Source organism: Thunnus albacares, chromosome 7 (assembly GCF_914725855.1).
Source record: "Thunnus albacares chromosome 7, fThuAlb1.1, whole genome shotgun sequence".
NCBI classification, from domain to species: domain Eukaryota; kingdom Metazoa; phylum Chordata; class Actinopteri; order Scombriformes; family Scombridae; genus Thunnus; species Thunnus albacares.
The window spans coordinates 13,035,622-13,107,710 of record NC_058112.1 but is presented as its reverse complement, the minus strand read 5'-3'; the positions used below and the strand labels follow the sequence as shown (position 1 = coordinate 13,107,710).

At 39.1% G+C, this 72,089-nt stretch overlaps 2 protein-coding genes across 2 annotated transcripts; both read left to right on the top strand.

Moving 5' to 3' along the window:
- The first annotated feature begins 25,176 nt into the window (after positions 1 to 25,176).
- ehf (ets homologous factor) lies at positions 25,177 to 31,170 on the top strand. Its single transcript, XM_044357056.1, has 8 exons — positions 25,177 to 25,372; positions 25,828 to 26,085; positions 27,265 to 27,309; positions 27,452 to 27,496; positions 27,603 to 27,665; positions 27,830 to 27,874; positions 27,971 to 28,166; positions 30,356 to 31,170. The coding sequence occupies exons 1-8, from the start codon at positions 25,297 to 25,299 to the stop codon at positions 30,453 to 30,455; spliced, it is 828 nt and encodes a 275-aa protein (XP_044212991.1). The 5' UTR covers positions 25,177 to 25,296; the 3' UTR covers positions 30,456 to 31,170.
- Positions 31,171 to 36,165: 4,995 nt separating this feature from the next.
- On the top strand, positions 36,166 to 68,339 carry pdhx (pyruvate dehydrogenase complex component X). Its single transcript, XM_044356862.1, has 11 exons — positions 36,166 to 36,333; positions 40,469 to 40,552; positions 42,810 to 42,910; positions 48,982 to 49,190; positions 50,603 to 50,701; positions 57,643 to 57,796; positions 58,738 to 58,885; positions 62,514 to 62,572; positions 64,154 to 64,312; positions 66,484 to 66,548; positions 67,422 to 68,339. Exons 1-11 carry the CDS (start codon positions 36,198 to 36,200, stop codon positions 67,675 to 67,677), a joined length of 1,470 nt encoding a protein of 489 aa, XP_044212797.1. The 5' UTR covers positions 36,166 to 36,197; the 3' UTR covers positions 67,678 to 68,339.
- Positions 68,340 to 72,089: the final 3,750 nt, after the last annotated feature.

Below are 72,089 nucleotides of genomic sequence, written 5' to 3'. Positions count from 1 at the left end.
TAAAGTACTGTACTGGTGGGCTTAAGTGACAAATTCTTCCCAGACAAATCTGGAAAATCACGTTGCTCTAGCTTTAATGCCTAAGCATTTACTATATCACAGATATTATAGATTTATTGTGTCTCAGATTGTGATTTACTACACATATTGTTTGTTGTGTGTGACGAATAAACCTATGATTTCTTGGTTCTCCCATTGAACTCTTTGTTAATTTAAAAAAGGAATATAAAATATATAGTGTTGGATTCTGCTGTGGAGAACAGGGTTGGTAGATATACAAATGGCAATACAAAAAGTATATATACTTGATACAGACACACTACAGATTGCATTAGTCAGTGTGATCTAAGTGATATGATCAACAATCATCTACGTCTTAATAATCAACACTGAAACATTGTGAGCCAAGCTTTGCAGAGTGAAGATCCACATGCTCATTGGCAGCTCATGTCCCTTATTTTGCTGTTTTTTTTAAATTTATTTATTTATTTTTATGAAAGACACAATCTTCATCTGTTGATGGATGTCCTTAAATCGAGGTGAGAGTAGAATTTAAGACTCTCGAATAGGATTGTTTCTCTGTTCCGTATTTTGATCCGTCAGATCAACAATCTGTCCTCTAGGTAGGCGAGAGCAGGCAGGCAGCCGAGAAAATGGTTCAGATTAAAACGAGGTAATGGCACATTTGCTAGGCCCTTTGTGTGAGCAGCGCATGCAATTTAAGGGGCTGCCATACAGGACGAGTTAATATTTCATTGCACACCAGGGAATGGGAATAGAGAGAAGGAAAAAAAATGCATATGTCTCATTTTGCAATCTGATTTGTCTCAGCAAATCAGCCGGAGTCAATGTCATTCCATAATGAACTCTCCCCCACTATTCTCAACATTCTGCTGCCATGCAGCTGCCTGCTTTCATACCCACTGAATGTGGAATATATTTTGAGCTATAGAGAAAAGGGTAAGGGTCTCTCTCTTTCTCTCTCTTCCTTGTCAGGTTGTAGACGACTGTTTTTTTTCCCTCGCTTCCTCTGTCACCACCCCAAAAACCTGTTACTCCTCCCCCCACCACACCTTCTCCACCCTCACCTCCGCCTCCACCCCGTGCTGGGTTAGAGATCGAGATGAGGGAGGGAATGGGAGGTTTTGATTGACTAAGATGCTGAGATGTAATCTTGTGCGAGCTGAAATGTGAAGTGTGTGCTTGTGTGTGAATGTGTGTGTAAGAGGGAAAGGGCTGGGGCAATGTGTGATGCTCGGTTTATTGCATCGCAAGCTCATTTGTTTGTATTTTATACCTCATTTCGGCTCAGACGAGCCGGCTCCACATTACGGCTGCGGGTGACCCACTTTCACAACAGTGTGTGACTCTCCCTCTCTCTCTCTCTCTCTCTCTAATAATATAACGTTCCTCTTTTAATACATTACTTTTAGTAAATACGCTGCACTGTGTGGATGTGATTTAATGGAATATATGTACAAAGTACAAAGTAGTTCACTGAGGAAATACAAACTCTCTGCTATTCCACTGCGATAGTTTCTCCTCCGTCCCCTCAGGCACAGCTATGCAGTACTTTAGCATGTTAGTGCTGTGCGTGACACCACTCTGACAGCACTCTAAACATCAGAAGGACTCAAGCTCATCTGGGCCGTCAGGGATATAAACATGGGCTACTTAAACTTAGATGGCCTGTTTATGGGTACAGAGAAGCATATGAGTAAGATATATTGGTAAAACAACATAAACATAGTAGATGGCTCTTTTTTTTAACCTTCAACCTGTCTTGCGTCAGTCATGAAACAGCACAGTAATAGGATTCATTCTCTGAGAGGCTTTGTTGAGACACTAAACTCACTGGCTTTATTCTGGTGTTATCTACCGCACTGAGCCATAAAACTCATGGTTCTGCATTACCTGCGGTGCTGCAGCTTCATTCTACCCTATGAGCTCCCAAAGATTTCCCATCCTCCATGTGGACAGAGATAGTGTGTGAGTGAGCCCTACCGTTCCAGTCCAGGTGCAGAGAGAGCAGGTGGACAGGGGCGGGACTGCCAGGGAACCAAAGGGGGCAGAGAGGCTTAGTGAGTCACAGTGAGAAGGGTGGTGCAGCTCAATCATCCACCTACCCTAAGGGCACCTCAGAGCTACGCAGCTGTGAAAAGACTGCCATCCGGGGAAATTCAGCCTATATACAGTAGAGTCTTATGATAGCATGCTTATGCATACATACAGATGACACACATACATTATCCATACAAGTGTGCAAGCAGAAAGAAAGAGCTGACATATTTTATAAACTTAAGACAAATCCTCACTCTCACGCTCTCTATTCTACATTTCTCTCACTTTGTTCGTTTCACTCGCGGACGACAGTCCATACATGTCCTCTCTCTCCCCCGCACCCCCATTCATTTCTTCCCCCGCTCCAAGCTGCTGCCGCCGCGGCTGGGTAGTAGCTGGCCCGTGCCATCCATTATTCCCAGGCAGGAGTGCATTAAAGATTCATCTCTGCAGCTCAACCTCAAAGGAAAGACTATGACCCCTGGTATGGCTGCTGAATTATGGAGACCGCCAATAAAGTTGTTTGCCTTTGATCTCATTCTCAGCTTTCTCCCTCCCAGGTGAACGTGGACAGGTGAACACATGGACATATGGACACATGCAGTCACATACACACACACACACACACACACACACACACACACACACACACACAAAGTGCTGTCATATACTCTGTATTACATTTTTACTCACTCTCTTCACTTCTCTTCCTCTCTCTTACAAACACAAATTTGCACTTATATGTTCTCTATATTTTTCATTTTCACTCTCTATTCCCCTTTCTCTACCACTCGCTCTCTCTTTTTATCTTTTGCAAAGATACACACAGAAGCACACAAGACTAAAGGAAAAAAACCCTACAAACAAAATGCATATCTCTGAGAAGATGATGATGGAACAATTATGTGAAAAACAGTCTTGCCTGTCCCTTCCCTGCATACCAAGTGACTTTCCGGTGCCATAAATTTCACCCCTGCCATCAACCACAATCCCTGCCTCCCTCTCTTGAGCTAAAAGTGGCTTGCAGCTCCACTGGCAGTGGTAGAAACACATTTGCTCACACATGCGCATTGTTTATATTTAATCGATGTCGAGTGGAGGGTCCTGTTCAGAATAGCAGTCATTTGTCAAGTATTAATAATTCAGTCACATAAGCACAAACACACAGAGAGGAACACACAAGAAAGCTCACACACTCCCACACTTGATTGTATGAAGTGCCACCTCACCTGAAGGTGAATACTCAGCTTTCATTCTCTTCTTCAGACAGCTCCTGTTGTTTACGGCCTTGTGGTTACAGCCATGTCTGGAATAGAGCAGTGTGAAGCAGATATACAGAGACTAGGATGCAAGATGGTTGTATGAACAGCTTCACCAGAAAAGAAATATGAACACAGAAGAAGCCTTGAACCAAACTATTAGTCAACGCATGGTCAGAGTTCAGTCATTCATTCATCATACCATGTGTTATGGTTAATAGGCAGTTGTACTGGTGAGCATAATGGGACATTAGCTTTCCTCTTAATAGGTTCAAGGGACACACACACATGCAGTTGTAAGTAGCCTTGAAGAGAGAACCGATGGTGATAGGTGAAGGTGGGGTTGTCTGTGCCCGTGTGTGTGTGTGTGATGGGGGTGTCCCATTATCTGCGTACCCAGTGTCCTACTCTGGACCCAATTATAAATCTGGGCTGACCTGGACAGTAGTCACAAGGAGAACACGGGGAAGGACATAGACATGGAAGCTGTGGTTAAATCAAGCTTGTCTCACCTTACTGCTGCAAATGTGTGTGTGTGTGTGTGTGTGTGTACACCAGACAGACCTTGCGTCTTCCTTTTGTGTTGATAGATTTGTGGAGGTTGTTACAAAGGATACAGGTGTATGGCAGCAAAAAAAACAACAAGGATTCCTGGTTGATTAATGAGGTGTGACCAGCCCTCAGTGTTGTGTTCTTAGATAGAGTCAATGCTTTTTCTCAGGGGATTCAAACAGGATGAAAAAAAGCAATACACACACACATACACACACATTGAGAGCGGACAACTCCCTGTGGAGTTCCTCAGCAGCCTTGTGAAAGTGCACATGTTGACTGGAGACCACTAATGGTGTGTTGTTGCCATTCAGAGGTGTTGCACCAGTGATTTGGGAAGTGGAAGACTACATTCCTGGCATACAGTAAGATGAAATCCGAGTGGCAAATTTACAGGTCAAGGGCAGGTACTTGTTTAAGGACAGCAGGTGGAGGAAGAGGGCATTAGGTGTCTGCAGTGGGAGCAGCAGAGAAAGGGCAACAAAGAAGGCATGGAGAGAGGGACAAAGAAAGGGTGCAAAGAAAGTGATGGTCAAGTAATATTGTGTTTGCACATCAGGAAGAACAAGGTGATAAAAAGAGCAGCAGGTAACTTTCTAATGTCAGGGGAACGTGAAGTTGTTTTCACAGCGGCATTATCTACTTGAAGGTCATTGAAAATGTGCATAGAAGAAAAAGCACACACTTACAAAGTTAACTTTTGTAATCGCATGAGTAACAGCATGGTCTCAAATAAAGTCTGGTATATTCCATAAAAAGTGATTTATTCATTGTATTCCCCCAGAGAGCACCACAAAGACAATGCGTTACAATCACTTATCTCAGCCTAATGCACATTACCTATAAAAACTGACACAGATGCATTTTTCGAGACCATATAGATGGGATGTGGGACCTGAAATGACATACTATTCTCTGGTCTTGATATCATAATAAGTAAATCATATTTCATGTGCAGCCAATTGTGCACTGTGCCTTAATCTGTGAGTATTATAATACATCAACCATCCAAAAAGCATTCACATCATGCCTATAATGCTGAAGGCGTAGAGACCGGTGATGTGTGAAATAAAGGACAGCTTGACAGCACTTGAGCCGTCCCGTACGACCCATGCAGAAACATCCACATTAGGAGACAATGGGATTCTCAGAAACTAAAATCCAATACATCACATAGTCTTCAGTGCCACAATGAGAGGGAGACAAAAGGTAATAAATCATTCTAGACTTGTGTGACCATTTTACATAATCCTTTTCTAAGTTTGTCATTGTGAAGCCGCTACTGTGACCTTAGGTTAGCCCTAACATGTTTTACCTGCAGAAGAAGTCGGTTGTCAGATAGGTATAAGAGAAGAAATGTGTTCACTTAATAATTGATTTTAACATAGTCCCAACTTGAACTTTCATAGCTGACATATTATGTGTCATGAGCTGGAGGATAAAAATAATCCAGTCTGGTGTGTACATCTCAGATGACTGATTAGTGCATTCAGTGGACATGAAACATACATATTTATTACATGCAAATTAATCATTCAAAGAGTGAGTGATCATCATTACTGATACAACGGAAATAGACATGTGGCATGATTTAATCATGTTACATCAGACAGTTGTTACATCATATGATCATTCCATGCAGAAAGCTTTTGCGGTGCCTCTCTCGGCTCTGCTGGGGTTGTCGCCACTGCTGTTAATAGTCTGTTAAAAGTCTGTTGTTTAAATCAGCAGTTTACCTAATGTAATTGAGGTCACATTGGAGTGAAGGTAAATAGAGACGAAAAGCTCTCCATGCTGTGTTTAATGTTTTATATATATGTACCCTTGGAATGGTTTACAAGAAGTCTGTCGTGTATATAGCTTGATGGATTGAGATTTTACAATACTGTACGCTTGTGTGCATGAATGGAATCAAGTGAGGTGAAGCAGCAATGTCACTGTCAAGGTCATGAACAAAGCTGCAGATGCTAATTTTTATTGAAGGCCATGCCCTCTTCCTGCCACCCTCCCCCACCTCAACATACTGTACTTTCCAATTATATGGCTGGTATGTTGTTTATATTTTTTATTTCACAGTGTGCGTGAATGTGTTCATGCTCGTGTGGGAACGTGCGGGTATTTTTGTGAAGTAGTGTACAATATGTACGTGCATACAGTATATGTGTGTGTAGAGGAGTGTTAATGCACACGTGTGTGAGTTGTCAAGGCCTGCAGGAGATGTTCCTCCAGGGTGCCATTTTATCTCGCACCTGTTCTGTCTCCTTCATAGTTCTCTCTTTATTCAGCCGCCTAATCTGCAGAGATGCTGCTAAGCACACATATCTTATTTGATTTCTGCAGGGCAAAGCTCCCCCGATTGGTGCCTTTGATAGAACCATCTCCGTGGCAATCAGATAAGACAGGTGTTGCTGTATAGTCAGCTGAGCCAAAGCCAGCCAATCATCAACAACCTGCACTCTCTGCCTAATGACTATCACTGAATGCAGAAAGAGGCTGTTCAGAGAAAGAATCAGGTTGAAGATCCTTGTCACTACCTTGCCGCTGCTAATTATGCATGTTTTGTTGTGATTCAAATTAATTGTTGTTATTTCCAGATTCTTAAAACAGTCCAAGATAATGGCTTGCTATTAGACGAGGAGACAAACAGAGCATGTAATTAAATATTTCCAGGTCAACGTGCAAACAGTGTCCCATCATGCTTAGCTTCTCAACTCACTAATTTATGGGTACTCTGTTATGTATCTCTGTGGCTGTGAGTTAGTGTTCTCTCACAAGTGAATTTTATAGTATTCATAATGTATATCTTATAACTGCTCTCCTAAATTATATTTCTGTCCTATTATCAGTATTTCCACTAGAGCCAGATAGCTGCTTACAGGCAAAGGTGCTGGAAGTACCCCCCCCCCCTCACATACATGCACACACACGCACACACACACACACACACACACACAAACACTTTTTGGCCACCGCACTTCTGAAATGAATCCAGCACCCCTACTTACGGGCATGGACTCAAGGACTTTAATAAGAGTTAAACATGACCAGGCTTATAGAGAATTACCCAGTCTACAAACACACACACACACACACACACACACACAAAAATCAATACTAACTGCATGAGGTGTAGCATTTGTGTGAGAAGAAATGGAAGCAAGAGTTTGGTGGCAGTAAACAGGGAAAACTACTAAAAGATTGATGTCCCAAAAAAGATCCACATTTCATGCAATTATCACACACCTTTACATTGCAGTTAATCAAATTGGATGAGTGTTAAAACTACAACGTTCTACACAAGTAGTGTGTTATACTGAGCTCTGATATAATGTGAGTTTACATCCAGAAGTGAATGAACAGAGAAGGAAGGCATGCAGGGCATTCTGTGCCATTTATATTCAAATTACAGGTTGAATCTGTGATAGTATGGAATTGAATTGATCCTGAGTGAATACGCTTTAATCACAAAGCACTATAACTACGCTTCAGCATTTGGACTGGTGCCCCCAGGGAAGCAAGTGGATAATAGACATGAGAAAGAAATTGAAGCCATTTCGAACTGTAATGTATCAGGTGAAAATCATCATCATCATCATCATCATCATCATCTGTTTATGATAAAGATACATATCACTGAAATGTCCCAGGACCCGAAGACACAAAATATGCACATTGCACTGAAATGTTGGTCTTTTGACCCAATAAATTGCAGTTTAAGAAATGTTTTGCACTCCAATTTTCTTGAAGAGCCAGTTGTTTTTGTAGAGCTCTGCAAAAGCATCATGTCGGCACAAACAATTCAGACACTACCAATAGAGCTAAATTAAGCACACCCCCATTACTAAAACCAGCAACTGTTTCATCTTTAAAATGTACAAAGCCAATAGATGAGCAAAGAAAAAGGGAAAAAAACTCGCCTCTTAATTGTTCTTGACACCAGTTTATTATTGTGCCTCAGTAGGACCCTCAAAGCAATGAGACTAAACCAAATTACTAGACTTAAACTAAACTTCAGCACTTATTTGAGCACTGAAGGGAAAGCACAGAACAAATGCAGTTCCATGCTGTGTGGCCCTAAAAAGACATAACAGAGTGGCAGATTACCTGACTGTAGAGAGGGCATTAAATACAGAACCACTTTGACAAAGTAGAGTCAGCAGGCACAGCTTGGCTGTGCAGGCCGGCTGATATAAGAAAACATGGCTCCCTAAAGCAGAGCCAGCTGTAAAAAGAAAACAAGAGACACAGCAAAACTACTGAACAGAATGCATTAAATTCCAGCCTGTCAGAACAAAACATTTTCAGTAATTCATACACAAACATCTCCAGCTGTACTCTCAAGTGTAATATAATTTTTCCTCCTATGAATTTACATTCATATGCAAATCATTTGCGTTAGCACAATACATTTTGGGGGAAACATAATGCCTCCAAGATTATATATTTTTAAATCAATTTATCAGACAGAATGGTCTTACTGAACAAATCTACAATATCTGCATGTGGCAAATAAAGCGTAGTTAAGGTATGGTTCATTTTACACAACTACATCTACTTGGTTAAGCATGTGGACATCAATGGTCATGGTTGGATACTAAAAATGTCAACAATTCATACCCTCCTCTATCTCCCTGAACTCCATGCCCGTACTTTTTACTGCACTATATGAACATCACATTACGTAATTATGAATTAAATGTTGTGAATGTAAACTTCTAATGCAGATTAGTGATATATGTCCAACATTTATTGGATACAGGTTTGAATTCTGTGGGTTAAATGTGAAAATGTCTTCTTTCCACTTAACAGAGGTGTTGAGCATTCTGATGGATTATGGATATGTATTCTTTCCTTTCCTTCCTTCTTTCCTTTCAACTACATAAATTCTGCTGTGCAGTCTGTCAAGGAACACACCAGTTCTCAATATTAACAAGTTTAGAAATCAGCATGATGGAGGAATGCACTTTTTGATTATATAATGTATTTTTGAAATGTTTGTTTTGACTCGAATGTCAGTGATTATGATTGTACATTTGATTTTGTTAATAAAAAACAAAGTGCATGGAAATCTCATACTGCGTCCTGTATGGATGATCATACAAGATTTGTAAAAAGCGCTTTTCAATCAAATATCAGCATATATTTGCATGCGTGTGTGTTGATTATGGCTGCTCTTTGATTTCCACAAAGAAAAGGGCACATTTTGATTACCAAAACAAAGCTTGCTATTGCATGCTAAGTCAAAACAAAGCATTGTGCCATGCATGCAGCCCTTGGGTCACATGGTGGCTTTAGCCCCTTAACAGTAAAAACATATCCCAAATGTCATGGAACATGTGGCATGTGAGGAGGCTTTCCTCTAAACCCCGGTGACCTGGATGTTATCTTGTACACAACTGGTAGGCTCCCCTTCAAGGAGAACATCAGTGAGTGAATATGTGGCTTCCCATAAAAGAAAACATAATGCCTGAGTTTGACGCTGAAGAGGCCTGATTACTTTTGTTGCTCTGTGGATTCGTTGTAAGAGTGGGGGCTGTGAGTCTTCCCCCTGGAGACATGAGAGGGACATCAGAAAGCACAGCGCCTGTCATCTTACATCCGTCCTCTCTATCCCCTTCCCCTGTCATCGACGACTGGATCAGGGATAATGACTCTCACAGGGACCCTTTACAGGAAGGTGGTCATTACGCATATATGGTGGAGGAGCCACAAATACAGTCATCCATGTGATGTTTAACAATATGGTACAATACAGCAGCTGAAAGAAAACAAGATCGGCAACTAGTGCATGCAGTGCATCATTTCCTCACCCTTTACCCCTTGCCATCACTATTATACATCATGGAGAAAGCAGAGTTGAAAGGAAAAATAACCACATCAGTCATTCAACCTTGGCAGATACACAGAACACATAGCTCGTTACACATCCCAACACCAGCCCTTTTACAACATTTACATTCATAAATCAGCGGGAGGACTGTGAATAGCCTCTGTTCTATATTTATTATTGTCCCAGCCACTTCAAAGCTTCCATCTGGATACGAGGGTCAAGACATCAACAACATAATGTAAAAAAAGAAAAATCAACACATGCATAAAAGCACAGCAGCTGCTTATGATGTTATGGTTTTGGCAGATGGCTCTTGGCCATTCATCCTCTGGAATCTTACTGCTATATGCACTTACTACAGCCGCTGGAAAACAAGCCTTTTTAAAGCCAGACCATTTCTCCTCAACACTGTGAACAGAGCAAATGTCATTATTGGCCAGACTGCGAGAACTGCCAAGTTCTCTGACTGTGGTGGAACATAACCTTAAACTAAATAAACCTCAGAGAGAGGAAATAGCTTAGTGCTTTGAGACTTGACAAAGAATTGTCAGGTTTAGGAAGAAAAAATCAATCAGTGGTGTTTCAACTTCAATGTGGAAGTAAATTAAATAAAATTTTCATTCACATTTTTAAAAGTATTTTATGCGCATACTAATGTATTAATTTGCCATATATTCATAGCTACAGGTGGACGACCTCACAATGATGACAAAATACTAGTGTGCATGAGGTATGTATGGAGAATGCATCACTCTGACATTAATGCTGATTTACTACCTCCATCTCTTAATGCCATAAAGCCTCTCTTTTATTACGTCTCTCTCATCCCTCTTCACTCTTCTCCCCTCTCTCTCTCCCTCTCTCTCATACAGCTAACACAGCCCCACATTCTGCTGCTGCTCAAAAGTTGTAGCATGAGCCACAGGCAAGGCTGTGCCACACTCTGGTTTATAGTCTTGGTTTTATTATACACCTCCCCATAAGGCAGCCCTCAGAGACGATGACACCCCAGACACCTATTTAAAGGGGCTTGGTGAGCCGCAGATGACGGAGCCTGGGCAGTGGCAGGTTGTCATCTGCAGGCCTTGTCTCTGTTTATGGGCTGTTAGAGCGTTTGAACCGCAGGGTCAGTCCTGCTGTGGAGGCACCATAACACTCCATAGGCAGACCACAAAATGAACAAAAATAAATCCTAATGAACCTTTTAAGCCCTCTTGTCCATCCGTAGGCTAGCAGCACCATGTGTAAAGAGATAATGCAAGGGGACAGGGGGAGAAGTGGTCTGCCAGCAGGGACAATGAAAACGGGCAGAGGGGCTGTCACTGCTTGGTAAAACCTGGTGATCATCCTCTGAGGTGACAGATGCTGAAGAGGTGATAGTAGACTGGTGCACGTATCACGGGGCAATGGCTGTGTGTGTAGGTTGGTGTGCCTGCTATTCCATCTACTCCCAAACTTATATTGAACAAACACTCCTAGCCATTATGGTGGCCAAAGTGAATAAGGTACAAAGGATTCATAAACATGGAAAACAATCCTTTGAAGTCTGGTTTTCTTGGGTTCAGACAGCCCCTTGAACTGTCAGCATAGAAACGTCAAATTAGCAAACTTCAACAAACTTCCTCTCTAGAACCTCTCTGTGATCAGTTTTCAGACCATAAATTCAGCCCTTTATCCAGTTTTACTGCTTTGGTCTTACTGTGCTTATTATTCCCCAAGCATCAGAAAGCCTCTATTGAGAGGGAAGACAGAAACACACAACTCAAGGGAATGAGGAAACACATCCTGGAGGGAGGTATGAGGAAATAAAGATTTTCTGTAACTGCTGATATGATGGATACGGTTAAGAGGAAATCTTGCAGTGTTTTTACTTCAAGCATGTGGGAGACTCTATCTTGGCACCAAACCTCGAATCCACCATGGCACAGATTCAATTATTCCCCCACCTGTCATCCCTCTACTTCCTCTGGACATCCACCCCCAACCCAGAGGGAGCTATGATCCATTTTCAGCTCTGCACAGACAGACACGACACCCACATAACCAAGCATAAGCCTAATTAAAGGCACTATGAAGTCTACTATGTCATGTTTTATCCTTATGTGAGGGGATGTTGTACTATAGATAATTTCTCAAAGTAAACTCATTGCTATGCTGGTTAAAAGGGCTTTGCCACAAGAACTACCACCAACAAAGAAGAAAAATGTAATTATATTAAGTCTTAATCACCCTCATTTCTTTTCATTCTTACTTTATCGTATTAGAGAATCATGTCATCAACCATTTCACTTAGGAGTGAAGAATCGCAGCTATATAACTTCACCCAAGCTGCAACCCTGCCACCACCGTCTCCCTCCACCTTTATCAGAGAACATGTGGACAGAGGCTCAGTGAAAGAGGGCACAGAGAACAGGCAGGCTGAGGAGAGAGGTAATTTCTGCTGTCTCACCTCAGCGCTTTCCTCATTCTACTCTGATTAGCTCCAATAATGTATCTCAGACTTTTCAGCTGCTCAAAAGGACGGGGGAGGGGGGGTTGTGAAAGGAAGTGAGCGAGAGGGGCAAGATGGTGAAGAAAACGTCCCTTCCCTCACAGCTCTTCCACACCATTAATCTTTTTCTTCTCGCTGTCATCTTGAGAAAGTGATTATGGTGACTTAATTGTATTTGAGGAGTTTCTCTACATTTTATATGTTTTACTTTATAAGAGGTCTTGCCAAACTTAGGGAATCTAGATCAGAAGCATTTCTATATAATTACCTGTTTAAATAAAGGATTAAATAAAAAGTAAAATGCCAATCAATGTTGTTATATGATTAAAGAGATACTAACATAATGTAATTATTCTAATGTGTAATGTGTACTACATTTGCACAATCTGCGTGTATTCAGCACCTGATTTACTAAGACAGCAGCTCATTACGCAGTCAGCTCTGTGCCATGGACTGTCCTGCCAGACACATTCTGCAAGGGAAGGAGTGCAGTGTGATTTCTATGAGATCACTGAGCTCAGAAAAGACATCATCTTGACCTTGATTACGGAATATATACTTTGGCCGCAGTTCAACTCCACCAGAGAAAAAATATTAGGCAACAAAATATTACTAATAAATTATGGTATTATAATCTTCAGCATATATATGATTATTGATACATTAGAAAGCATTAAACATGTTCATGGGAAAGGAAAAGGAGATGATGAAGAGAGAGAGAGAGGGAGATAATAAGCAGTTTCGGTCATATACCACCCTATAGTCGATGCTAGTGGTGCAACGGATCACAAAACTCACGGTTCGGATCGTATCACAAATTTGAGTCACGGATCGGATCATTTTACAGATCAGCAAAAAAAAAAAAAGGGGGGGGGGGGCAGTAAGGAACTTTTGCCCATGGTCTTAAATGAAAACAACGTGCAAGATGTCCAATGTTTGAATAAAATCTTAAGATATATAAAATATTCAATGTTCAATTGTTGTTCAATTAAATTGCAATGTGAGGCGTGATACCTTCCTCTTTTAAACATGGTAGTGAATAAAACAACAGCCTGTCTCCACATCATCAAAAGTTGATAACCTACAAACATGAACATTCATCTTGTCCTGCAGCTTAGCTTGTTGAACAAGCCACCAAACAAACATTCAGCGGGGACAAGTGCACTGCTAATGTCAGTTAGCAGCTACATAGCTAATTAGCTGCTCAGCTGAAGCACGTTAAACAGTGTGTAAACATACCTGCAGATGTTACTGCAGACCCGTTAAATGCTGGTTTGGTCATCGCTCTTCAAAATCCCTGTTAGCTGATATGCGCTGTCCATGACTTGTACTTACAGCAGTTTGTTTACGTTGTCTTAAATGAGACATTAAATTTTGCAATTAATCTGCCGTTCACATGCGTGTCGAACCGTGGGGGGCGATCCGTATGGATCACGGATCGACAACGATCCGATGCACCACTAGTCGATGTACATCTCTTTTCCCAACTACAGCCTTCTTTGTGGCTCTTGTAAATCCCATCTGGGGTATGTCCACACAGGGTATTACGCCATATTGCGTGATGTTTGTAAATCCAGAGGAATACATAATCAACCTCTGTCAATATGTCTCCAACTATTATTTGCATAGTCCTCCCTTAAATGCATATGCAATGAGGAGAGAGACACACCTTGCAAACCCTCACACAAATTACACGCAGACGGCAGCTCCAGCCTGGTGCATCTGTTTCTAAATACACTGCATGTGTCTGGGGCAGCATGGGTACAATCAGCGCCTGGAAAACAGGAACAAAAGCTTTAGTACATCTGGCCCTAAGAGTCCATGCAAGTGTCTCTTAAGGCTGTATTTAGGCACAGCTGTGCTTTGAGCTAAATGCCAACGTCCGCATGCTAACATTCTCACAGTGATAATACTAATATACTGATACTTAGTAGGTATAATGTTAACCATCTTAATTTTGCTAATTAGCACTAATTAGCATTAACACAAACTATAACTGACACTGATCCAAATATCTTTAGTTTTACAGGTATTTGGTCATAAACCAAAGTATTAGACAAATTAAAATTTTGACGTGATGATGGCACAAGATAAAAGTTAGGGATCACCAAAGTGATCACAAATTATCTGGGGGTGACATCAAATGTCATAGCAATCTAATCCATCCAGTAGCTGTACACATTTCCATCAAAACCACAATGTATCAACCTCATGGTGGCACTAAAGGGAAAGTCAGGGGATCACCAAAGTCATTGGGATACATCCTCTGGATCTGGACCGTGAATGTGTGTGCAAAATTTCATGGTAATCTGATGATTGTTGATACTGTATGTTTCAGCCTGCCATCCCCAGAGCCATGCTGCTTATTAGGTTAAAAAATAATGTACCAATCTTCTTTATTTTTATTTTTATTTTATTTTATTTTTTGATTTTATTTTTTATGCCAGGTAGGCATAAAAAATAGTCGACAAAATTACTGCTGACTTCTTATATAATGATACAGTGCATGCAAACACTTCAACCATTATTGATGAACACAACATACAGCCAGCAAGGGGGCCTTTACAAAGGCAAATATTGCAAATTTTACAGTCAAGTCGAATCAAAATTTAGAACAATACACATCCAGCAGCTTGTTACCTTCACCTTTGTCTATAGACATCTTTCTCACAGGCTCAGCAATGTGCCCACTCCCTCATATAGTTTATTCACTCCATCCTTAAAGAAGCTTTGATGGGTATTTTTTCAGCAAAAGTCACAGTGATACACAGTGAAAGGTAAGTAAAGTAAGTAAGAAAAGTTGAATTAGTATAGCACCTTTCACAGAGCAAAGTCACAAAATGCTTCACAAGAGTTAAATTATTAAAAAATAAGACCATAAAGGCACAATCACCTTTTGTTTTTAGTCAAGAGTGAGGGACAAACAGTAAGCCCTGGTCAGAGACCTCAGTGGTGATATAAGGATGGAGCAGGTCAGAGATGTATACAGGTGCCTGACCATGCAGGGCTCTCTATGTGAAAACAAGAACCTTGAAATAAATCCTAAATTTGATGGGAAGCCAGTGTAAAGATGATAAGATGGGTGTGATGCGAGTCATCCTGCTGGACCTGATCAACAGTCTTGCAGCAGCGTTCTGGACCATTTGTAGACAGTCCAGGGACAGCTTGCTGAGGCAGATGAAAAGGGAATTGCAGTAGTCTAGCCGGGATAATATAAAAGCATGAATAATCAAAAAGGCTGATTATCAAGAGAAGAATTGACTCATATAGTGCCACATGAAACTAAAAGGCTGCAAGATTTTCTCTTGGGTAATTAATTCATAGTATAAGCATATAAGAGCCTTAGTGCAAGAATTGATGTGTAACTATGGAACACTCACACAATATGTTGAATGTTAATAATGTCACCAACTGAGAATGGCTGTTGTCTCGTCTCCATCAGAACATGTTTGGAATTTGAAATCTCATACCACTCTTCCTAAAGCAAATGGTCTCATAAGCATGCACACAGGCAAAGGGACACAATGCACAAAAACACATGCAACATGCACATCTCCACAGGAGTGGTCATCAAACACTGTCTCTTTCCTTCAACTCAGACAAAAGCTTGTGACATGTTCATTAAGCAGCAGGGATCCCATTACTGCACTCAACAGCCACCCTGCCACAACGCTCACACATAATTAGTTACACATGCAGCCTCAGGAATGCTAATTGTTGCTCTCCTCCCCTCACTTGCTTGTATCTTTCTATACAGTTTCTCACATCCTCCTTCTTTCCTCTCGTTTGTTCACTTCGCAGGTGGCATAGTGTGCCACTTTCAGACTGTCAAAGTTGTTCAGAAAAGCTTTCAAATTACAGCTTAAATTTCCCCACTGAGAACCTATTAACTGCATAATGGAGACAGAGAGAGACAGAGGCAGAAAGAAAGAGAGAGAGAGAGTGAGACAAAAAGAAAGGGAAAGGTAGTGATGGCTTGCTGGAGGGCTTGCATGTGAAATTAGTCACTTTTAGAAACCAAATGTGTTCTTCACATGTCCTGACACAACTCTCCTTTTATCCCTTCTCTTATTGCTTTCTGTCTCCCTCTCACTCCATCAACCATCGCTGCCTGCTCATTTAAGGTGGTCAGCAGAAAGTGTATACTGATGAGGTGATGGTCAGTGGGAGGGGTCACTGTTGAATAGGTCACCAGCCTATTCAACAATTTGATCATGAAGCAGCAAAGCCTAGAATCACACCATTAAGTAAAAGTGAATGGGAGGCAAACTGTTGACTAATTTATGATTTTAATGTCTGTTTGTTTCTGCAAAATCTTTCCATCTTTGCTAAGTTATTCTATGTGAACTATGATGAAACTGTAACACAGATCAAAGATAAAACTCAAACACAAATTGTTGTATTATTGAAGAAATGGTGCTACTTTTGGCTATTGCTGTATTTATCAAGCCCTGTTTCTGAACTTCATGGAAAAAAAGTGTCTAATAAACCTCTACCGAAGACTTTTCTTTTTAATTGAACAAATTGCGAAAAACTTGTGTGGTATCACCCCAAAAGTAGATCCAGTGAAGATTTTTATATTTACTGCAAGAGAAATAATTATGCCAATAACAGTTGCTGCAACTCATTAAATATTTTATTATATTAGATCAGCTTAAAGGTGCCATGTTTACTTATTGATCATCAAAACACTAAAAAGGTCAAAACTGTGAACTACACTGCCAAACCGCATAAGTCATTCACAGTACCTCACATCAGCCTCTTTAACCTTCATATCATGTTGCAGTTCAAGTTGTTCTGTTTCACTGGAAAAATGTTCACCACATGTGGGGCCTAGCTGTCCAGTCCCCCAGATGGGAGGTGAGTGCCCACTTGCGTTGTAAAAAGATTTCCCACAATGTGATAGATATCAATGCTACATGCAGAGAAACTAAAAATCATGCTCCCTGCTTTCTTCCTCGCCAATAAAATATGACACATATAATACCTCTTCATCATGGGAGCCTGCTGTTTTCTGAATCCTATTGCTTTGCTGTGTTCGTATTCACACGTTCAAGTGTGTGAAACTACAAAATATTATCCTGAAGTATATGACAGGAGCTTTAACTCAGCAGGGGGGGGTCAAAACTGATTAATCTGCCATGCAACATGCGGTTTTACTTAATTATCATACTATCAGAATCATATGCACACAGTAAGGGGTATCTAGAAATGTTAGGAAAAGGTTGATAGCTTTGAAAGCACAACAGTTAATTCACCAAGACCACTGGCCTCCCGCTTACATATTCAGCTGACAGTATGCTTCAACCCTATTGCTAGTCATGTGACATTCTGGTTCACTAGAATGATCCTTCAAAATTTATCCACTCATCACATTTTATTCAGTTCTCGCTTACTGACAACCTGTGCCATAGGTGCCTTATTTAATAAGGGGTGGACAAAGATGAGATGAATACTGTATGTTTCCATGGCAACTATACCAATAAGCCTTGCCAAAGCCTGACTCATTACATAATCAGACAGCTCATGCACCTTTATGTCCGATCCACTGTCACTCTCTTTTCAGCACTGATTTCACTCAGATGGTGGCAAGTTGTGAGCCCTATAACAGTATCAGTACCTACCTGTAGGTTTGGTTTTTTTTATGGAAATTTGTAGTGCTGTACTAAACAACATCTGGTATGTACACGGCCTGGTACCCATCAATTCTTCTTGACCTTCAGAAATTTCCACATGCAAATCCTGTTTAGTGATTGTTTTCCATGAGTTTCCATAAGTGAAAGCATATGGTACCAAATATTTTGAAATGTTGGGTAGTACAAATGAAGCCATAAATCAAGACATTCTTGATTAAGCCATCTATCCACATTTACCTATCAACTATCAATCAGTTTATGAATTAATCAGTAATCCCAGCAAATATCTAAATCATAATAAATGTATAGTCAAATATATTCCTCTGATTTTAGTCATTTAAAAGCATTTTCAAAAATGCAACTTATTTAGATAAAAATGAAAAATGTACATACTGTATTGAGAATCTGCATTTTTAGTAGTTCAGATAAAGATAATGTTCAGCTTTTTCATATGTTGGGTCAAAGTTTCATTCACCACATTCACTACATTTTTATGACCTCTGGAAAATCAGAATAACTGTTACTCATGTGAATGAAATTATAATGTCAAGTCGTAGAATCATTTGACATCATTTTTTGTTTGCTCTGAGATTCTAAAGCTACAAATTGCAAACATCAGATATGTATTCCCTAACAACAAGAATATATTGTTATCAAGTAAGTAATTATACTAATCCCCATGGTCCACTGGAAGTTCATATAATACTAAAGTGTCCATTTGTGATGGAGGTTACACCTTCAGTATGTTTCACTGATGTATTGTACCTGCAGTAGTTGGGACATAGAAGAAGAAGCAGTCACTGTTGCCTTGGAAGAGCTGTGTTGGTGGTCCATCTCCGGGATGTGTTAATTGAAACATAAGGTGCTGCCACTAGTTGTGGTAGAGCAGTACAATATAGCTATGACACCACAAACAACTCCTGCACTCGTTGGAGTCATCTCTGTCCCTCCGTCTTGTCTCTCATCTCTCTTTGTCTCTCGTGTATCCTTCCCACACCTCTGTGTAAGAGCTGATAATGAATGCAGGTTACTGTAACCCATATGAGTAGCAGCATCCATGGACATCATAGTCAATAACTGTCAGGGCGCATGTCGTTGCCTACACGTTCTCATATCACATCTGTGTTGTTCACTCATCACATAACCTTGCGTTCAGAGATCCCAGCAGTATGAGACAACAGTGTCACCTATGGGTAGAGGAGAAATCAACACTACCTTATCAAGTGTAGTCAAACTCTTGTGGACACTGTGCAGGTCAAAAGGTATTTTTACATGATTCATGCCATGAACCCACACTCCCACATCTGAACATATCATTTGTGAGACATGCAGAACCTGTGTTCTCCATGCAGAGTGATTAATACAGCTGAGCAAATAGATACGGAGGAGTTCAAAAGAACAAGAAAGGAAGAGGATTGTGAATAATTCATTTTTCTGTTCTTTGACAGGGAGGAAACGTACAATTACAATTTAGGCAGTGAAATTGTCATTTGTAGCAGTAATTGACACTAATAAAATGATTTTTCCTTCTTCCCCCATGGATCATATGCTAATCAAAATGTGAAGTATTAAAGATGACACTAACGGGCGTGATAAGAAGCTAATGAAAGAGGGGAGGCAAGTGGGACAGTAATAGACATACTCCTGCTAATAAGTTCCTGTTCATTAGAGCATGCAAACTGTACCCTCCTCCTGTCTTGTCTATTTCTTCTGACTGACAGCTTTGACAGGCTTTCCTGTCAAACATAAACTTTTGACCGCATCCTCAAATAAAGCATTAACATTTCATAGTACCACTAAGCAAGTTATAAGCCTCTTTATAAATGGATCAGTAGTGTACTATTATTGGATGGTGACATAAGCCTCTACTTGACTCTCTACTTAAAAATAGATGACACTGTCTATAATTCCAGCATTTTGATGACATTTTTTTTGTGTCTGGAGGATGTCTTCAGTGCCTCTTACGATGTTAGTAGTCTGACTCACGCAGAGTGGAGTTGATATGACAGACTTTGATCTCTCCCACTCTGTCTCTCCCTTTTGCTATTCCCCCAGTGGACCTCTGCATATGTCGACCCACATCCACCCTGAAAAAGCAGAACGAAAATCCATGAAATGAGATGCCAAATGCGAGGCTCTCCTTGTGACATGACAAAAAAAAAAAAAGTTTTTTAAAAAAGTGTGATAGAGAAAGAAAGAAAGAAAGAATTTGAGAAGCAGGCCAAACCATTGGCCATAATGAGAAGTGTGTGACTTCAGTTAACTGCTGATGGGCATATTAATCTTACTGCAATAAAATCTGGTCAGGCATTCACAGTGGGACGGCACCAAACGCGGCTTAGGTCCCAAATTACACCCTGGAGGCGCTTTACCCTTTAGAAAGAAGATGGGGAACTGCTGCAAAAAATCCAGAAAATATCACCTGTGTTACAAATAGGCAGCAGACAGGCTGCAGGGAAGGCCAGAGGCGACTTATCCATAAATCTGTGTGGGTAGGACGGTGTCAGAAAGTTGCAGGGAGATCAGGAGTGCTGGGTTTTACCATTAGGACTGTAGCAATCTGGTGTGCATGAGGAGGTGAGGGGAACTCACAGAGATAATCATGTTAACACTGAATTCCCTCATTACCTCTGAGGCTGAGCTGTGGGCAAGAGTCCAAGTCAAACACACACACTCAGAGAGAGCTCCCAAAGTGTGCTCAGTGTGAACTATGGAGAGCACAGAAGCTTAGTATGTTGATCATAGGGATGTGTGAAATGACGAAAGGCCATCAATTTTAGCCTATGACATGCTGTTTAATAGAGTAATGCATGTTCTATTCTAGTTTTCTTGAAATTATCAGAGATTTAGGACTCGGGACTGGTTTTATGCGATTGCATCAATAAATCCATATTATTTGAGACCAAATTAATTGAGCTGATTTGTTCAGCATCACCTCTAGTTCCCCTCCGCACGACTCTGCTGAAGAAGCTCGGAAAGAAACCTGACACTTTCTCGCAGACGTCTCCCTGCTTCAGCCTATTATGCAGTTCAACCCTGCTCAAAGTCACTTCAATTATCAACATCATACTGTTAGTGCCTCTGGTCCCAAGAGGTACTGTAGCGGTACAATGCTACAGATCAGATTTAGATCTCAGATCAAAGATGTTACGTTTTGCCCAAACCCTAATTGGCGTCAAGCAAAAATAGAATGTTTGAACTCCCTCTGATTGTTGTCAGTATAGAGCAACAGCGGGTGTAAAGGGTGACAAAGTTCAGCAAAAATGCTTTTTTGTCACATTTACTTCTGTATGGATACTGATTGTTTAACCTAGCCGGTTTTCATTTTGGAAATACATGTTCTGGATTTGATTTACATGAACTGGAAAAAAACAAACAACTAAACAGGACGAACATGTTTTGCGGAATTTGAAAAAAACAAAGTAATTACTTTCACATTGACTATCTGTCTTTGTTAGTACAGCCTTGAAGAGCATAGTGGCTGTTGCGAATGGAAAGATGATTTTATCTTTTGGATCATAGTTCAGGTCATGACTTAACTCAATTTAACATGTCATGTACAGTATTATTTGATGCCCTCTTCAAAGCAGCACATCCTGTGAATTTCACAAAAGGAAATGCATGATACCTGACAAGAAACTAGTACAGCATATATGAACGCTGGCAAACAATTCACGCATAATAAAGCGGCTTTTGATATTCCACTGGGGCTCACTGGGATTTATGGAATGCATATACCAAAGCTAATTGTCATCTGTCAATCTCTAGTTAGACACCTGTGGATCACCGCATTTCAGTGGGAGCTATTTAAAGAACTGATTAAAGTTTGATTTGATTGTGATGTGGTGAGGTCATCCATAGCTCTTAGTGAGACTAAAATAAATTCGTCCCAGATAGTGATCATCCCTCAAACAGATGTAAAGTGCGAATTTAATTTGCAAACTTAAGGCTGAAAGAGACCACTGTGTGTGAACAAAGGCACAGTGGAAAATTAGAGACATTTGTAAATGTGTTACCCTGATGAAGGCATTTTCTTACAGTATTTTCAAACAAACAGCCACTAATGTTTTTCCACCATGCAGTACCAGCGACTTTCAAAAAGGAAAAGGAACAAATTCTCTCAGGTCCTCTTACCTAAACTGTCAGCACCTCGTTCATCATGATGAAATAAGGAAAACAAATGTTGTGCTACATTATAACACAGGGGATGTTTTTTTTGTTTTTTTTTTTCTAAAGGTTAAACACTATTTTAAGCAACAATATGAACAATGACTTTAAGCTATGTTTCCCTCTGTGGGCTTTGAATGTGTTTGGATCAATGCCTGTGTATATGTCTCTTTACGAGTGTGTGCTTTTCTGCTTGAGTAAGTGCATGTTTGTGTGTTTGGGAGAGAGTAAGTGAGAGGGAGCAATGCCAAAAGGGAATATAAAAGTTATGTCAGGTGTGTGTGTGTGTGTGTGTGTGTGTGTGCCGTGAATGAGTTTTATATCTATGTGTGTAGGAGGTGAATTGTTGGTGTGTGGGTGTGCATTATGCAAATACCTTACCTGGTATGAACAGGTAGCCAATTGGAGCAGGATAAGGAAGTTAGGAGGATAAAACACCCATTGTGGTGGGGCAGCACCTAGTGTGTCTGCATGCTTTCATCTGTTAATCCAAAGAATTGGGACGCAAAAGAACTCACCCTGCTTCACTGTAAACACTAGTCCGCTAGTGTGTTGGAATCTGCAGGAACTTAATTGATTTCTTTTCAGCAGAGTTGAGAGTGGAGCTACGTGAGACCTCTATCGGGCCTGATCGGACCCCAGTCTACTGCTCTGGTAGGCTGCTATACTGCTGCTGGGCAACCAGTGATTTTCAAAACGACTGAGAGCATATAATGGAGCTGCGGGCTGGTTTTTGTAGGCTCAATGTGTTTTAATGGCATTTAGTTATATAATTATCAATATATATTATCAATATATATATATATTTTTAAATTTATTTATTTTTTTTTTTTTTCAATTTTAACATGCATTCATTTGGCTTTTTAACCCAGTCTTCTCACATTCCTTATACAAGTGTGGAAAGATTTTTTGTTTTATCTTATGTATCTCAGTAATGTGAATTTTTTTCCGAGTGCGTTTAGACCTCCAGCTATCTGTTGTTGTACTAATCTCCAGTTATACAGTCATTCCATGACTAACAGGCTAACAATGTGATTATCGAGATATATTGTCATACATTATTGGAAATCAGTAAAATTGAGACATTGAGTGTAGTGTTTTGAAAATGGAACCCTGAATAGTGTAAACAAGGAAATTAACATTTTGAAGACATTTTTGCTGACATTTATTGAGAGAATATTAAATTTCTGACAAGTTTTATTTAATGCTATGCACTATAATGCATTAACTTTAATATATTCTCCTGTACTCGCAATTTTTCAGTACACTCTCACACTGTCAACACTGCACCTCCTCAGTCTGTTTAAGCTGTCGGTGTCACGGACAGGTTGCATATTTAATGCCAGGGCATCGACCTCAATTTTAATTATGGGCTGGTTTCAAAAGCAATATTTAGAGTAAAGAAAGTAAGTAAGTAAAAAAAAAAGTTTTTAAAAAGTAAAGCATAAAATGAAGAGAATTAAAACAGAAGAAATACCAACCTGGTCAGGTTAAAGGCTACTCTAAGGCCATTGGGGCTGAAATGAAACCAACAGTCTTATGATGTTGTTGGCACAACCTCCTCAGTAAAGCATTGTTGATTCCTGCACGTCACGTCAAAAAGGCTTCTAGAGTGACTTCCTACTATGATTTAACTAACGGGATATTGACCCTTAACTGTGACAATGTCTCCACTCCTTTCTTCTACATGATTTTTGTATTGACAGAAACTACTAGCTTCCTTGTTGATGCCTGCTTGGCAGGAGCAGACAGCAGTGAGGGGTTAACACACAGCATAATGTTTGAGCAGACTTGGCAGATTGTCAACTGAGGAGCTGATCTACCTTGGCATGGCAGCATGTGTCACCTATCTCCTGGGGAAATCTCATTCAGGGGTCTCGACTTTAAGTTGTTATAAATCTGATTTGCCAGATGTTTAAGATTCTGTTGTCCATCTTTATGTCACAGACATGTCAGGTAGACAGCATAGTATTGCATTTGAAAAGTCCTATTAGAATGTGTGACAGGGTTTGGTATAAGCTGTTACTTTCTTTTTATGACCCATCATAAAGGTGTGACTGTGATCTTCCAGGTAACAGGTGAAAAGTGGGTCACTGTGTAAAGAATTAGCCTCATTGTGTAGCCATCTGAAACAGGTGGTTATCATATCATAATGAAATGATGTTGTGTTGACCTTTGACAGTTTCATTATGATATGATAACTCAGCAGTGTTTCCAGTAATTTTAAAAGAAACTACATTTTATATCACTTCCCAAAGCAATAAAGCCTTGTTTAAAGGACAGGATGGATTGATTGTGCAAGCAACATAAACAAAACCAACTATATATAGACTGTAGAATGTAAAAGAGTGGTGTATTTTTGTGACATTATTAATGGCTTGAACTGAAATGAGTAGAAAAAAGTCACTGGCATGTTAGTCTTATGTCGCAACCATTCAGAATCTAATTCCATGTAACTTAACAGAGTAATGTGGAACCGGTTGTTGCAGTTAAAAGTGTCAGACATGACTCAGCCATTGTGGACGCGCAAGACTTTTCTAGCGCTCAGAGTGAAAAACAGTGGGGCTGCTGAAATTCTGACAAGCTATATTTACATGGGATGCAAACAGCACTGTAAACTAAACTGAAACTTTGAAGCATGAGAGGAGCATGAGTAGAGCAAGCAACCTGTCCTAAACACTGAATCAACTCACGGAGGTGCAAAACAGAAGTGAAGTCATTAAGTTACTTATAGAAAATACAATGACATAATATAGATACAGATAAGTAACTCAAAAAGCAGCAACGTGTTTATGTTTTGAGCATTTACTGAAGTGATGATGCTACAATATGAAGTACATTAGGATTGGAAAACTGACAGATTACATTGAGCCTCGATCAAAACACAAAAACTAACTCACCAATTTGTCCTAAGTCTTGTGTGTTCAATGAACAGCTCGCACACCCCATACACTAAGCAAACACTGAACACCTTTGTTTTGCCACTTGTTTGCCCATGGAAGGCTTATTAAGCAAATACATTCAATCTATCAAAACAACTAATGTATCCAGTTTCGTAACATTCATTTGAATTAAACAAACTTATCAAATTTCATATATTACCAGAGTGTTTTGTAAATATTTGTTGTACAGTTTTACAGTTACAATGAAACCATTAGATTATGAATATGTTTTGTGTTACATTTAATTTCCTAAAGCTGCAAAAAATATTGTTTCATTTTCAATCTATCCATACAGTAAATTACTCCTCTCCTACCACAGCCCCTGGGCCATGGTACATCAGAGTGTAGCGGCTACAATATGAGCGTCACTCCAACCACCACCCTGGACAGTCAGCTGACCACTACCTGGGGCCCTACTAACTCCTACCCTGATGGTGAGGCATATGACCAACACTAACACACTCTTGATAAGGCCTACTGAATGTCTTCCTGGTATTATGCATGTGCTCTTCACTAACATAAATCACTTAATTAAATTGTCTGAATGATATCCTAAAACGCCCCAAGAAATTCTGCTGAAGGATTCTGATTGCTCTCTATTCAACAATCCGGTTATCTTTCTGTTTATGAAGATGCAATTCAAAATGAAATTCATTCAACAATTAGTAACTGATATATTGCTCACCTGGTGAGCCCAGAGCTCTGAAAGCTCCCGACTGAGAAGCATCTCAACAGCTTGTTTAGTAAACTGTTCTGTAGATTAATGATAAATACCTTCTGTAATGGAATTCATGTTTCCCTCATCAGATGCATATTTACATTTAAACAAAATTAATTCACTCTAAAGTTCCTGCTAATTTTTGCCCTCTGTCTCTATGCTTGTCCCCAGTTCCAATGGTGATGTCTGGTTACACAAGTCGACTGTGGCCTCATGACTCCCAGCCTCAGTTCTGGAGTAAGTACCAGGTGTGGGAGTGGCTGCAGCAGGTCATGGACATGCACCAGATCGATGCCTCCAACATTCCCTTCCAAAACTTTGATATGGACGGCCATCAGCTCTGCAGCCTGAGCTACCAGGACTTCATCCGTGCTGCAGGCAGTGTGGGACCCATTCTCTTCCACAGCCTCACAGAGCTCAAGTGGAGCGGTGCGTCTGAAAGTCTGAGAGGGGGCTGAGGGGGAAAAAAGGAAGATGATTAGTCCCAATGAAGGAGAAGCTGGGTGATTCGAGTTGGGTCTGGAGGTCTTGATGAAGTGTTCACAGAGCTGGTCAGGGGTCGCACTGCATGGTGCTGTAATGGGGCAAAACTGCTTTAAACAAGGAAGATGATGGATTTGTTGTTTGCACTCGCTAGAGTGGGTCTCCCAACAAAGCACAGAGGGGGTGCAAAGCTAAGAAACAAGCTGAGAATTGGCTCATCTACAGTTTTGTTATTAGAGTTTGGGAGAGGGAACAGGGTTTGTATAGAAACTGGAGTTCATCTGAGGCTTCACCTGTGGGCTTTTAACTATTATGAGTAGCATGTGGTGTAGAGGAAATTCAAGGGATAAAATGATACAGATCCTTGTCTAACATTATGTGGTGAATGACATCAGCACAGCATGTTTTATCTAACGGCTGTAGTTGATGGCATTTCAAAACAACAGCAATGACATTAGACCAGGCACAACAGGTTTAACCTCCAGTTTATGGAGACATTCAAGGGAAATCAAACCAGAGCACAATGCTGCTATTGTTGTTGCTGGCTGTAAGAGACCAGCTAAGTTTCTTGGGACAAAGTGTTACATTTTTAAACGTCAAATATCATTGTCAAATTGACTGTGATACCTGGGTATCATTATCACTAAAACTTAAGGTCATGGGACACATGGGTATTGTTCATGCTAGTGGTTATGAAAATTTAGATTACATTTCCCATCTTGCTTCCTGTTGGAAAAAGATTATTTGATGGCTCTACCTGTTTTTATCCTGAAGAACAATTAAAAAAAGATAAATGTGTAGGAAATCTTTCACTCCCTTTACTATCTGGTATTATATGGAAATAGTAAATTTTGTGGTTCTGTTTGCAATGCAGCAGCATCTCCATATTTTGGGCTGTAAAACCATATCAGCGTATGCCATAAAGCAATACAATACATTGGTAACAAGGGACTTAGAAGGGCTCTCAATACTTTTAGCAGTGCTTTGAGTAATAGTTTTTATGCTTCAACATGAATGTGGAAGGGATTAATCAATCACTAGATATTACATAATACTGACAAATTGTATTCCTTCATTTGTACTAATAATCAATTTCTGAACTTTTCCCTTCTCATCCCTGCACAGGACAGTACCATGTGGAAATAGGGCAACTGGAACTCAAACCAGAACGTAAGAGTCCCTCCAACAAATTATTAGCCAAAAAAACCAAAAACAAAACAGATTGATATGCCCACAGTTGTCCTGATGAATGAAATTAGTCATTAATGCATAATACATCCTGCTTCCACTTACCCCTTTTTTTCTTTTACAGTAGACTTTTCCTGTCCATTTCCAGATGTCAGCTATCCCCCTGGAGGTACTGTATCTGCTGTTTACTGCCACCAGTGTTTCATTTTAAATCGATCATGTATCAAATGAATGAAATGTTGACTTTGAGTCTTTTTTTTTCTCTGTCAACTTAGAAATCTACGACCCCTCGATCCACCCCCTTGCACCCGTTGCCTCTCCCACCCCCTCTAGCCCTGGTAAGATGATATATCCAAAAGACATGACTATTACCTTATCTCAAAACCAGTCCGCAATGCCACATATTCACACTTTCTGATTTCCATGGAGCTGCAAAATAAATATTACAAATAAAAATAAATAGATTAAAGGATTCATCAGCAATTTGATCTCTGTTTTTCAGACATAAAAAGATCTTACAGTCGCCCGCATCAGGTCAAAAAACACAGTAAGTGAGACGAATGTATACTTACATATTATCATCTTTTTTTTCTGAACAGACATATTTATTCCTGCCCTTAAATTTACATTTTTTTCCAAACAGACCCACGGGGGACCCACTTATGGGAGTTCATCAGGGACATTCTACTGAACCCTGAGCGCAACCCAGGGCTGATAAAATGGGAGGATCGGACAGAGGGGGTTTTCCGCTTCCTAAAGTCAGAGGCAGTGGCACAGTTATGGGGCAAGAAGAAGAATAACAGCAGCATGACCTATGAGAAACTCAGTCGTGCAATGAGGTATACCTGCACAACTATCATACGTGTAGTTACACAAATACAAAACCTCATGTTTGCATACTCTGAACACATACAGTCATGGTTTATCAGTGCACTGCAAGTAAAGTCAAGTTATCAATTGTTGAGTATTTTATTCACAGTAGAGGGAAAAATTGCTTTAGATACTGACTCTGAATCTTCCAAAAGTTATGGCATTGATTTCAATGCTCCTCAGTGTATGCAGTAGAGACTGTGATTAGTAGTAATAGTAGTAGTGGTAATTTTTTTTGGTCATTATGAACAATTTTTCAAAAAGAATGCACATAGAAATAAATAAATAACAATAAGGCATTAAATTAAAAGGAAAACAACAAAAAAATATTGACCGAAAAGGAGTAGGCTGTAGCTTTAGCTTATTATACCTCTCCTTTTTACATTCTAATAGGCAACACACTGCTAGGTGAGCACTCAGTGTTATCATGCAGATTGTTACTTTGCTTTTTCTTCACTTTTCCTCAAAGAGACTGAAACTCCCTGTGCTTTCATCCTACATTTACACAGGCGTTTTCTTTAGTTTGGCAATAGCTTGTAAAATCTATGTTGAGTAGGAAATTTCACACTGCATTGTTTCTAATCCAATTTACTTAAGCAGCTTATAATGCACTTGCTACTGAAAAGAGCATACTGTAACAACTAAATGTACTTTGAAGCCACTTCAGATGTTTATTGGTGACATCATTAAGAGTTACACATCTAAAATCACCCTTAAAAACACATATCCACTATTCCCCATCACTGATAATGGGCTCTTTTTTGTCATCTTTTCACTTTTCTCCCAAATGAACTGAAATGGCCTTTTCCTCAGAAAATCTTTCTGGCTGCTGCAATAGTCACAGCTTTACATTCAAATGAGCTAATCTAATGAGCTTAATTTCATTGTAGTGCAAACCACTGGGAACTACAAAATGTGCCCGCAGGTATTGTCAGTGTGACCACAAAGCTGATTTTCTATTTACTGTGGTGCAGCAGAAGGATTTGCAGCTTGATGGCATCACCAAACAGATTGGTGCTCTCTGTTATGAATAACAAAAGCAACAAAATAACAACCAAACTAACTTTCCTTCAGATTGTTCCTTTCATTTGAATTACTTTCATTGAACTGTGGCTATATTGAGAACATTATTTGACACATGAATTAATTTGCAGTGAATGAAGAGATTTTATATTTTTAGATACTAACAAAACAACAAAGATGCTGAAGTAACTTTTAACTCCTCTCTTCTGAGGCCTGTTGATTTTTTTTTTTTCATTTTTTGCAGTGTGTTTGTGATGAATCTCCACCCATTACCCATTATCAATTTGTTGAGGATTTTGCAGGAACATGTAATAATATAATAAAACTGGCGAAAAAGCTAAAATAATCAATCAAATTAGCCAGCAATAGCTGATGCATACACCCTCATACTTTTATCACATATTGAAATGAGAACACATAATAGGATTCCGGTGATCTGATAAAAGCTGTTGCTGTAATTTAATGCTCTTCTGTAATAAAAGAATAATAATCTACCACTTTACCTACCTGTGGCTGTTGAGTCACTCAGGAATATATGGACAGGGTGGGGAAAACAAGGAAAGAAGTTCTGGAAAATGTGTGTATTTGCTTTTGATAGACAAGTAGTTAGATGAGTAATGCCAGTTTTATATTTTTATGCTATGACGCTAGAGCTAGCAGACAATTATCTTAGCTTAGCATAAAGACTGAGGGAAACAGATAATCTGGCTCTGTCCAAAGGTGAAAAATCTGCCTGCCAGCACCTCTAAAGTTCACTAATTAACACATTATACTGCGTTTGTTTAATCTGTGCAAAAACTGAAACGCAAAGACAACAACTTGTGATCTTACAGGAGGTTATGTGCAGGAACTATTTCTTGGCCAAGGTTTCCCAAAATGTCAAACAATTTATTTAATTTCACCTATGAAACACCGACAAGAGTAATTGTATCATAAATAATTCCATTTACAGTACATATTTATTAGATATGTGAGCAAAAAAAGAATAGAAAATTGAAAATAAAAATAGAATAATTCACCTAATCAGACTGCATTATAAAAGTATACTACCATGCATGTTGCAATAGTTTCTATGTTCTGTAATTACTTCATTTTGAATTTAATTTATGGTCTGTCCATCTGTTTTCTGTTACAGATATTACTACAAGAGGGAAATCCTAGAACGAGTAGACGGACGCAGACTGGTTTACAAATTTGGAAGGAATGCGAGAGGATGGAGGGAGTCAGAGAAGTGACATTTTCATTAATTTATGTTTTCTTTGATGTTGTCTGATGTCTGATGTTTTATTGTAGTTTTTACTGACTGTTTTTGATAAGACATGTTTGGACTGTTTACACATTGTTAATCATTGTTTGTATCTTTTTTTTTCTTTGAATTTATCCCTTTGCTGTGACGCTGCACTGAAATGTTCTTTACTGTGCCTTATCAAAAAAAAACAACAACAAAAAAAAAAAACATACAAAAAACATTGCTTATTATATCAGCAGTCAACCTTCACATACATGTTTACATAAGATCTCAAAAAAGAAATAATATTAAATTGTCAAAAAGCTTAAATAAAACATTTTTTCTCATATTATATCAAATCAGATACTTTCTTTAAGTCCCAAAGGAACACATGCTGATATAACATTTGAAATACATGTGGAAAACAGGTTGGATGCTGGATGTGTTTTGACATTGACACTGTGAAGTGTCCTTTGGGAGGGATGCTTGATCACTGTATAAAAAACAAACAAACAAAAAAAATATTATAATGATAACAAACAGACCATAAGCACAATGCAGCAATGAAATACTAGAATGCATTAACAAGAGAAAAATTATAAACATGAACAGTATGGTTTGTCTTATTTGGTTCATTTCATCCTTTGCTTTCACTGAGTTGTAAAGAAAATGTATAAATGTTTGTTGATGTTTGATACAAATAAAGCTTGTCATTGTTTTTATATTTATGAGTCATTTTGTCAAAATATGCCATTTTTTGTGTCATTATGTAAATCAATTATTTTGAGACCATGAAATATTATTCTGTAATAGCTGACCATTCCTGTCAATCAGCATTTTCAGACTTGCCCAGACTTGATCAATATGTGTGAGTGTGAATTAGATCCACAGTTATAAGTCTTGAAACTGTTACAAGCTTGACTTTGAAAAGCTGTGCACTTGGAGATAGTGCAGGTTATGTCAGTTTGTCGTGACAATGTGAAATGCCACAAAGTTAATTGTTTGCCAGTGCGTGCCATTGCTGCCATGCTGGTTCCTGCAGGCAACAGATGACTAACTGGGCCTTGATGGCCAACGAGATAAAAGCAGTGTCAATAAAAGACTTCTGTCTTTGGCCTGTGTTCACAAGCAAATCCGTGTCTAATCTTCACTCTGATTTATCTTGCATTTGTAACCCTTCTTTACATAGTGTGCCAGTGATTGACACCGCATTTTGCTATTATCTTTCCTGATGGGTTCAAAATTTGCCCTCTCCACTTAGCATCCATTTCAGTTTTTTTTTTCTTTTTGCTTTGCTCTCACTGTCATCCATGTCACAGAAAAGACGGATCTTGATGTGAGCTAAAGGAAATAACAAATAAATATAGTTGACATATAAGCTGCCAGCATGCAGCTATGTCATCAAGAACCAGACACATCTAATTCTCTAACCCTACCAACCGACTTGATGGAATTTCTAAAACATTAATAGAGCGTCTCTTTCTGGTAGCAAGAAACTGCTAATGATTAAAAGAGTCCGCTATAATTTTGTTTTCCATTGACAATTGGATGAAATAAAGAAAATTGCGAGCAGAGAGACAATATAGTCAGTGACTGATCCTGATTGGACTGAGATAATAGCTACTGATTGCTATATTGTTATAATGTATTACATGAAACAAGCAAGAAATGCAATTAAAATTTGAGTGCATATCCATCATATTCCATTGTTTAGATTCTGTCTTGTTTCATTTTTTACATAGAGCAATCATACTTTAGTTTCTGTAGAGTAGCACTTGTCATGTCTAGTATGCACTTTTAATTTGACATATATACACTATAGCTGACATTAATGTTGTATAAAATAAAACTTTTGATTATAAGTTATGTAAGTCTTAAATCTTTAAACAATGAACTAAAAAAAGGAAGTTCTCAATGATCAGTGTCGCAAATTGCAAGTGCTAAGTTGCCACAAACAGTAAGCAGTAAAGCATGATGAATAGGATTGTGTTATTTAACTGTGACCTTCCAAATGCTACAGATCAAAATACTTCATTGTGTTTCAATGTATTTTACATGAATATTATTATAGCACAGATAGATGAACTTTCCACCAAATCATCAGAGGCACAGAGAGGCATACACATCTAAAATCTGGCCTTAGTTTCACTTTTGAATAGTGTTGCTATGAGCTGTGATATGGGAACATGTTTGATGTGACTGCCTGAAGATAAGTGGACAGTTAGGCAAATGTGTCTACACTGATCTAACCTCTGCAGTGCGAAGAGACAGGTGCTTGATTTTCCTAGCAGACCACTGCCCTATGAATGCAAACACCGGCTTTACATACCCACAGTATGTGAAGATCCATGACGGCCGCTAAAAAAACCAGTAACTCTGATTCAAATCAAGCAACTTTAATATGCGTAATGCTGTAGGCTATGTGAGGAGTTGTGTCTGTGGGTGTGTGATTTGTTGAGTCCTCTGATTCAAATGGTTCTTGAGAATCAACAGTAAGTGAAAGAAGATAAAGAATAATTCTCTGAAATATGGGAAAACACCGTTAAACCAGCGAAACAAGTATTTACAACACTTGGTTATAGGGCACAAGCAACAGGCACCGATGGCACGTAGACAAACATGCACCCAAACCGGTTGTAATAGATCTGGGAAAGAACAACAACACATACACGCACCTGAGAAGAGATATTTAATCCATGTGCCTCACTTTAACAGTAAATGGATTCATTGCACAAAAACTGTATTATAATGACAATAGCTGAGACAACTGTCTAGGAAGATGACAACAAAATGCATGTGTGGATGAAATTATCCATTGGCAATTATCTAAACAATGGCTGCCTTTGTTTTGCCAAAAAAACAGTGGAATATCTGTTCACAACTGCCTTTATCTCTTATTGTCGCAAAATTATTTTCAGATTTGAATGAGCCACACAGGACATTTTATTATTTAAAAGGGAGTGCATTAATTCAATCAGATAGATGCTGGAGGAAGAACAGGGAAGTGATGAAAGATAGCCTAAGCATGGGCATAAAGACAGCCAGCTGGGATTTTGTGTCTGGTCCCGTGCCTGCTCAGTGGGGCTATTGTGTTCCCTCAGCGGATACACAGTCCCAGCTTATCAGGCTCCCTTATCATTTTTGCTTCACACTCAAATGGACCTGTGAGGCATTCAGACCAAACTGTGAGTTGGACAGATTAGAGCTGCGTCACTGATGTGGCTTTACTTTGTAGGGAACTGGGTAACAGTTCACTGCCCATTTCGAAATAAAACATGACTTAATAATCTTATGAAAGAAAAAGCTACATATGAGTAAAGGTGAATACACAAAAGAAGCACAGAGTTAAGTTTAAATGTACTGGTGATGACTCAGCAGTGAGGTATCAAATAACTAATTATGCATTGTTCATCATCACTTGAAATAGAAACCATCCCTGAAGACGCTGTAGTTGGTAATGCAGTGTGATTTACAGTCCTGTCTTTTCATTTTTGATGAGACCAAAATATGAGGAAGTATTGATGATGCTGAAAAAGTCTTGATTTTTTAGGCCCATATCCTGCACAGATTTAATTGACTTTCCATTAATGTTTTTTCCCTATGAACTTTTGACCATTAACTCACCCAACAATTTCCTTGTTTATACACACCCTCACAAAAATCATAGATTTAATATCACTCACTGCATTTGCACAGGGTGTTGGAGAACATGTCCTTTCTTTCCTTTTCTTTGTCTGAATATGTTTTTGTTTGTTTCCATCAAAGTGAAATTTTATGTAGTCCTAATTAAACCAATCAAATCGTTTGAGTTAAAAAAAAATTCACAACGAGGATTCTCTTGATATTATTATTTCTATATTTGTTTTTGTTTGTATATTAAACATTTTCACCCATTAATAACATAGCACCAACAAGTGGCACTAAGTTAAGCTGTCAGGATTTGTTGTGAATGTAATAAAAGAGCATCAGTGCTTAACATTTGGGCTTATATAAATTTGTAATATGACATTTACATGCAGTACTGTGCAAGAGTTTTAGGCACTAAAATTAAAGTGAGAATGCTTTCAAAAATAATACCATTAATAGTTTTTATTTATCAATTAAGTTCATACAAAGTTCAGTAAACAGAAGAAACTTAAATGAAATTAATATTTGTTGTGAGCACTCTCTGTCTTTAAAACAGCACCAATTTGGTACTTGGTACACCTGCACACAATTTTCAAGGTACTTGGCAGGTAGTTTGTTTCATGTATCTTGGAGAAATTGCCACTGTTCTTCTGTGGATTTAAGCGTCTCAGTTGCTTCTTTCTATTTATGTTATCCCAGACTGACTCGATGATGTTGAGATCAGGGCTCTGTGGAGGACACACCATCTGTTGCAGGACTCCTTGTTCTTCTTGTTGCTGAAGTTAGTTATTTATGACTCTGGCTGTATGTTTGGGGTCATTGTCATACTGTAGAGTAAATTTGGGACAGATCAGACACCTTTCTGATGGTATTGCATAAAGGACAATAATTTAAACATCTAAAGTGCCTAAAACTTTTGCAAAGTACTATATATAAAATATATATGCGCATACAGTATGTAAAAACGTGCATATATCTTTCTAGTTAGGTTCAGCTGCCAGAAATACAAGGCACTTAGTATACTCCATATTCAAATTAAGAAATTTACAGTATATACAATTTATAAACCGATATACTGTAAAATATATCACTGACATGGTATAGACATAGGCCTACAACAATTTAGAGTACTTACAAAATGTATAAAGAACAGTAAACAGGCTAAAATAAATAAATAAAATAAAAACATTAAACAGTGAGCTTTGGGGCTGTAGTGTAAAGGAAGTTTAATTATGGCCATTAGCCTTTTCCCACATACAACAGAGGATTTAATATAAGTTTAAAAGATTTTAAACTACATTGTGCAGGAGCCTTTGACCCTCCCCCAGCAGGGGGCAGTAGCTCACAGGGCACAAGGGACTAGGGAACAGCATAAAGGCCATCACTTCTTAAATACAAAACGACATTGATACCTGTTGTGCCCTTTGTGAAACCAGCAATGAAACGCATGCATCTGTTCCGGTCTTGCATCCACACTGTGAAATGTTGGTCTTATTTGCCTTTTTGCTAAATTTTACATACATAAATGTAAATTCAATGAGTCTAAGCCCCTCCTGCTTGGTTTTAAAATTGAGCTAAAGAGGTACTTTGACTCTATTAAGTTTTCCAAAAATGTTAAAGCTATTAAAACTGTGCTATTATTTACAACACTTCTGAAATATGTGTTTATATATATTTATTTAAAATCTTTATGTATTTTTTACTATTTATTAATTAATTCTGCTCCCTTTGCTCCTTTTATTTTCTTATGTTTATGATGCGTCATTCATGTCGTGTCTGTGTCATAGACTGTATAAGGTTTGTGTACACTATGGATGTTTGGTTTTCTCTGGTTTCAAGTTGTATGTTGTTTTGTAATATGCGATTTGTTTAATAAAGGTTTAAGGAGAAAAAACAATATAAAGGCCCTCGAAGGACCCAAAGAGAGCTACATTAAGCCTGCTCATTAAATTGATCACAATTCTTTAGATGATGTTTCGACATTTTATATGGTTGACAACTCTTGTTTTCTTAATTTAAAAAAATAAATTGAGTTTAAAAATAATGCTATGTGTTCACCCTTTGTATAGTTTTACCTATCAGGCATTCGTATGGATGCGTCTCACCGACGGAGGACGACAACATGGCGGCCTCCCTGCGTCTGGGTCGTCAGGGAATTTTATTTGGCCTCAAATTATCTAAATTTAACAAATGTTTGTGGGCCACACACTCGGGGCAGGAGCATGCCAGACACTTCTTCCAGTCATCATGGCTCCTCGGTGAGTGTTGACAGCTGAATATCAGGACAGGCGTTGTCGTTATGTGTGCGGAGGACAGACCGCTGACATTTACTATCATCATCTATCTCGAAGTGAGTTAAATCACTTCTCTGTAGCTTTCCACAACACGATAGTCCCTCCGTTGAACAGCACTGCTATGTCTGAACAGCTATGTCAAGTCTGAACAGTTAAGGTGTATTTTACAGCAAAGCAGGGTCCATAAATGATAGATATTCCTTTGTAAAGGCGTTAATGTCACACACAGATTAGCGACACGCATCCATTGTCAAAAACAACATGAAACCAATCATCTGTAACACGGTTATAAACTACGGTTTAACATAGTTGTGGATTTTCGAGAGGTTTTGAGGAGTGTATGATGGTAGAGGAGGGTAACCAAGCCTTGTCAGAGTCAAATTACTCTAGTCTTCAACATAGACAGTGTATAAAGATGACTGTGTGGTCCTCAAACATCAAGCATCATACACAGCTCAGTCTAAGTCTGTCAGTTTTGCGAGTAAACAGCCTCTCACGACACAGCTGAAGGTTACTTGTACCATAGGCTCTTTAAAAATAAATATCGCTCACAAACGATGCTGAAGTTAGCTTCCGATTCGGTGTGTAAGGTTAGGTTAAGGGAAACATAAATAATGATATTTAGCAGCTATTTCTCCGTTTTTTCATCAGGCTACTTACACTTATGAGAAGAAGTGTTAGACGTCATATCAAAAGCCATAACGCTGTTTAAACAGTTTCGGATTTGTGAAACCCTTACTTTGCTTATGGAAACAGATAAAAGAGCGATCTCACTGATATTTCTCCCTCCAGACCATATTAGACCAGGTCCAGGTCAAAAACCACTATACCACTATACTGGACTAGATTAACAAAAACACAGTTTCAGATGTGTGAAACTGAAACTGTTGTGAAAACTGAATAAAGGGCGATTTCAGTGCTTTTTATCCCATCCGAACCACATTAGACCAGGTTCATATCAAAAACCACTATACTTAGACTCATCAAATCTTAATAATAGAAATCTAGTCCAGATTAATGATGGCTCTGGAGTTTCCTTGTTAATCTAGTCCAGATTTGAAAGGTCTAAGTATAGTGGTTTTTGACCTGGGTCTGGTCTAATGTGGTCTGAATGGAGAAATATCAGTGAAAGCGGCCTTTTTTCTGTTTTCATAAGCAAAATAAGGGTCTCACAAATCTGAAAGTGGGTTTAAACAGCGTTGAGGCTTTTGCTACAATGTTTAACACTCTTTCATAAGTGTAACTGGTGCAAAAATATATAATGAGCTGCTAAATATCAATATTTATGTTTCCCTTAACTATTCCCCTAACTCAGAATCAGAGGATATGACTCAGAAGCTAACTTCAGCATCATACTCACAGATATGTTTATTTTCTCTTACAGAAAGCCTTATGAAATTTGTCTGCAGTCAGTGTTGTTGAGAATCCCCCTTTTGTGACATCTGGCAGTCTTTATGAGATGCAACATGATCAGATTAACAGGCCTCTTTTTTTTTTTTTTTTTACAGCAGACATCCTGACTTGTCATATTAGGAAAAGCGTAGACGTTACATCATGAAAATGTCTCAGTTCTATTCAAGTGTCTCAGTAAGTCATGACAGTGCCACGGTGAGCCAGTATGCACAATATCAGGACCCTGAAACCAAAGCAGCTAAATGGAATTCAGTCGTTATTAATTTTAGTGTTTATACCAGTGCTTTTCATGCTCTGGCATGCCATGATGCCATGTAAGACAGTGGCAAAGCTAATAACATTATTAACCGCATTCCATTTAGATTAGCACGCTAGTTCATCGGCATGGCTTCCTGGGACACTTTATGGAACAGCCATCATTAATGTTATTAGTTCCATCTGTGCTTTTCCTGCTATGGTAAGACAGTATATCTGATGTGGAAAAGGTCCATTGGACTCTGTGGTCACGTTACCATAATCTTGTCTAAAATGTTGACTAGATTAATAGTTACTGATCTGCAACATAATTAAGATGAATGATGTTTAAAGGCTTCAAGGCAGATCATGAGTCATTTCATCTGATGACTTCTGGCCAAGTTAATACCAGACTGCACTGCAGTACTGTTTTAAATAAAGTGTGAATGATATAAGGAAATGGCCACAATCAGGTTAGGATAGTGATAGATAGTACCGCAAAAGAGTCTGACAGCAGCATACTGGTTCATAGATCTGGAAATAATGTTTGAATTACTATTTATCCATTTTATTTTATAACTTCATTTTTAAAGGCTCATGAACTGTTTGGCAGAAAGCCAGTTTTCAGCAGAGTAATAGTCAAAGTCAAAGAGCTCAAGGCAGAAATAATTGGCTTTTGGAAAAAACGGGTAATACGAGGTAATGTAGGGAGAATGTTAAGAACTGAAAGAGTTATGTGAATGTTTAATGGGTTTTCTTTGAAATGTGGTATTTATTTATGAATATTGGACTCATAACATGCTGCTCATGATTTTAGTGGTTTACAACCTAATGGGCCATCTTTATGATAGACATTTAGCCTTGTCATAGCAGAGAAAGCACAGGTGTATGTAATTACATAGAATGATGGCTCCATTCCAAATCTGAGTCAGTCAGCAAGGACAATAGCTGTTGGTGAGAAAAAGACTCAGATGTGGTGCAGATCTCTCACATACAGATCACACACACACACACACACAAATAAACAAGCAGATGCATACCTTCCAACATTTTGTGGTTTTATTCATTTTCAGATACTGGACCAAAATGTTAGACTTTAGGTAACACATAAATTGATATTAAGGAATTTACTAGTCCTCTTCATATAGTACAAATTGTGTGACATTGTCAAATATCCAGCAGATGGCAGCAGCACCCAACATGACTACAGTCTATGGGCTCTACAGTGTCTGCATGCCTTTATGGAAAGTGAAGTTTATTGACTTGCAACAAATGTTGTAAGCCCTACAAGCCCTCTAAAACCTCTAATTTTAAAAAATATGCTGCCATCAGTGACGTACTTTATTCTGGTGCCTGAATCTCTAATCTGTTTTTGGGTGAATTGGTTTTACTTGATTTCATTTTAAAGATGAATTTTAAGATGAAAGGCTCAGTAGATGTGTACCACATAAATAGTGTGCTATACAGGGATACAGGGCCATATATATATATATATATATATATATATATATATATATATATATATATATATATATATAAAATCATTTTTTTCATTTTTGTTTTTATTGGATTGGATTGATCATTTTTACTATAAAATGTGGAGACATTAAAAGATAGCTTAGAATTTCATTTTTTGAACTTGTATTGCTTCCAGTGATTTTATTTACGCCTAGTTATTGCTGCTAGTATTTAAGAAATATGTGCTTGTACAAGCAGCTTCATATCCCAAGGTCACATTTCTCTGGGTTGCCCAACAATTTGAATTGCTTGAGTCATATAAAAACACTCAGAAGACATTGACAGAACCCTTTCATATGTACCCCTTCATCATCCTCCTCATTCATTTATCTTTATCACTCACTCATTACTCACTTTATCCTTCTATACACCGTAATTATCTGAAATACCTGAGCAGTTCACTGAGCATATAGTGCACAAAACAGAGTATTCCTCTCAAATTGTGCCATGTCTGAACAATAAGCTCAACCCAGTGTCCAACACAGTGCCATGAGCCAGTTGAACCTTGGCCTTCTGAGTGTCTGCAGCTGGTGACAGCGGGGGTCTTAGATTGTGGCTTCAAGGCCTGCAAGAATATGAGCGTATATGTAGCCTCTGGTGCAGTGTCAGCCAGGATCGACAATTACAGAAGTGACCTACCAGCGTTCTTCTTTCATAGCGGCGCTGTCTCTTCCTGTGCTTTGCTGCTCAGTTGAACATGTTGAACCCCTGAGGCCTTGCTGCAATCAAACACTGCCACTGCTGCTTTTTTTGTGTGTTGCTGTGTTTTTTTTTTCAAATACACATATCCTAGTTGACGTTGAAGACCTGCCTGTAGGATGTTTCTGAATGTGATTGTCATGGAAATATTTCCAGTTTAGTTTTAAGACTGATGACTTCTATTAATTCTAATGCTTCCATGTAAATTGTGTGTTATTCTCTTTCTATCCTGTAGGTGTCGCCCCACTCAAAGTGCAAATGCCAGCTCTCTCCCCAACCATGGAGGAGGGAAACATAGTCAAATGGCTGAAGAAGGAAGGTAAAATAAACATATGACATAAGACTTCATTTGCCCGCTCTCAGTACCTTGCTGCTCTGCTCGACTTCTTCCAACTAACCTGCTAAAACTACTGTGTGTATTCATGTGTTACTCAAAAGGATAGATGCGTCACTTTTCTTTCACATGTAATTTTTTCCCACTCACTGTGGCAACTCTACATTTGAATGCTCCCTCACTGTCCAGATTGCTGCAATAACACTGTATGCATCTATATTCATCAGATCAAAAAGCTCAGCAGTTATTTTCCCCGAAATGATGGACTAACTGTAGCACTAATCATTTTCTCAATGACATCATATTGCTCTGTAAGGCAAAGGCCCGAGCACTGTTGCACCTGAGGGTCTCTGGTGGCTGATTGGCTCAAGAAAACACAACAGTCACTATTCATCACTGCTTAGCAGCTCTGCTCAGCCAGGCACCACAGCCACACTCTCATTTATCAGGAGGCAGCATACTGAATTCTGATTGGCTCGCTGGCTGTGTTGCCATGTGCTTCTGTGACTTAGGGTGAGATGTGTGTGTGTTTGTGTGTGAGTGTGTAAGTGAGAAAGTGAAAAAAAGAATTATGAATTCTCAGTGACAAGGAAAACACATCTGGTGTGTTACTTTCTTGTGTTTGCAAGACATGTTGATGCTACTGAATTTATCATGGGGTTTTAAGAGATCTTATAAAAAGTGCTTATTTTGTTTGACATAAATATATTTAATCACATCTACAGTGGGAAGTGATTTTTTAGTGGTCACTATAAAATATTTATTTTTCATACATAAGTTGTTTTTTTTTTTTAGTTTAGTTTTTTGAATACCTGTGTACATATGTGTAGTACCTGTAAACATTTTTCATTTAAAATGAATGCAGATCTACTTAAGCAAAGAATAACATTAATGTTAAATAAATGCTAATTTAAGTTCAGCAATTTTGTGTCTCATTTATTATTAAAACAAAAAAAACCCCAATATGATATCAGCATTATGTATTGGCCATAGGTCACCCTGCTCTCTAAGAATCGGCATCAACCATTGTAAAACCCATATTGGTCGACCACTAATGCTTTTTGTGGTGTAGTAAAAAAAAAAACTACTTTGCAGCTTCTTGAATTATGATTCAACACTGAAACATCCATCTGGAATGGTTTCCCTTTCTATTCAATATATTCATTTGTGCAGGTCATGTATGTTAATATAGCCCTGCCCAGCGTACCTACAATATGTAGTCTAACTATCTTTTTTGTTGTCATGGCCATTGCATTCTGGTAAAGTAGAGGTGAAAAGGCCTGGGGTCGCCTGTTTAATCTTTAATGTTGCACATCACACCTAACCCCTAGGGTCATACAGTGTTAAAGCCTCATACAAATCCAATCTTGACTCCACTACTCCTTGCTCTCAGGGGCTTCCAACGTCAATACTCCCTCTGCTCTTTCAACCTTCCCCCTCACCCATCCCCATCCAGTCTTTCAATGACCCACCCTGTTCCTTCTTTCTTTCTTTCTTTTTCTCTTTCTATTTCTCTCTCTCTCTCTCTCTCTCTGGGCTAGAATGTCACCGAAACATTTGGTAACTTCAGCATTATCATTGATTTCTAAGTGTTTCATGTACAAATGAGCTGTACAACTGACATAATGGGAGACAAACAGACAAATAAATCCATCTCTCTGTGTATTTGTCCATCGGTAGCCCATTTGAGTTGTTGCACAAACTGGTGATGCTCAAAATGGATTTATGTGCATGGAAGAACTGAACCAGTGGCTCCTACTTTCCAACCTCTTTCATAAGCAGATGCTAATATATTCCAGCTCTCTCATGTGGTGGACCACTGGGAATCTGGGATTCTGTGGATAGGCAAAGATTTCTGCTTCTATCAGACACACTGCGTTTCCGAATCTCACATTCTTTCCCATGAAACATTGATTAGGCCCCTCATTTGATAAGTAGGCCAAAGCCAGAGCAGATATTTCCCGCATAACTTTTTTGTCCCTTTAATGGAATTCTTTGATGTTTATGTCAACCAATTTGTTTTTACTGTGTGCAAACCCCCAGTGAAAGAGCAATTGTTTTGAACATTCTGCTGGTCATTATGATTCATGCATCTCTAATCACAGCTGAAATGAATTATTTGCACTTAAACTAAGGTCAGAACCCCAATTCATAACATAAAGATAGTTTGGGAATTTGGTTCTTAAAATGCCAAATAAATTTTACATTGAAAGTTTGTGGATGTGTACCTTTACCTCTGCAGGTGAGGAAGTGGCAGCAGGCGATGCCCTCTGTGAGATTGAGACTGACAAGGCTGTTGTTACCATGGAATCTAATGACGACGGTATCTTGGCAAAGATCTTGGTGAGTAAACTAAAACATCTTCCTCTGCAGATGATTACTACCAATTACTGCTAGGTTATTTGTTTGCAAATAACTTGCGTAAGTCTTGAGTATTTCTTCTGCATTTCCTATGAAAACAGATTTTAGGGTCTATTTAAATGTGTGTTGGTCGCAGGATTTTGAATTCCACACAGTGTTCTTCAGTTTTCAGTTCTGTTATTATGCCTTCAAATAATGTGAAGTAAATGATTTTCAGTTGTTATGGTTATGTTTTTGAGATCAGTTTATATTTACATATAGTATAGTACTGTTAGTATGTTTGTGTGCATGTAGCAGGGTCCCGTCCTTTCCTATGCTAATTGGCTACGCTTGTTAAATCTGTTTTCCCTGTACAATGACAGCAAAGCTTTGACGAGGTGTCTTCAGTGACAAATATTTCTTTCCTTCCATCCCCCCATTGTGCTGTTAGTTGTTTGAATTTTTAATAGGCTGCCAAAGACGTAGCCATCGGTTGTCTTTCATCAGTACTCCACCACATGTTCGTCCCCCCGAACAGAAAGATAAAGATGTTTTATCTTCTTTCGTATTTTGATTGATCTCCAAATCTGAAATCTGAAAATAATGTGAAGTTGGAGGAAATGAAGGTCATTATTTCCCTAGCAGTTTAAACAAGATGTAACTCATGTTTCTTAGCTTCCCTATTTTAAAAACTGAGGGATGATAGTGTCCCGTACGCACAAAAAACAAAAAAAAACAACAACAAAAAAACACAAAACCTGTGCTCCATGTCACAGAGAGTGCCATATCTGATAATACAACATGTTCCCTGGCCGTGTTATTTTGGACATGCTCAAGTTGTGGTGAAGCCTGAGTGGAGCAGGGTTTAATTAGGCGATGTGTGTATGTTTGCGCAACCTTATCAAAAAACAATACACAATCATTCTGCACCAGCAGATGCACATCAACAATGTGCACACAGATAGATACATTGTCCACAAAGAAATTACTCTGTTCTTCCGTGCAGAAACATAAACATAATGGCTAAATTATCATTTATTACATAGATTAATGATCAGAGGCATGATTGTCAATTGATAACCACACGCTTGTATCTCTTTTTTTCTACATTTCTCTGCTTGCTTGCTTGCTTCCTTCCATTCTTCCACATTCCCTTACTCCATCCTTGTCTTAGCTACTGTGGGGATGAGGTAGTTTCCATAGCAACCACCCAAGAATTGGGGGTAGGGGCTTTAGAGCTGAAACTGGCAGAGAAAGATGGTCTGTATTAGATAAGCCCCCTAGCTCGCTCGCTCTCTGTGAAAGAGTGTATGTGTGTAGTTAATAAGAAAAACAGCAGCTAGTAGCAATATATTAGAGATTTGTACACTCCCCTTCCATGGCACTGGCAATATGGCATCCACTGTGTCTGGGTCAGAGTACATTAGCTGTTAGAGGTTTAATACTGGCTCTGTAAGCACCCAGTAGGTTTCTAATTTAGAGGCTACCATAATTACCTGCCCGTGGCCAAAAGCCTAGACAGGCTGCAGTTGACGTGAAACTTCCTGTTCTCTACAGGGGTTATTTATGGGGGTCAACTACCACTATGGCCCTCTACCAATTTCCAACCATGGCTCTTGGGGGTGAGAGAACAGAGGATAGATCCTGCTCATATCGGGATTGTGGAGGTTGGGGCTAGGAGCACTAGCATTGTGAGCACAGATTACTGTATCTCATCATACTCTTACTACGTTGCTCTGCCCTGACCTAAGGGCTTCAATCTGTAAAATCTGCCCCGGGTGCAATCAATCATAGCCTGTAGAAAGAGATACAGTGTTTGAAGATAGATCGATGCACAAAAACTTCTCTGTGTTCAAGATGTATGTAAAGATGAAGCGTTGAATGGAGAACACCAGTCGGTAGGTAGATCAGATGATAGTTCAATGTGAATGAGTTGATGATTGTTATAATGAATTCAAGGGCAGAAAGGATTGATAGATATATAAATAGATGGATAATTTGATGAAGATATCCGACATGTTCCGCGGTGCTAACCTGTCAGTTTCCAATTTATCATTCCCTTCCCCGTCCTCACTTCATCTTCACATGCTATCATCCAGGGGATCAATTTAAACACCAACAGCCATGTGTCCTCTACATCAACTGATATTATAAATCACTTTCTAAGCCTGTAGCATTTCTTTGCAGAATTTCTACCAAATGAATTTCAAGATGAGAGTACATTGCCTGTAGTCTTTAAAAAGGCTGTATTTAGTTTACAGTCCATATATTTCTATTATCTTAAAAAAAAACTGCAGTGCGTTGGTTGGAATTAAGGTGACACGTTATTTTCATGGCATCTTGACTTTAGATGAATCAGAGGGTGGATAGCAATAGAAAATATGGGAGAGAAAAAGGACTTGTGATGAAGGTTCTTTGACAAGTAAAACTCATAGCATTGCAGTTATATGGTTTCCGGCTTAGTAAGCTAAACAAACATCATGCTCAAAAGGAATGACTTGACTCTTGAGTTGCGGTTCGAATTGTGTCTTTGTGTGTTTATGTGCGGGATTACATTGAACTGGCAGCCTGTCGTTAAGACGTAGGATGTGGCTGCAATCCTTTTTCTGCAGTATCTGTCATGCTCTGTTGATCAGAGACAAACCTTGTGGTACATGTCTAGACTGAGTTCATCTTCCAATTACAAATAAACACCACAAAGCAGGGGTTCACCTGACTTTATTTGTGCTCAGCTCTGTTTATACATCTACTATCTATCTATATACCCCCTGTAACAACTGACATATCTAAATTGGTTAAGTTTTATGAAATGTAAATGACCAACTCTACAGCTGCAGCAACCAACAATCTGCTATAGTTAATAGGAATGTTAATAGCTGTGGAGGCTAAGCTCATGGTAACTGAGCTGTTAAGACTCTCAGAGGGCGTGTACTTTATGGCTGTATGATAACTGTTTGGTGATAAGAGGGTTAAAGCTCATAAATGGTCTAGTCTGACTTTGTAATATCATTAGCCAAGCTGTTGGGCTTTAGAGAAGTCCCTTAAGACTGCCTTTATCCACAGTCATAAGGCTGCTCACATTAAGCAACAGAGAAAAGATGTCTGTGAGGATTTGACATGAAGATCAGAGTTCATACATTACCTGATTCATTCATTCAGAATTGGTCACCCATTCATGTAGAACAAGTCACTGCAAGTTTAATTTCAACAATTTTTTCGTTACTGAATGTAGAATTCACATTTACATCACAAATGTTTAGTGTCGTTATGACAGGATCATATCAAACTTGTTTGAAGAAATTGCATCTGGCCCAAAATGTGTGTTTTAGTATCTAAACAGAGTCGTGCTCAGTTTAATCGCAGAGGCTATTTTATACTTTAAAATTTTTATAGTCCAAGTCTGCCCTGCATACAAGTCCGGATATAGGCACAGAAGGATCTGAATGTGAAGATGAAACATGTATTCCTCCTAAAATGACATATGCGATTTTTGGTCACTATGAAGACAGAACGTCACTTCCAAGTTATTCTCTGACAGCAACATCTTTTAGACACAAGTGAAACCATAGACAGAGGATATCTTGAACCATTGCAAATGTTGAGATGTTAGCATCATTTACACTTCCCATAGGTTTTAATGTGTTTTGTAACCATTTGATGGCAGTGTTGAGCCCCATACCACTACAGTGTAGGCATCTATTAATGCAACTATTCACCATACATACTGTACACTGTGCGGTTCCTGGGACTTTCCTGCTAGGATCCACCCAAGTCCTGCTGTTTCAGTGTTTTTGTGTGTGACTACCTCTATTGATGAGCTTTAACATGAAACCACTGTTTTGTGTAAACATTTTGTCATGAGATTCAAAACTTCCACTTCCCTTGCAGTTACTTGCTATTTTCTTGCTCAACTAGAAATTGTCTTCTTTTCTTTTAAAGCTAACTGTAATGGTATTTAGTCATCAAGATAATATATTCTTAATATTGCAGTTGCATGTATTTTAGATAGATATATATCCAATCAGGCTGTTTATATTAACACTGTTCTATAGAACAATAGGGGTAGGATAAATGTTCGACAGCATTTCCCACAGGTTGGGGATTTATTTGTGGTGGTACCCCCTGGGAGGGGGAAGGTGGAACGGATGTAAACAACACATAATGCATAAGGAGTCCTCTGCAAAACAGAATTGAATTCACAAGGTAACTAACAATTGTAGGATGCACCGTTCTATTACACTGACGGTCACCCTGTACTTTCAAATCTATTTCTTGAACAGATCATCCGATTTAAAAGAAAGAAATAATGACAAAATATACAAATAAATCATATGTGAAAACAGTGACACATACTGTATACTGCTGCTGTATATTGTGACGTGTTATTTTACTTACATACAGTAGTTGCTTGTGTCATGATACCATCGTTAATGTGGTAAACCTATTGTGTTTCTACCATGTGGGGAAAAAAAATCCCACTGGGGCTGAAGGTAAGGACTCTGTGGAAATTCACAGAAGTCCAGATTTTCCTGTGCAGCCCTTAGGCCCTACCCTCATCCATCATCTCTCACTGGCCGAGAGAGGTGCTGTAGATATTCTGAGCATAAGAAGCAAGACGAGAGACAAGCTAATCTCACGAGCATTCACACACACACACTAAAAAAACATGACCTACAGTACCAGTTAAAAGTTTTGGACACACCGTCCCATTCATTTGAATAAGAAAGTGTGTCCAATTCTTTGACTGGTACTGTACAAACTTTTGCCTTTGGAAAAAATTGGATCAGGGAAACATGATAGCAATGGACTTAATATTAGTCATGTAAAAACATTTAATATTACAATTGGCTTGTATTTATTTTCGTCTGTGTTGTAAAGCTGTTGCCAGAGGAGTACTACACAACCTGTACAGTAACGGTGGTGTGTACTAACTTGTACTTAGACATAAAGGTGAACTTATTATTCTTTTAACATAGCTTGATGAAGTGATGACAAGGAATTCCTATTTTAGCAATCATTTCATGTGGACCATTCAGCTTATCTTTGTATCTTTATCTCCATAACCTTGCTACAGAACAGTTGGGTATATGCTGAAATAAAGTAGCACAGAATAAGCATTGAGGTGCAGTGCTGTCTACCAGTGAACGCAGGTGTTCATATATTCTGCTGTTCTTTCCAGTTAGGTGGATATGATTATTGGAGTGCTGCTTTGATTTTACAAGCTTGCTGGAGAGAGGGGGTGGGAGTGGGGCATGCTGATAGGTTTGTCTCCAAACTAATGGCTTTACTGTTGGTGAACTAAATTTGGACCATTGTATGTGCAATTATATATTTTTTTCCATTTAGTTGATTGTTAAAAATTACAGGTTATCATCTCTCGGCTGATCAGTGGTGATGCAGGACGATTGAAAGCAATAGCACAGCCAGGATCTGATGTCTTTTTGGGTTTTTTTTTCCTTCTTCTCTTATCTCCTTGTATGGAGCTATACCTTCAAGAGACAGCTCACTAAGTGGATACCTTTTGAAAAGAGATGAACTGCAGTAGCCCAACCCGCTGTATTGTGCCTGGCCTTTCATTTAGACTGATCGATATTGACTGAAGGACAACACCCTCGCAGAGCTTGGGGAGAGTAGCAAGAGGCTTGCAGTGGATTTGGATTACTGCATAACAGGATAGTGAATCAATGGTTGACAGCTACGAACAGCATGAAAACACATCCATTGCACTCTAAGAGCCTATTCCAGCTCAGTTGGGTGTTTTGTGTACTTTGTCAGGTTAACAGAGAGAGAAAATGGAATGATGGAAATTGAAGTGAATGAGATGACTGTCATTTTTCAAGAGGTCCCCAAACAATGGCCGTCTAACGGTTTATCTGTTCAATAACCATCGGTCAATTGATTAACTTCAGTATCTCCTTCCCTTCAACTATTTTGTGTTCTTTGCTTCACAAACATACAACAGAGGAGACTTTAACCTTTATCCTAGCAATCTTAGCTGCGCATGTGAAGTGAATGAACACGTTTGGCTAATTCCTCCCCTTACTGTATAAATGTCTCTGTCACGCTCTTTACAGATGGAGGAGGGCAGTCGCAACGTACGCCTGGGCACCCTCATTGCCGTCATGGTGGAGGAAGGGCAGGACTGGAAGCAGGTTGAGATTCCCCCTCCAGATGCTGCAGCTCCATCTGCAGCTCCACCTGCTACACATGAAGCCGCTGCCCCAGTTTTGGCCTCTGCTGCTCCCTCTCCACCTCCTCCACCAAAACCAGCCCCCTCAGGACCGTAAGTGAACCCTAGTTGTCTATTGACTCACTTCCTTGCCTATTGCGGCCATAATAGATGTTCAGAGTTTTTGGGCAGCAGTGGTTGTGGACATCTAAACTTACAAATTGTGCCTCATCAACAGAATTAAGATTTGTATTCTGTTTCAGCCTGAGAACCGATCATTTCGCCAATAAAAAAGTTCAAATGAAATAGTTGTCCAATGCTAACATTAACGTCAGGTCATGCTAGTTAACAGATTTTCATTTTAAAAGTGCTTCCAAATTTACTCTACTGAGTAGTTAGTGAGCTACAAAACAACTCTGTTTACTGAGCTAACCTTTAAAGTCCATAGTACTTTGGAATAAGTGGCTAGAGCTGAAGGCATTGTGGTTGTTAAGACTATTTTGATCACTATTTTTGCTTGGTTGTAATGTAGATTATCATAGACAACCAGTTGTCTGGTTGACCTCCATGACGTCACCAGCTGTGGTCACTGAGTTGTATGATGTTAACTGCATAGCCAATTAAAGCCTGGCATAGATGGATAACAAGATTCAGTAGCATAAAACTACATGTAGGAGCTACTGTTAAAGAGACCCTTTCCTTTTATTTAAGAATACAGCATGTTCATTTCACATTCTGTCCACCACCATCTAACATGCTGAATAAGACGATCTTTCTCTGTCCACATTCAAAATGTGTGAGATCCTGCCTACCCCTGTTTACACAATAAATAGTCTTGTGGGAAGCAAAGGAGCTGCCACAAAACCAACAGGGCCTATTTGTTATGCAAACATTTAACGCTGAGCCGAACTATGTATTCAGATTTGCACCTTGGCTACATCAGCTTGACAGGGTTGAAAGATGAAAGGTGGATGTGTGCAGTAAGCATGATTATTAGGAGATGGATACTAGAATGGGCTATATTAAGGAAGTCAACCTGAATACAACTAATGGGAAGTCTGACACTAAATTTGTTAACTGGAGACTGGAAAAGAAAGAGTAGTGATTGATAGCTAAAGTTAAATGAGGCCTGCTTATATAGTCTTTTATCAGAATGTATGCAGATAGCTATATGTACAGGTATGTAGATTTTAAGATTGTTGACATTAGTGAAAATTGACATTGTATATCTTTGTTTTTGGGTACCACCAAGATGAACTATAAGAGTAGGTCTGGCACGGAATCTTGTGGGCTGCCAAAGTTCACTTTGGAGCATTTGAAGAGGACAATGTGTGAAGCATTATGTATGCTGTCAGACAAATAGGATTTCAACCATGGGAGTTTGGAGCCACAAAGCTAATATTCTTTTAAGAGTTATGAAATAAGGGTGGAATTTGACATTGTCCTGCATTTAAATGCCAATGCATGTAAAAGCATCTAGTTTTTAAAACTAAAACGACGCCTTACCTTCCCTTTTCATTGTCCAGGTTACGACTGAGCCCAGCAGCAAGACACATCCTTGACACCCATGGCTTAGACCCCAAGTTGGCCACACCCACTGGGCCTAGAGGACTTATCACCAAGGAGTGAGTATGGATTAATGAGTTAGCCCTAAAGGCCTGTCACATACTCCTATGGGGGGGGTGAAAGTGATCTATGATGAATGGTATGGAATGTTAGATTTTACTGGCAGTACCTTTACTGTCAAACTATGTTACTGCAAAAATAAAGTGTTGATAAGAAAAGGATAATCCACACAGATCAATCAAACTGTCCAAAAACTGAAAATGCACACATTCTCACACTGCCAATGCTGTAGTTCATTTGTTTACTGAGAAAGTGATGTGGGTGCTTGTTTGAAAGGGTCCATCTTCCACCATATCACTGAAGGAAAGAGATGTCAGTCAGAGCAAGACAGGTCAGAGACAGTGTGGGCAGTGTGAATAAAAATGTGGGAGAGACAAGGTAAGTGAAAATGCGTGACTAAGAGGTGGTTAAGATTTCAGGTACTTTAATCTGTTATGTGGTAAATTCACACTATAGAAAGCTGTGAAGCGACACACACACACACACACACACACACACACACAGAGCTCTAATGGCCACCTGCTGTCAGTGGGGACCTGATTGAATGCTCTCGTTACCCACCTAACATCCTGCTGGGGAATCTCATTAAGCGACTTCTGTCGCCATAGCAACCCAGTCTCCAGGACCCACTGGTGACCATAGAAACGCAGACCATATGTTGTCAGGGATATGTGTCTTAGTCAGTGAAAGGAAAATATATAAAGCTTTAGACTAATCCAAACACAGTAAATAACAATAACTCACTGAAATCTAGACAAGCCTTTCCTCTGACAAGATAAACACTCTATATTAAAAAAAAAAAAAAAAAAGAATCCTCAATAACAAAAGGGGCTTGCGGTTGAGAGAATCTCATATGCCTCCTAATTTAGTCAGTTTTGAAAGGAGTATTTTTCACAGATGTCTTGTGTTAGGTATGTTCATTTGTCTGCCAACAGAAAATGACAAATCAAAACTCAAGAGGCAAACTTTAGTAAACAGCAAAAGGGGACACAATTAAGAGAAGGCAGTTTCAAAAGTCGTTGTGTCTTTTTCCTCAGGTGTAAAGCTGTGAATTGCCTTGTTCATAAACATGAGCATGCTCTGTGCTGTATAGGTGTCAACATGATTTCTAGGCTGTGAAGTTTAAATTATTTAATTGGTAATGCAGTTTTAATTATTTCTCCATGATTTGACATGCTTGCTCCGTTACTTCATTTTAAACCATGTGATGGACATTTGCATGAATGACTTGCCAATTCACTTACTGCCACTTAAGCTGCTTGATTAGCTCAGAAAGTCTTCACAAAGGAAGGTTGATGCTGAAATCAAGCAAACACTCTAGAGGAGGTGAGATGCTCTAAACAGAAAGATGATTTAAAAAGATGATTTTACTAAGAAACCTTCCTGAAATTAATGATGTGCTTTTCCAAACAGCTTGCTGGTCAAGTTACTGAAAAAGGCATATTTAGGGGTGTGCTGGAACCTTATTGTATTTGTTAGGATTAATATTATTATTATTGAACCATACGTCTCACAACCCCCCCCCCCCCTCCAGATTCTGTGGATCCAGAAAATATATCCAAATAAGCCACACCCATTTGTGCATAGATAGATTTTCCGTCATTTTGAATTTTGTCCAAATTTGTTTTTTCGCTACTCCTCCTACAAATTTTGAGCAATTGGCATCAAATTTGGGAGCAGGAAAAAAGTACTTTTTGGGATTATTGATCTTCCATACCGTTTTGAAATTATACATTTTTAAACCTGTGTCCTTAAGTTCAATTTTACATCAATACTCATAAATCAGAATTGGCTGTTATAACCAAACTGCACATGTTTGGATGCTGGGTCAGAGCTTTGCTGTACAGTCCTGGGATATACTATCACTGTGAAAAATTTATATCTCGTCATCAGCTGCATGGATTCGTATAAAATTTGGTTTGCATGATTTAGGGTGATGACTCGGTTAATGCATAAGATTTGGTAATGATCAGTGAACAAGTGGCTTATTACAGCAAATCTAAATTTCTAGACATTTCACATTCCAAACTTCAAAAAATCAAAATAAATCACCTATATGTCCTACAGAGCTGAAATTTTTTCAGCACATCCACTGAATTGTGACAAAAGTTTGTTTCACTGCAACCCATGGTCAATTCAGAAGTCTATATTTATATGTCACTCTATATTTTTCAAAATATGCTAAATCAATTAACATCTATATCTCCACCAGTCTTCATCCATGTGCTACGAAATTTGACACAGAAATTCTTTGAATACAATATATCAAGTGTTTCAAATGGTGTTCAGATCGTTCAAACAATGAGTCTTCAGTGATATTCAGTATCTTGCTGTAATTTGTACTGTAAGCACATTTTCATTTTCATCACATTTTTAAACCAATTTCACCAAAATATTTTACAATATACTTGAGAAAAATCTGAGCACTTCTATTGATCTCTGATTTTTTTTTCAGAATTTTATCCCCAACAGTTAAATTGTTGTGAATTTTTTAAGCTTAAATAGACAGAAATACCCCAGTTTTGCACATGTGATGTCATTGCATCGAGTTGTGGGAATGTGTGTGACACCATGTCTCCCTAGTGGCACAGTCAGTAAGTCACCTTCTCTGGGAATACAAAAGCCCGGGGTTTGAATCCCCAGGTGGCCAATGTAGCAATTCATACATGTGTTATGTTTTCAAGTGTTTATTGAGGTCATATTAAGTCAAACAAACATCCAAATGCTCGCAATCTGCTTGGACCCCGATCATGGCCACTTGCAATTAAATTTGCTTTATATTTTTACTTGGCTTTTCTGTTTGGTATAACTTTGCAGTTCAGGCGTCAAATACATAACTTGAGTAAAGGACACAGGTGAATACAAATGTTATGTTGGGAGATCCTTTTAATAAACCAGTAATATGTGGGGTGTACCATGTATTTACAAAAAAAGAAACATCTCTTTACATTTTACCAATGGCCCAGCCACAGAACTAGGTGATCTTGGAACTGGTGGGATGTTTTTACCAAAGCTCTGCAGACTGCAGGTCTACTGTTGTGGCATAAAAGTCACAAACTCTCATTCACTCATAGATCCTTGGTGAGACAGTCACTGATTTGGGTATTCTAATGGCCCCTTTTATTAAAATGTATTGACTTAAGTTGGACTTGATTGAATCAAGTTAGCCAGTGACAACTATGGTAAAGTAAGGCCTTGGCCAATGGAACATACTAGATGCAGGTATGAGAGGAAGTGGTCTATTCAGCAAAATCTGAGGGGAAAAATGTTCTGATTTGGGACATATTCAGTGAGCAAATTGATGCCAAAAATCGTGCGTGTATGCAGTATAGGCTATAGGATAGGTACGCTGTGAGACTGAACTGAAACCAAATCTCCTTGGGAGAATAGTTTCACATAAACTAAGCTCACTCAAGAGGGCAGAATAGACCTGATTTCCTTGCCTTTGTCCTTTTGGCACATCAGATAAGACTGAAACTAGGGAAGGGTACCCCTCCCATTCCGCCCTCTGCTCTAGAGAGGCCCCTCTATAGTGGGCATGAATGACCGAGGTCACGCAACCCAGGGATGAGATCAGAGCATGTTACATAAGCCATACGAGGTTTAAAATAGGGTACAAAGAAACACATTTCTATCACTTGCTCCCCTCTCTCCCCTATTCTGTTATCATTGTCATGAATAGTTTAGCCAAGAGGCAATGCTAATGCAGTGATGGATGAAAGTTTCAGTGATTTTAAAATCACTGTCAGCCATACCCCAGTGTTTACTATGGACAAAAAGATTGTATGACTCTACCCTCTACCCTGTAAGTGCATATAAAGACATATACATCATTTATATAGAGAGAATAGGACATTACATTTCTAATAAAATGTTCAGTATATCAATGTATTCTTTGATTTGTTTAAAAAAGCTTATTTATGTATTTATTTAACAACTAATAGTTTTTTGTCACCAATAAGTGACAGTATACATTCATCATAACCTTTCTAATTTCACTTATGTACTTGAAGCATTGTATTAGTTCAGTTAGGAAATGCAGTATAGTAGAGTATATAACAGAGTATATTTTGAAACTTCAGCAAGGATACTATTGTAAAATAGTACCCTACCAATTTTACGTTGCACTCCCAAACTCATAGCCATGCAAGTATTACTTTTCCTGCTGGTAGTTCAGGTCAGTACATGTAGAATGAGTATTATGATGGCTGAAAAGCTCTGTCTTACAAGCCAATTTCTTTCAATGCTGTGCATTCAAAGTGAGAAGTACTGATGAACTATTTTAGCATTTCTCTTTGGCTGCATTCTGTAAAATTATAAAGTACCACAATCAAATTATTTTTAAAGCATGGTATATATGGAGTAGTCACAGTTAAGATTGTTATTGCATTTCATTTTTTTAATGTGGATAAAAAATGGATACTGCACACTCATCCAGCGGAGCAGTTTTCATGCCTACAACACATCCTCTTCCTTAGCCTGTCCTAGGTGGCAGTAGAAGACAAACGTTTATTCATGTGTCTGTGTACATTTCGTGCTCATTATATGTGTGTGTGTGTGTGTCGATGTTCTTGTGAGCACTGCCTCGTTCCCTTTTTAATATTCTAGTCACCCTCTCCCAGTCTTTCAGAGGCTCCTTTGCCTCAGCTGTCAGTAGGAGTATAAACGGTCGGTGTGAAAAGCACATGCCTGTGAGCTACACAAAAGGTATCTATGGTGTCATCGTCAAGTGGCCACTGTGGGTTGGGTTGACTTGACTTTCTCTTGTATCATCAACAGAAACATTTCGTGAATTTATAAAGGATATTCCTAATACATTATAGGAGAATTTGCACAACTCTGTACTTTTTTTTACTTTCCTTTTAAGTTTCATTATTAACTTGTAATGTTTGATGTCATACATATGTTCCTTTTCATTCTCCTGCTCTGCCCCCCTCTTAGACAAGGAGCAACAGATATTCAATTATAAGTCTTTATAATATTTTTAAATTTTGGGGGGGTTTTTTTGGTGGTCTGTAATAATTAAACATTCAATGTGGTCCTCTCAGGTTAGCCGGGGGATTTCCAAGCTGCTTCAGTCCTTTCACAAACAAATACTCCTATCAGTGAGAGAAAGGGAGGAGCTAGTGTGCTAGAGGAAATAAAAAGATGCAGCTCAGAGAGGAGAAAAGGGGGAGAAAAATAGCTGTGGGGCCCAGACTGTTCCCGACTACATGGTGAGGTCAGAGGCAGCTGATCTAGACAAAAGATGTAATGCATGCGGGTAGGTGGACCTCAGTGCACTGAACTGGAACCACAGAGCTTCAGGCAGGCACACCTGATACCTGCCCCTCCCACTTCTTTCCCTGCAAAGCTCAAAATTAATGGGTGAAAATAATCTACGGCATATCTCTCAGTACAACATTATTTCCTACTTCTTTACCTTTCTCTTTTCCCTGTCAATCAATAATCAAAGCAGCAGTGCCCTGACCCACATCATTTGGTTACTCCCTCTACAACCTTTATGAAACAGCAGTCACTTCATGTATATAGACCTAATACAGAGAAATGTTTCTTACAGGGCAATGTGCGATAATTCATATAATTCCAATTTAGGAGTGTGATTCAGTTGATTGATTGATTCAGTTTTTTTTTTACTGTCAGCTTGAGTTAGAATGAATACCTCAAGTTACCACCCATTCACCCATTTTGGATATATAAAGTGTGACATAGATCTACGCAATATTACACTACATGTCTGTACTAAACATGAATTAGTCTCTGGTGCATTATTATTGTGCATTTGGAGAGAGCTGATATGAAAAGTAGGAATGTCCGTGGCTCGCCATACCAGTGGGAGGGGTTATGAAGCCAAGATTTTGAATAAATGTGTCCGTTGCTGCCGCTGACACCTGATCTGGCCTTATGCTGATGGGGTTTGTTTGTGACTGGCAAATGATTCTCGTGACGTTCATCCACTGGGCCACGGAGGATAACCGAAAGTTACCTCTCTGTTGGACAGAAACCTGACACAAATACAAACCAGATAAAACTAGCAGAGTGTGACTTGTAAGCTGAATAATGCATTATTCTACATCATGCATTGTGTTGTTTTATACAACTGTACATGCATTGTGTTGTTTAATTTATAATGGTCAAAGCAAAATAGGGAAATGACAGCACTTTTCACGCAGAACGAAATTGTTTCATTTAGTTGTTTTTTTACAGTAAGAATTAAGCTGTCAGCAATAAATTGCAGAATAGAAGAAAAACATGATGAAAAGAAAGGATTTCAAGGACTTGAAATAACATAGTTCATCTGTTTAATAGGAGAATGTGGGGAATCAGGCAGTTTACATCTGCAATTCAACAAAGATGGACCCAAATAAAATTGACAAGAAAGCATTATATTATTGTTATCTGCAAAGTATATCATGAAGAGTTGCATAGCCAATATCCTGAGGGGGCTGGAAAGTATTGTTCTTATGTAAATGTTAATGATCATATATATACATATTATATACATTACATTTCCATATATCATTCAGTTATAATATTTGCTCAAGTTTGGAGACAGTTCTCTAATGTGTTTGAGCTTGTCTGGTTGTGTGGACTGCCACAGTGGTTCAGGTATATTTCCAGCATTTTGCCCCTCTTATTTCCATCCACACCTCTCCTCATCCCTCTCTATCCCCATGATGGAAAACGTCAGTCCGCCTAGTCACAATTCCAGAGTTACTTCTGTTTACTTTAGGATAAAATTGTTGCTTTCCATAGATCTACAATAATACAGACTAAAAATAAAGCCCATGTACAGTGTCTGCAGACAGTGGGCGGGTATATTTGAGTTTCTGATTGTCTGATTGTGAGTATAATATTGAATTATGACATTCTATTGTATACAAATTATTTAGATTACTATATAATAATTTTTTTTGTTTGGTTGTTTTTACTTCAACAGAGATGCATTGAATCTTTTGAAGAAGTCTCCTGCCCCCAAAGAGACGCCCGTCATTGCTGCTCCAGCCGCCCCGAGTCCTGTCCCTGTCCCTCCATCTCCAGGCAGCAGACCCAACATACCACCTCTATCTGTACCAGGGAAGCCAGGAGCTCCGGTTAGTACTCCTTACACTATCTCTTTCTTTAACACACACATTTCACAGTGTCTTTTTCGTAGCAGTGCTAGGAAATTACATATTGTCAGCCACAGCAATCCAGCGTTGGACTTGTGTCATGGCCCTAATAAGTGTGACGAATGATTATCTTGAGTATTCCAGGACTCACCTGTCTAGCTACCATAGCACTGTGAAGCATCTTGACTCTTGGAGTCTTGTCTTTGTATGTATTTGTTTGCCAGTGACAGGCTCCCATAGAGTGAGCCTGTCCTTTTTCTTTTGTTGAGGTCCTTGGAAATAAATCTGTCCTGCATATTTTACAGCAGCATAACTACTAGAAAACACTCCACAGTTTATAAAAGGTGCTCTGGATAATAGCTGTAAAGGTAAAAAGGTCATATAGGTCAAACAATGTGCACAGTATGAAGGTCGTTCAGGTTATTGATTGGTTCTGGTATCACAGTTCTGTGGTCAAATGATTGATAACTTCTCATATATCATATCTTTCTTTTGGTATGCCACAACCATTGTAACCAACAAATTTTATCTTGGTTTTCTGGTTAAATTCTTGTTGATAGCTTTTTTGTGTTGTTTTTTTTGCACAATATTCATTTTTATTCTTTATGATTGTGAATGCTGTAAAATGTGACCTATTGATGTCAGACTATAACAATAACAAGATGCTTTAAAGAATCAATCCGTCAATCCTAACCAATCATTAATTCATTGTAACAATCTCGTCAATAGCATCTTTACTTCGTTAACCCCATCCATTTTCTTAGTGATTGATGGCAGCTGAGATATGTCTAGAAATATATGGACAGCGATAGACTGATCATCTTTCCTGTTCTTGTCCCCTTTTTTCCCTGTTGTCTCTCAAAATGCCCTTTTCTATTCATTCAATTATTCACAACCTCTTCCTTCCTTCTTGTCTTCCTCAGGGCACTTTCAAAGAGATCCCGGCCTCAAATGTCCGCCGTGTCATTGCTCAACGACTAACAGAATCGAAGACCACCATCCCCCATGCTTATGCTTCTGTTGACTGTGACATGGCTGCCGTCATTCAGCTTCGCAAAGACTTAGCCAAAGGTAAAAAACTCAAGACTCTGCAGGTGTGGGTGTGGGTGTGTGTGTACACATTACTGTAGGACTATTCTTTACATACACATGTAAGTATCGTGTGCTTCAATGAATGTCTGACTGTAACATTTGGAAGGAAACTTTTCCATGAACATGAGAATTTCAGGGTTTTCACATGACTGCTAATTCGACAAAGAGGACAGTCTTTAGGACTGAAAGAAGCTCCGGTACATATCTGCTCAGTCAGGGTAGTCATGTCCCTCTGGTTTGAAGTACCACACTCACACCTCTTTACCATTCCTCAGACATGATGGCTTTTCTCCTTGAAAATGGTTTTACATATATCCCCTGTGTCTAAGAATAACTCTGCATGGGTTAGCAAGAGTTCACATGTTGTATGGGTTATAGGTTCAATAAGACCCAGAAGTCCAACGCCTCCACAGGGCTGAACAGTGTGTCGGGGGATCTCAGAAACACCCAAATCTGACACTGATCACATCTGTTCTTTTTTATGCCTCCGTGCCGACGACAGCCGCGGCCAGAGGTGTTATGTTTTCCGGTTGTCCGGCCGTCCCATTCACGTGAACTCGATATCTCAGGAACGCAGGACTCAAGGATGAACTGATTCGAATTTGGTGGTCAAAGGTCAAGATCACTGTGACCTCACAAATCACGTTTTTGGCCATAAGTCAAAAATTCATATGTTAATTATGACAAAGTTTCACACAAACGTCTAATAGGATAAAATGATCAAGTGATGACATTTTATATCCAAAAGGCCAAAGGTCAACGTCACTGTGACATCATAATGTTCTGCAAAAACACTTTTCTGGCCATTATTCAACGCCATAACTCAGGAACAGAAGGGGAGATTGTGACCATATTTCACATTTGGTCGGATACTGAATTGGTGACACTAATCTTGAAGTCCACCTTAAAACTGTGGTGGCTGTATAGATCTTCTGTGCTGCCGGGTTGAAGATGTGTGTGAAGCATCCACGTTTTAGAATTTGTAGTTTGTTAAAGCAACATCCATATCCGAAGCTTTGTCTACTGTCATGGCTACAACTTTGTGTTCTATCAGAAGCTGCGTTATTGGCTAAGCATGTGAACACATACAAGGAAAATACACTTAAAACATTTTATTAAATTCCTTCAATACAAATATTATGAGTCTCAACAAACATAGATGTAGACTGCAACTTGACTGGTTGGCAGAGGCATACAACCACAAATAAGCGTTTCTATAAACCATGCAGCACAACATAAGGCAGCTGATATTTTGATAAGACACCTACAGTTAGTTATACACGGTATATAGCTCTAATCTAACAATTTCTGATCTCTCAGTTTCCATCTTTTACTAGTGGGACGGCCGCCTCTGCTAGCTTGAAATGGCTCATCTCACACTTTAGAAATTATCAATAAACAAGTTTAGTAATTTGATAAAAATTGGAGTTGCTTTCAAAAAAAAAAAAAGTCAAATTTTCATTCAGATAGTTGTTCCTTTCTCCATAGAGTTACAGTACAGTACTCCACCAGACTAATCATTTCTCTCTGGTTTAAAGTGTTTCAAATGAATTCTTCAGGGTGTTGACTCTTTGGTGTCATCTGCACACTGTTTAAAGTCCCCCTTCAGTGTACTGTAGCTACTAAAGTCATCCTCATAAAAGCCCTTTGTTTTTGTGAGTGTCACACAGGCTATTGATACAGTACAGTAAAATATAACTAATTTATTTGAATTAAACACTCTCCAACCAAAATCAGCACCGAAAATAACGTTTAATTTGGTTAAAGCAGGAAACTCAGTAAATCAGTCTGCAAATTTGTGATGATGTGTGTTCATGTCGTGACGCTCTGAACCATCCAGACATTTCCTGAAGAAAAGCTTTTCTGTTTGTCGAGCTGTCATTATCACATTGAATTGTGATAGACGTAACTGTCCCAGAGCTGAGAGCAGCAATGTGACTAGCTAGATAGAGAATTTATTAATCACCACACCCGTTGATCTATATTCACCTTCACTCAGCCCTTTTGCACATTGCCCTGCTGCAGATACATGAACCAAAACAGCAGGCGCGTATGGAGACGCCCACACAGTCCGTGCGCCTAAGACCTACCACGCTGTACTTGGCATTCATTATTCAAATTTCAACTGATGGTGCAAAATATTAAACTGAGGGTGCAATGCATGCTCTTGCATCCTCATAGAACCAAGCCTAGCCACCGAGGAGGAAAATTTATGGACATTTACTATAAAATAAAGCAAGATGTCATTGCTTAGGATAGATGAGCCATCAATGAAGAAGCCATCATCTGATTTCACATATCTCAATTACTGTTATGTAACCTAGTCTATAATGCTGTAGTAAGTGGACATTTTAGGCTATGATATCACTAACATTCTGACACATCGACAGTGTGCTAGAATGACAATCTGGTTGCCATGGTAATGGATTACATCTGACTATTAATCATACCCCCATTGTCTGGTTGAGAAAGACTGTTAACCGTTAAACACCAAGTAACACCGGCTGGAGTGGGGCTTTATTGTTATGTGATACATGACAGTAGATAAAGATAGAGAAGGTAAAGATAAAGTAAAACATCAAAAGTTGGTGGAAAAGTATTAAATGACTCTGGAGACAAGGATGTGTGAGAAGAAAAGAGATTGGTGCATCCATACAGATATGAATACTAGCAGGAACTAGGGTGTCTCCTTCACGCTGTTTAACTTTCCAAGCAGCTGTTACTGAGCTAACCGCAGCTTGTTGTGCAACAGCCGTCAGGATGTGAATGTGTGTGTTTAAGGTAGAGGGAGGTTTTCACCACAAGCAGAGAAAGGGAACATTGTTTGTGAGTCACTCTTTATCATTTGGTCACATTCAACCAAGAAAATATTTATCTGTAATGGCTGCTTTTCATGGATGCCTAAAATGTAACCTATGCTTACTTTGGCCTGTTCTTCATGTTTATATAAAAAAGAGTGCTTCAACAATTTTCTATTTTTAAACATTTAGTTCAACACGCTATCACATAATTGGCTTTATTTAGTTTAATTTTGCCTAGCAATGAAACAAACAGTAAATCTCTCTGGGTCCTGTCTCTGTGATGGAGGAAATGGGATGGCCATTCCAGACCTATTAGCGAGGTTGTGTGTGTACTGAGGGATTCTCTCCCCGGTTGTTTTTGCGGACTCTCATTGTTCAGGAGCAGCACGATTTCACGGTTAGCTCGTTAATCATCCCGCTCACAGCATTCATAACTGTCTGGTACTGTGCTAATGGACAAGAGTAAGAGTTGGCAGCAATGCCGGGCCAAGCCCGCCCGGCCTACTGGTGTCACACACGGAGAGGGGAGTGGAGCAAATTACAGTAACTAGAGGGGGACTGATTCTGACCAAGATAAAGGATGTGTTTTATTCTAAGGGATTCAGTTGTATCACATTTTGGTTATTTGCAAATGACATTTCACAAGTCTTATAAGTCCACATGTCAATATTTTGTCACCTTGTACATGTCTGTAGTTCAAACCATGCAGCCAAGATTACCGCTTACCAGCTGTCGCATAACCTTAATCAAATTGATTCTTATAAGAGCTTCCAGAGTCACAAGCTGTTTTTTCTTTGTCTTTTCAGAACAGATCAAAGTGTCTGTCAATGATTTCATTATCAAGGCAGCTGCTGTCACACTTAAAGTAAGTATTGTTTGAAATTTCTAAGTTTGGTGTAATTTGTTCATTTAACCTGTTTGTCTTTCAAGCCAGACTTTTTGTTTTTTTTTATCCCCTAACTACGTGTATTTATAATATCCTATTCAAGTATATATGTCTATGAATATATGGTGTTCCAGTGCTTAACAAAGCCTGTTTACACAGACATACTGTAGTCCATACTGTAAGTGATTTCCATGGCAGCATCACTTGGTCACTTAAGTTTATATTACTTCTACAAAAAGGTTTTGCTGTTGTTTCTCCTTGTTGCTAATGGGGAATCAGCTGACATCAAAAGTCACGCTATTTTAAAACGGGAAAAACTAATCAGGTCATTTTGTTCTGCTTTCTGTCATTTGATGGAAATTCTGAGTAAATCACCAAAACAACAACTTCCCCGAGCAGTTAAAGGAAATAAAAATTGAGAGACAAATATCTTACACATGCATGTTTACAGCGTTTAGTTTTTTTTGTTTTGTTTTTTTTTACTAAATGCTGTAAACAGAGATAACATTCTTTAATTTCAGGAATGTGTGGAAAGAAATGGTGGTTAAAAATAGACATGGTTCTCTGGTAATTTAGTTATTCCAGGCAGGAATGTCTCAGTAGCATCTGATAAGGACAACATTGCCCATCACTTACTTATGTTTACCTCTTATCGTGAAATTTTGTATCTGTTTCAGTGAATATGTGTCGGTCATAAGCATTTACATGTACCAGAGGTCATGGGAGTCTGACATTCCATCATACAGACTGCAGATGTATGAAACACTGCTGTATGACCTATGCTATATAACAGTGACTGAGAAACCTGGATGTTATGTCATGTGTGACTGAATGTTAGGAATGTAGACCTTAATTGTATACATTTCCAGGTTAATGTTAGTGTAAAATGCCAAAGTAGGACATGGCTGTCTCATAGTCCAGACACTATGTTGTATTGTTCATACAATGTACCAGATGGCCAGAATTACCTCTTTGAATTGGATTCTGCACTGAACTAAGATCTGTGAACTTGCATAACACTGTAATGTCAGAATATTGGCAAAAGCAACTGTACTTTCCCCTGAGGTGACCTAAGTCCATCGGGAAGTGGCATCTGAGGCCGTTTCTTTTTCATCATTTTAACCAACTGGTGTGCATTGGCATGTGTTCAGCTGTACATGTAGGCAGATGAATTTTTTTTTTCTGTGTTCATACAACAAGCAAACTAGTATCCAGAATAACCTTTTATCGAGGCTTGATATCTATACGTAGATAATCTGAGATCAAATTCATTAAAAGCAGATTATCTACATATAGATATCAATCTGTAATAAACAGACTTAATTGAATGTTATAATGTCATAATGAATTTATAGTACATGCTGTAGGTCATATTGTGGAAAATGACATATGTTTTGGTATTTTAAGTTTTTCATTTCATTCTCCACCCTCATAAAGTGCATGTAAGCACTGTGTAACCACAGCAGGGAGGCTAATAATACTTTGTCTTTCAGTTTATCTCCCTTTGTCTAGTTACATCCCCCTTATGGGCTGTCCTCTGACTTTTTATTTAATCTATAGGAGATACCAGAAGTGAACGTGACCTGGTCTGGTGAGGGACCCCGCGCACTTGATTCAATCCACATTTCAATCGCTGTGGCGACCGACAAAGGCCTCATTACCCCCATCATAAAGGATGCTGCAAACAAAGGGGTCCAGGAGATCTCAACTAATGCGAAGGTAAAACTCACAGGAGCAAGGGGAATGAAAGACACAAGACAACATTATGAACTTTTATGTGATAATATGCTCTGAGTGAATCCTCTTGCGAGAGTCATCTCCTGAAGCTATCTTGCAAGTGCACTTATTTCATGCTTTCTTCGCTGTTAGATTATAACTCCAGGCTGTGGGGGCGTTCAGTGTATTACTTGAGGTAAAAATGTGGAGGCTTGTTGTTGATTTGTACGTGGGAATAGATGAGGGAGCTGAGGTTTAGCTGCAGCCCGACTGTATGGGAAAACAAACTCTGTGGGCATCTGTGGAGTTGCACTCATCTATGCCCTCTGGTTCTAACTCTGTACCAAATAGACTTTTTTTTTTCCCTGTTAGACATCAGAGCATGCACAGTCAAAATAGACACCTAGATAGATCCGTAGATAAGTGATTAGATTTGGGATAGTTTGATTTTGGCTGTTTCCGGTCTCAGCTGTCACGGGCCACAGATGCAGTACAGAGCAACAATGGTCAGTTCTTTCTCCTGCTCGCAGTCAACAGCTGGGGACAGTTTTATTCACAAACACACGAACACACGCTTAAAATCTGATATGCATGTATATGCACACATCTTGAGTCTTTCTCAGTAAAGACACACCCAGACAGACCAAATGGATGAATCTCTAAAGCTGAGGGTAATTAACCTAATGTCTCTCACCAGTAGTGGACTGGTGTAATATTCTCCAAGCGTTCAAGGCCCATGTTCATGCCTGTTATGTCTTCGTGAAGATATATTTCGATTCAGCAACTACCAGCAGAAAGCATGGAAGACTCGAGGCTGTTTCCATAAAACATAATGCATTGTCAGACTGTTACACTGCTTTCAAACTAAATGACACAACGTTCGCCGGCACAGTGTTGAATCTCAGCAGAAGTAATAGTAACAACAGTGGCCGAAGTAGTATTTGTAGAAGCAACGATATCAGTTTCAACTTGACAGGGACGAGAGTATGTGTGGGAGTTTTTTGGGCACACACAGTGTGTCTGTGAGTGTAAGTGATATTGATTAAGTGAGGGAATGTGTGTGTAATTGGATTTTAGACATACTATTACTCAGATTCCAGCATTTATGACTGTGCTTTTAATGCCTTAAATTCATGCAGACAGATATTGCAATATCTTCAGCTTGCGAAGTGTTGTCTGTATGTCTGGAGAGACATCTTAGTTTATTAATGCTATACTGTAAGAACTAGCTGTGAATATGGTGCTTCACCACTGATAGTAATGCTGTGTTGCCATAACAGGTGGTTGCATAGATTAGTAATGTTCACACAGTATTTCATTTCGGTTCAACACACCTTGAACAATTTGCAGTTTTATAAAAAAATCCCTTTTCAGTGCCCTATTTTATTTTATTTATTTATTTTTATACTGATCTATGAAGATTCCTGTGTTTTCTCCAAGGTTGTCACACCCATTCATGCTCTGATAGAACACGGTTTCACAGAAGTTGGCTGCAGTAATGCGTTCGTTTTCCTTGCCAGATGTCTCATCTTCTCTTCTGGGTGTTGTCAATTCCCTCTCTTCATTTCAGCAATGTGCAGTCTGATAGTTTCCATTTATCTCAGCTTGCTATTGGACATATAATCATTTTCTTGAACATGATATTTGAAAATAGACCCCTGTAGTCTTTCACCAAATGGTCTGAATGGTAAAACTGTGGCTGGCAGGTTTTTTAACACTTTGTGTTAGTTGTTTTGGACGTCTGTTTAGGTCACATAGACGTGGTTAGGTATCCTGTCAGTACAACAGAACCTGTAGAGTATTCTACATTTTTAGTCTGAATAATCAATGACATCCAGCTTTGCCAGGAGGAAATATGCCCATATGGTCTTAACAGCTTTTCATGTCAAACATTGTCTGCACTATTTTACTCCTTGTTTGGTTTATTGAGCTATTGTTTCAAAAGTTACACAATACTGTGTGTGCTTATGTCTGCATTCACATGGCCAAATAAGGAGCTCTGGCACTATCTCAGTTATGATTTGCACATTAGCTTTGTCTTAAATGTCACGTAGCATGTGGGTGTGTGTTTATTAGTGTGTATTCCATGTATCCTGTCTAATAGCTTGCTTGGATCCTTTCTTTTCTGAAATCAAGCTGAAGAGTCTGAGTGATATGTAATGTTTCTTCCGTAGGCGCTGGCCCAGAAGGCTCGAGATGGGAAGCTTCTCCCTGAGGAGTACCAGGGAGGCTCATTCAGGTAAACTTAACACACACACACCATGTGTTTTTGAAAGAAGAGGGGCATGGAAAGTTATGACATTTTATAACGAATGTAAACACATTTTTTTGATGAGTGAAAATAGAAGCTGACACCTAATTCTGTCCCACAATTTCCTGTGTTGCCCACTGACAAGATAGTGATAATAAATTCCGGATGTTAGGACTTAAATCTGGTTTCACAGTCAATATATTATACATATTCTACATTTTATGCAGAACTGAACTGATTGTGGTCCTGGGCGACAAGGACTATCAGTTACAGTGCCATCAATTGCAGAAAAGTGGAAGGGAGGCTTTTCAACTCATTAGAATTAATGGTGTCATTTAGACATAAATTGGGTTTCTGTGTCAGACAGGAGCGATGAATTCATGTGGAGACGCAGCTCTCTTTGTCCTCCTGAGGATATATGTGTACGCCCTTCATCTATTCGTTTTTCCATCCCCCTGAGCTAGAATTCTCATTAAGACTAACAGCAAACTGTCCTCAGGGTCAGTCTTACTCACCATACACATCATTTGAAAAGCTTTGGCAGCTGTTACAGCTGTTTTAATCTTTAGTGATCAATGTTCCATTTTATATACTGTATAAAATAAGATCTTCACAGCATATTATATTTATACACTTAATTCATATTCTTATTTTTTATTCACTCACTCTAAGTGTTAATGTTCTTTTTCTATGAATTTGCATCAGGAAGCTGGTTTTACAACCAACATTATGTCTGCTTAGTTAATTTTTATGTATTTTCTCCCCTGCTGAGCTTGACTAATGATGTAATATGTGTACTGTCTCTTCTCTCTTCCCATCCCATCCCTCCCTCCCTCCCTCCTCCATTTCTCTCCATGGTAGTATATCTAACTTGGGGATGTTCGGTATCAGTGGCTTCAGCGCCGTGATCAACCCTCCTCAGGCGTGTATCCTCGCCATCGGGACCTCCAGGACCGAGTTACAACTGTGTGAGGAAGACCAGACCTTGCGCAGCCAGCAGCTGATGACAGTTACACTGTCAAGTGACGGACGGCTAGTGGATGATGAATTGGCCTCACGATTTCTTGATAAGTTCCGCGCCAACCTAGAACAACCACAGCGCATGGCCCTAGCCTAAAAAAGTAGTATATAGTTGTATTAAAACACTGGAAAGACTAAACAAACACCTGCATGACAAAGCCTGTCTCATGCCTCTACAAGCAGAGAGTTCTGAAAAGTTGATTCCTATTCATCCTCGCATTATGGCTTACAAAGTAGTCTTGTACATAGTGTAAACTTCTATTCGTGGCTTGCTTTTGACAGATAATCACCAGGCTTTGTGTTGGAGGAGTTAAACTAAGCTTCTGCTAGAGTGGTGGAGGATTCTAGCAGTGGTGCCAAATAATAGCAAGACAGACGTTGCATCGCAGGGTGGTTGTACTATCACACCAGTGTTTGTGTATATATATAAAGTAGTGATTCCATTTCAAGTTCTATTTTTCAGTGCCAGTGCATCTGCTCTGTGTCACTATTAATACACATGCAATTTGTACATTTGTCAGATATTTATTACCGAACATCAACAGCAATTCACTTTCCAATAAGAGTAAATCCACAAGAACCGTTTCCTGTTGTAACTAAATTCAAAAGTCAAATTAATCAGTCATGTTAATATGTTTTAACTTATTTAAAACAAACATTGTGATATCCCTGAAAACTAAGTCTATGTGTATACAAAATAAATACCGTTTGAAGTTCTGGTGTCTTAAGATGCCAATAAAACTCTGTTCAACCTTGAAATGTCTGTGTGCCTCATTAAAACACGCCACCTCCTACCTTCAAGATGTAGCACAGCTACCAGAGAAACCACAGATGTGTGTGTGTCTGTTTCTATTTAATTAGAATCTAAAGAGTTTACATAATAATTACTTCATAGAAGCCAATTAGGATAATTTGCTAGCTGAGTATACAGGTCAGCCTCTGTTGGCAGATGCTTATCTTTGCTGTAAGCCTGGGCAGAACAGCTGTTTACATATGTATCAGCACCAGTCAGTGGAGCTTATCCTACATATGCATAAGCATGGTTTGGTACTATTTCTTTTAGAGATTAAGGACAAAGCTACTGAAGCGAGGAAACTTTTGATTTCAGACTTGTTCTATTTGACAAGACAAAGAAGTTCCAAACCAAGACATTTGGAAATCATGGTGGTCACGGTAAAGATTAGTTTTCTTCAGTTCTTATGACAAGGGCTGTAGTGAAAGTCTCTGCCTGATAGGAACTTCAATAAATGCCTTTTTCCCCTGTTATTCTGCTCTTACTGCCACTCCTCACTCACTGAACCACCACATTTCAGCAACTGAGGTGTGAGGACATTTTGTTCTGTGGTTGCTGTGGTATCAGATAAGAGATGTGTGCATTCTCTGCTGAGGAGACACACATACAGCCAGGGTACATAGGGACAGGGGGTGTGTGCAGGCAATTGGCACAACCCAGCTGTTTTCTACAGTATACCCACTGTTCTGCTTGCCGTTTGCACACATGCACCTTCCACTTTGCTAGTTACCACGGTGATGGAAAGTACACTCAAATAAAAAGTGAGAGGAGACCACAGAAATGGTGCCATGTCATGTCTTCCATGTGTTTGTGATTCGACAAGCATGCTGACATTCTCTCTTTTAATATTTGTGAATCACTCAGTTTTATTAGTTAAATCTGGGTTATTACAATACATTGGAGACTATATTCCATCACCTGACATTATCTCTTCTCAGCCAAACTAATCCTTTTCCTCATCTCCACTTATCTCCTTCTTATTCAAAACGAATGTATTATTGCTTGGTGAGCCGTGCTCATAATCCAACCACAGTATTGTGCGGGTATTTATCTGTGTGCACAACTTCACCAGCTGTCTGGCAGAGATACAGTAGCTTCATAGATCAACCTGTGATCAAGTCACTGACACAGCTGCTAAAGAAGGTGAAACCAATGTATAAGCTTTATTATAAATCACATGGCAAAATGGAAGAAAATGAACATGAATGTGTGCACATACTTTACAGTTTGTGTGGATATTCTATGTTTTTTGCACACATACAGAAGATGACATGGCAGATCTAATCTTTAAACGCCAGCAGCAAGCTGACAAACAAACACTGTTAAACTTAGAGCCTGTGGCAACCACGTTTAAATGTTCTTAGAAATGTTCATGTTCTTGTGCTACCCTGCCTCCTAGTCTAATGAGATGTTTGTGTTAGATCAAAGCCTCTTTGTGTCTTTGGTATGCAATATCCTTAAAACCTAATATTTTTTATATCATTGCAGTTGAAGCAATATCCTTTTTCTATTATTATGTTCACTTCACTGGTATTATGTGTCAAGATGGTGAAATTGTGTTCCCTTATTAGGACTTTCTGCTATATCAGACCTCACTATCAACTTGACAAGTACTGGGGCTGTTAAGCAGAGCGGTTGAACAATGCCCTTCCAAATATCAGTTCTGCGACTGCAGCAAAACACATTCTGGCATTTCATTGGCTTTCCTGTCACAGGCTGACATTCTGACTGCCGCCCACCAATCTCTGCCCAGCAATCTTGTTATGCGTAACAGCTGGATAAGAGAGCCATCAGACAGAAGGAATCAGATTTGTTCCCGCAGAGATTTTTGATGAACTGCACACAAGGGTCTTGAAGATAGTGTGGGGGCTCTGGCAGGCGTGTAGGTCAGACTCATGGACACACAGCATGGTGCGGAGTGATGGAGGCAGTTGCTATGGTGACCAAAGTGGGCGAGTGTGCACTTCTGTTGTGCTGATATTTGGACGTCCTTCTGATACACAGTCTGATGAATTTGTTGGCCCAAATGCAGGGAACATAAGTGGTCTGAATTCCATGTCTGTGTGGTTTCAACAGCACATCCATTGAGGGGATGGAAGCCCCTCTTGATTGACAAAAAAAAATGGCAAAGGGTAAGAATAGAGTCAAAGCTTGGAACCTTTTTTTTTTTGTATTAACAGTCCCTGGCCTTTCAGAAAGATTTTTCTTTGCATTTACTCTTCGGAGGATAAAATATAACTCAATAATGAATAATTTACTTGTTATCTCTGATATTAAAGGAACCTAATGGTTGTATCATGCGGTAATGGGCCGTTTTAGTCTGTTTTGCTGCTCAGGAGTGCCTCCCTGTCTCTTTCTCTTGTCTCACACACACAGACACATATTTGTGTGAACAGGCTTTGTGAGTGATCACCAGCGTCGGTGAGAGGCTTGCTCTCATCCACATTATCTCACGCTCAAGTTTGTTCAACCATTGTTGACAGGATTTCCTCTGGTCTCCCCATTTTCCCTTACTACCAGCACTTCTCTATTCAGTCGTCTTTTAGTGGGCGTGCAGTCTTGTAAAGCCTACTGTAAAACTACTACCTCACACTTCCACTTCCTCCTTCTGTCTGAGTTATACTACATTTAGACCTCTATGTAATTTCTTTGTAAAGCTTCCTTTGTCGCACATCTAAAGGCATCTTGTTTGAGTGTTATGAAAGGAAGCATGTGTCAATCAACCAGACACCGAACAGCATTTGCAAATATTTCACCTGTGGGATTACCGAGGCTTATCACTGCTGCGCTGACTGAGAGTACGACCCAGAAGGGGGATGACACAGGACATTCCAGTTGGCTATACAGTGCTCTGTGACACTCACTGTCCAAACACGCCCGCTCTGCTGTCCCAGCACCCAAACACAAGCAAGGCCCTTGCTTTGTTGTCGTTGCACAAAGCCTGGCCTTTTGAAGCAGTCCAGTCATGCTCCTGTGACGCCGGGATAGCTCATTCAGCCCGAGATGCTGCTGCATTGAACAAGCCAACACACTCCTGACAGCCTCCCTCACCTTCCTCAGAGACCTCCAGCACAGGCAGCAACATAGATATACCAGACATCTGTTTGCTTTCAATAGTCGTCAACAGGAAGTTTAAACAGGAAACTGAACTGTCTGATGAAGACAAACAAAGATCTGCCCAGTAATCTGAAGATATCACAACTTCTGTTTGTGGTGGATCAGATTAAAATGTGTGAAAACATAATGCTAGACATGCTACAAATATTATGCTTTAGTAATGGCACAACATGTACACATCTCAGTACACCACATCTGCACAAATATTCAAATTCACTGGATGTTTAGACAGTGAATGATGGATTTCATCTCGCTGCTCTGTACGTATATGGTCATCTTGCAATCTCTTCTAGTCGCATTCCAGTGACTGAGGTAGTTGGAGGGGAAAAAGGCACATTGCCTAACAGGAATGCTGAGGAGTTGCCATTAGTCGGCCATTACCATGAGGAATCCCAACCACAAGGACATCTGATGAGGGTGTGTGTGTGTGTCCTCACTGACTAACCATCATGGAAAAAAAAAATTTTCTCCTCTGACTGCGTATTGGCTGAGTCAGCTGTCTGATGTTTAATTTAAGGTTCAGTCATGCCCAGTATACAGCTGTTCGACTCCGGTGTTTTTCTTTTTGTGCTGCTATAACGTCATACAGCAAAGATAGC

Bases quoted from the DNA above. Each gene is read 5' to 3' on its own strand.
- ehf (XM_044357056.1), top strand. From the start codon at position 25,297: ATGAGCGTCACTCCAACCACCACCCTGGACAGTCAGCTGACCACTACC. The intron at 25,373-25,827 runs GTGAGGCATATG...GCTTGTCCCCAG, and splicing joins TACTAACTCCTACCCTGATG to TTCCAATGGTGATGTCTGGT. The intron at 27,666-27,829 runs GTAAGATGATAT...TCTGTTTTTCAG, and splicing joins TCCCACCCCCTCTAGCCCTG to ACATAAAAAGATCTTACAGT.
- pdhx (XM_044356862.1), top strand. From the start codon at position 36,198: ATGGCGGCCTCCCTGCGTCTGGGTCGTCAGGGAATTTTATTTGGCCTC. The intron at 40,553-42,809 runs GTAAAATAAACA...TTACCTCTGCAG, and splicing joins CAAATGGCTGAAGAAGGAAG to GTGAGGAAGTGGCAGCAGGC. The intron at 50,702-57,642 runs GTGAGTATGGAT...TTACTTCAACAG, and splicing joins AGAGGACTTATCACCAAGGA to AGATGCATTGAATCTTTTGA.